Source organism: Oncorhynchus tshawytscha, linkage group LG08 (assembly GCF_018296145.1).
Source record: "Oncorhynchus tshawytscha isolate Ot180627B linkage group LG08, Otsh_v2.0, whole genome shotgun sequence".
In the NCBI taxonomy this organism is placed as follows: domain Eukaryota; kingdom Metazoa; phylum Chordata; class Actinopteri; order Salmoniformes; family Salmonidae; genus Oncorhynchus; species Oncorhynchus tshawytscha.
Genome location: NC_056436.1, coordinates 25,515,237 through 25,587,325, shown reverse-complemented (window position 1 = coordinate 25,587,325; position 72,089 = coordinate 25,515,237). Strand labels below are relative to the sequence as shown.

General features: G+C 41.3%; 4 protein-coding genes and 1 pseudogene across 6 annotated transcripts; all 5 read right to left on the bottom strand.

Annotated features, from left to right (window-relative positions):
- Positions 1 to 12,904: 12,904 nt before the first annotated feature.
- Positions 12,905 to 17,755, bottom strand: LOC112246809 (protein AHNAK2-like). The gene has a single exon (XM_024415354.2). It carries the CDS (start codon positions 17,753 to 17,755, stop codon positions 15,272 to 15,274), a length of 2,484 nt encoding a protein of 827 aa, XP_024271122.2. The 3' UTR covers positions 12,905 to 15,271.
- A 768-nt stretch (positions 17,756 to 18,523) lies between these two features.
- On the bottom strand, positions 18,524 to 21,392 carry LOC121847009 (neuroblast differentiation-associated protein AHNAK-like). The gene has a single exon (XM_042326278.1). The coding sequence runs from the start codon at positions 21,341 to 21,343 to the stop codon at positions 18,524 to 18,526; it is 2,820 nt and encodes a 939-aa protein (XP_042182212.1). The 5' UTR covers positions 21,344 to 21,392.
- A 789-nt stretch (positions 21,393 to 22,181) lies between these two features.
- On the bottom strand, positions 22,182 to 39,389 carry LOC112232861 (neuroblast differentiation-associated protein AHNAK-like). Its single transcript, XM_024400112.2, has 7 exons — positions 39,335 to 39,389; positions 27,495 to 27,544; positions 27,234 to 27,344; positions 27,058 to 27,144; positions 26,784 to 26,925; positions 26,348 to 26,511; positions 22,182 to 26,240 (listed from the first exon to the last, which is right to left on the bottom strand). The coding sequence occupies exons 1-7, from the start codon at positions 39,387 to 39,389 to the stop codon at positions 22,182 to 22,184; spliced, it is 4,668 nt and encodes a 1,555-aa protein (XP_024255880.2).
- Positions 39,390 to 59,064: 19,675 nt separating this feature from the next.
- On the bottom strand, positions 59,065 to 61,880 carry LOC112246794 (annotated as a pseudogene).
- A 3,586-nt stretch (positions 61,881 to 65,466) lies between these two features.
- Positions 65,467 to 70,579, bottom strand: LOC112246822 (cell division cycle-associated protein 4-like). Of its 3 annotated transcripts, XM_024415377.2 has the most exons (3): positions 70,260 to 70,579; positions 67,205 to 67,341; positions 65,467 to 66,897 (listed from the first exon to the last, which is right to left on the bottom strand). In XM_024415377.2, the coding sequence occupies exon 3, from the start codon at positions 66,886 to 66,888 to the stop codon at positions 65,962 to 65,964; it is 927 nt and encodes a 308-aa protein (XP_024271145.1). In that variant the 5' UTR covers positions 66,889 to 66,897; positions 67,205 to 67,341; positions 70,260 to 70,579; the 3' UTR covers positions 65,467 to 65,961. The 3 variants fall into 3 exon arrangements, with proteins under 3 accessions (XP_024271145.1, XP_024271144.1, XP_024271146.1); XM_024415376.2 differs by lacking the exon at positions 70,260 to 70,579 and having other exon boundaries at positions 67,205 to 67,742; XM_024415378.2 differs by lacking the exon at positions 67,205 to 67,341 and having other exon boundaries at positions 65,468 to 66,897.
- Positions 70,580 to 72,089: the final 1,510 nt, after the last annotated feature.

The window sequence follows — 72,089 nt, the reverse complement described above, 5'->3', positions numbered from 1 at the left end:
TGGAGCTGGAGGGTCCGTCATGGTCAGGCAATCTCAATATTGTGCATTACAGGGAAGACATCCTCCTCCCTCATGTGATACCCTTCCTGCAGGCTCATCCTGACATGACCCTCCAGCATGACAATGCCACCAGCCATATGCTCGTTCTGTGCGTGATTTCCTGCAAGACAGAAATGTCAGTGTTCTACCATGCCCAGCAAAGAGCCCGGATCTCAATCCCATTGAGCACATCTGGGACCTGTTGGTTTGGAAGGTGAGGGCTAGGGCCATTCCCCCCAGAAATGTCCAGGAACTTGCAGGTGCCTTGGTGGAAGAGTGGGGTAACATCTCACAGCAAGAACTGGCAAATCTGGTGCAGCCCATGAGGAGAAAATGCAGTACTTAATGCAGCTGGTGGCCACACCAGATACTGACTGTTGCTTTTGATTTTGAACCCCCTCCCCCCCTTTGTTCAGGGACACATTATTCCATTTCTGTTAGTCCCATGTCTGTGGAACTTGTTCAGTTTATGTCTCCGTTGTTGAATCTTGTTATGTTCATAGAAATATTCACACATGTTAAGTTTGCTGAAAATAAACGAAGTTGACAGTGAGAGGACATTTCTTTTTTTGCTGAGTTTATAACTATTTGTTCAGCACTTTTGAAATGTACAGTGACAGAATTCAGAACATGGTCCATTCTTACAGTATTCTCTATGTACACCAAGTCAGAACCGTAGGATAAGTAAACGGGGCATATAAACAGACAACGAAAGCTCTTACAATAGTCAAGGATTACATTTCTCTAAAACAGGCTATAGGCTACATGTGCACAACCAAGTCAAGTTATGAGGGGGAAAGGGACCAAATTATTAGGGTGAGGCACATGGGCTACTAACAGCTTACTACACAACATACACTTAGTATTACTTTCTAAGCTACAGTATACATACCTCCCTGGCATATTACATAATTTATGCAGCAGCATACAATACATTTTTGGACTCACATTGTTGTGCTGTTTTCACTTGAACAGGAAGGTGGCGCGGCAGTTCTTCTTGTGGGAAAATTTTGTCATCAAACTTTGTTATCAAAGTCTGGCTTTCTGTATTTATGGTGCTTTCAAGACAATTGTAAACTCGGAAAAAAATACGGTTGAATCCTGACATCAGTGGTCATCAGGTCAGAGCTCTAGAAAGAGGCCAGAGTTCCTGACTTGGAATTCCGAGTCGAGTTGGATGACTGTCCAAAACGCATTTTCCCAGTCGGAGCTTGTTTCCCAGTTGTCTTGAACTCACTGAAGTCTAACATTTCCCAGTTCTGAGTCTCCAGTTGTTTTGAACGTGGCAGAAGTCATGCTGGATTAACAGCATGGCCAATGTATTCAACCTTTTCTGGCCCATTGTGTTGAATGTTTATCCTTTTAAGCTTGGAAAAGAGACCCTTAAACCCAGACTTGGCCAACACACCCACTCCACTGAATAGCAGGTTAGTAATTGCTTTGCAACGCTTGTAGTTAGCCATTGATTCCTCCTAAATCACTCATTGTTGAATTTGCGATTTCAAACTTGTTGTGTAATGTTTATGTCCAATGGCCAATGATTCACCGATAAATTCAATCTATAATTTATCTTCATATGACAAGGATTGAAAAGGATTTGCCAGTAGATTGTCGACTTGATTCATGATGATGACTGCTTGTCGAGCTTGCTAAGTAAGAATTTGAAAGTATGATGTTGACATGATCAGTCCAATCAAAGCTATGATAGATATAACGTGATTTGACATAATTTTATGTTTGGCCAATGACCTTGAGCCTTCTTGGATGGGCACTTCTAATGTAACTCTATGGCAGCACCCAAGGAGCTTGAATTATTTTCTATCTCTCCCTGTAAATTTTGCGGTGAAGTAATGTCCCCATGAGTGACAGAACGCTGCGCCAATCACGGCGCAACTAGAGAACATTACCAACCCCTATGGTCTGTATTTTCCGACTGGCTGCCACACCACCACAGAAAGCACTGAGCTAGGCTGAAACATCTGCATTTTGGAGTTGACTTAATCAAGAAAGCAAACAAGAGACCATGTTTGTATGCAGCTTTATTAACTAAAATATATATATTTTTACATTGTTTGCAAACTGATATGTGACACGTATTAATGCCAAAATAACATGCAAAACAGGCAAAAAATAAATAATGTACTGTATATATATGTATATATACATACAGTTGAAGTCGGAAGTTTGCATAATCTAACACGGAACCCAAACCGGCTGCACGTGTGTGCCATCGTGCGCTCTCGTGCATAAATTTATTTTGTCCCCCTACACTAAACGTGATCACGAAACACAGGTTAAAATATCAAACAAACTCTGTACTAATTACATTAATTTGGGGACAGGTCGAAAAGCATTAAACACGTATGCAACTTGATAGCTAATTTGTCCTATTTAGCTAGCTTGCGGTTGCTAGCTAATTTGTTCTGGGATATAAACATTGAGTTGTTATTTCATCTGAAATTCACAAGGTCTTCTACTCCGACAATTAATCCACACATAAATGGCCAACCGAATTGTTTCTAGTCATCTCTCCTCCTTCCAGGGTTTTTCATCTTTGAATTTATATGGTGATTGGCATCTACACTTTTACCACGACAACCGGCAAAACATTTCGTCTTTCAATCACCCACGTGGGTATAACCAATGAGGAAATGGCACGCGGGTACCTGCTTCTATAAATCAATGAGGAGATGGGAGAGGCAGGACTTTCAGCGCAATCTGCGTCAGAAATAGAAAGGAGTTCTATTTTAGCCCTTGGCATCGCAGATGCTCGTTGGGGCGCGTGAGCAGTGTGGGTGCAATAATTGAATAACGAGGATTTCAAAATGTATTTTGTGACACTCGTGCACGCGATGTGTCCGGTCTGGTATGCATGTTAGGTTGGAGTATTTAAAACTTCTTATGGCTGGGGGGCAGTATTGAGTAGCTTGGATGAATAATGTGCCCAGAGTAAATTGTCTGCTACTCAGGCCCAGAAGCTAAGATATGCAAGTTCCTAAAACTGTTTGAATGATGTCTGTGAGTATAACAGAACTCATATGGCAGGCAAAAACCTGAGAAGAAATCCAACCAGGAAGTGGGAAACCTGAGGTTTGTAGTTTTTCAACTCTTTGCCTATCCAAGATACAGTGTAAATGTGGTCCGATTGCACTTCCTAAGGCTTCCACTAGATGTCAACAGTCTTTAGAACCTTGTTCAGGCTTCTACTGTGAAGGGGGAGCAAATGAGAGCTGTTTCAATCAGGTGTCTGGCAGAAGGCCATGAGCTGGTCACGCGCGTGGCCGTGAGAGCGACCTGTGTTCCATTGCATTTCTAAAGACAAAGGAATTGTCCGGTTGGAACATTATTGAAGATTTATGTTAAAAACATCCTAAAGATTGATTCTATACATCGTTTGACATGTTTCTACAAACTGTAACGGAACTTTTTTACTTTTCGTCTGGGCTCAGGCATCATAAATTTGTGTTTGTGAACTAAACGCGTGAACAAAAAGGAGGTATTTGGACATAAATGATGGACTGTATCGAACAAACAAACATTTATTGTGGAACTGGGAATCCTGGGAGTGCATTCTGATGAAGATCATCAAAGGTAAGTGAATATTTATAATGCTATGTTTGACTTCTGTTGACTCCACAACATGGCGGGTATCTGTATGGCTTGTTTTGGTGCCTGAGCGCTGTACTCAGATTCTTACGGCTGAAATCCAGTTAACAGATTGACATGACAACAGCCAAACAACAGAAATCTCATAATTAAAATTCCTCAAACATACAAGTATTATACACCATTATAAAGACACATTTGTTATTAATCCCACCACAGTGTCCGATTTCAAAAAGGCTTTCAACGAGAGCATACAAATTCGTTTTTCAACCACTCCACAAATTTCTTGTCAACAAACTATAGTTTTGGCAAGTCGGTTAGGACATCTACTTTGTGCATGACACAAGTCATTTTTCCAACAATTGTTTACAGACAGATTATTTCAATTATAACTCACTGTATCACAATTCCAGTGGGTCAGAGGTTTACATTCAGTAAATTGACTGTGCCTTTAAACAGCTTGGAAAATTCCAGAAAATGATGTCATGCCTTTAGAAGCTTCTGATAGGCTAATTGACATCATTTGAGTCAATTGGAGGTGTACCTGTGGATGTTTTTTAAGGCATACCTTCAAACTCAGTGCCTCTTTGCTTGACATCATGGGAAAAGGAAAATAAATCAGCCAATACATCAGAAAAAAATTGTAGACCTCCACAAGTCTGGTTCATCCTTGGGAGCAATTTCCAAACGCCTGAAGGTACCACGTTCATCTGTACAAACAATAGTAGGCAAGTATAAACACCATGGGACCACACAGCCGTCATACTACTCAGGAAGGACACACGTTCTGTCTCCTAGAGATGAACGTACTTTGTTGCAAAAAGTGGAAATCAATCCCTGAACAACAGCAAAGGACCTTGTGAAGATGCTGGAGGAAACAGGTACAAAAGTATCTATATCCACAGTAAAATTAATCCTATATCGACATAACCTGAAAGGCCGCTTAGCAAGGAAGAAGCCACTGCTCCATAACCGCCATAAAAAAAGCCAGACTACGGTTTGCAATTGCACATGGGGACAAAGATCGTACTTTTTGGAGAAATGTCCTCTGGTCTGATGAACCAAAAATATAACTTTTTGGCCATAATGACCATTGTTATGTTTTAGGAAAAAGGGGGACGCTTGCAAGCCGAAGAACACCATCCCAACTGTGAAGAACGGGGGTGGCAGCATCATGTTGTGGGGGTGCTTTGCTGCAGGAGGGACTGGTGCACTTCACAAAATAGATGGCATCATGAGGGACAAAAATTATGTGGATATATTGAAGCAACATTTCAAAACATCAGTAAGGAAGTTAAAGCTTGGTTGCAAATTGGTCTTCCAAATGGACAATGACCCCAAGCATACTTCCAAAGTTGTGGCAAAATGGCTTAAGAGCCAAAAAGTCAAGGTATAGGAGTGGATATCACAAAGCCCTGACGTCAATTCTATAGAAAATGTGTGGGCAGTACTGAAAAAGCGTGTGCGAGCAAGGAGGCCTACAAACCTGATTCGGTTACACCAGCTCTGTCAGGAAGAATGGGCCAAAATTCACCCAACTTATTGTGGGAAGCTTGTGGAAGGGTACCCAAAATGTTTGACTCAAGTTAAACAATTTAAGGCAATGCTATCAAATACTAATTGAGTGTATTTTAACTTCTGGCCCACTGGGAATGTGATGAAAGAAATAAAAGCTGAAATAAATTATTCTCTCCTACTATTCTGACATTTCACATTCTTAAAATAAAGTGATGATCCTACCTGACCTGAGACAGGGAATTTTTACTAGGATTAAATGTTAGGAATTGTGAAAAACTAAGTTTAAATGTATTTGGCTCTGGTGTATGTAAACCTCCGACTTCAACTGTATATACAGCACCAGTCAAAGGTTTGGGTTTTTCTTTATTTTTACTATTTTCTACATATATTGAAGACATCAAAACTATGAAATAACAAATATGGAATCATGTAGTAACCAAAAAAGTGTTAATCAAATCAAAATATATTTCACATTTGAGATTCTTCAAAGTAGCCACTCTTTGCCTTGATGACAGCTTTGCACACTCTTGGCATTCTCTCAACCAGCTTCACCTGGAATGCAGTCTTGAAGGAGTTCCCACACTTATTGGCTGCTTTTCCTTCACTCTGCGGTCCAACTTATCCCAAACCATCTAATTTGGGTTGAGGTCGGGTGATTTTGCAGGCCAGGTCATTTGATGCAGCGCCCCATCACTCTCCTTCTTGGTCAAATAGCCCTTACACAGCCTGGAGGTGTGTTGGGTCATTGTCCTGTTTGAAAACAAATGATAGTCCCACTAAGTGCAAACTGGATGGGATGGCGTATCGCTTCAGAATGCTGTGGTAGCCATGCTGGTTAAGTGTGTTCTAAATAAATCACTGACAGTGTCACCAGAGAAGCACCCCCACACCATCACATCTCTCCCAACAGATCCACAGATGCCCTTTCCTACTTGGACAAAAGGAACACCTACGTGAGAATGCTGTTCATTGACTACAGCGCAGCGTTCAACACCATACTGCCCTCCAATCTCATCACTAAACTCAGGACCCTGGAAATAAACACTTCCCTTCTGCAACTGGATCCTGGACTTCCTAACAGGATGCCACCAGGTGTTGAGGGATAGGCAACAACACATTCGCCATGCTGACTCTCAACACTAGAGCCCCTCAGGAGTGTGTGCTTAATCCCATCCTGTACTCCTTGTTAGAGGTCTTCACAGACCCACCTGTACCCGAATACCGAGACCCGATCCGGGACCTGAACGGGTCCGGATCCATAATCCATAACAATGTCACAGGTTTGGGTCGGATCAGATATAATTGTCACGGATCACAGGTATGTGTAATTTTAACTGACTTGACCAGAAGCGCCTGTATAGACCCAAATGCAACTGCTGCAGTACAGAGAGAGATACATTTTAGAATTAATGCTGCTGCTCTTGCTTTTCACTAGAGTGGAGCATGGCATGTGTAGTTTGTTGTTGTTGTTGGTCAATTATAAGTCATCAAAGCGGCAATAGGCTACAGGCTATAGCCTCCGTGTGTGGTAAACGTTAGGAGATATCTAATCAATGGAAGATGGAATTTAAATGACTGGATTAAAAGTTAAAGGAGAAGGATAGGCTACAATGACAAAGAGCCAACAGGTAGGCTGCTACTTAATATTCTGAATGGATCTGTTGTTATTTGCAACTGTAGGATGAGAAAGTGCATGCACTGCAGCCTTAATTAGCCTAGATAGCTAACTTTAACTAGCTTAACTAGCTTGTCCCGGTTTGATACAGTCAAGACAGGTACTATGTAATCATATTTTATAATAACCTAGCTATGGCAGCTATTGGTCTAGGCTTGGTTGGTTGCTGTCTCTGTCTCTCCCTCTCTCCTCCCTGCTCCCTGTGTCACTCGCTCACAGTACAGCCCCTCCCCCGCTGCACCTCAGTCTTCCTCCACTCATGCTTTATCAGCTCCGGTTAAGGAAGTAGCTTAAAAAATAAATGCTCTGTTGCTTCCCTCACTCTGGGTCTGGATCCAACCAGGTCTATACGGAACGGGTCTAGTTGTCCTCGGGTCAGTTCGGAACGGGTCTCTATATTTAAAAAAATAAGCTATGCATATCGGGTGGGAAAGCACCAAGTCCACTTTGGAACTGGTGGTCAACTTTTTGGACCAGTGAAGACCTCTACTCCCTGTTCACCCACAACTGAGTTGCCGCACACAACTCCAAAACCATCATTAAGTTTGCAGCCGACACGACGACAATGAGACAGCCTATAGGGAGGAGTTCAGAGACCTGGCAATGTGGCAAACTGGCTGCATCATCGCTTGGTATGTCAACTGCTTGGCATCCGACCAGAAAGGCGCTACAGAGGGTAGCGCAGAAGGCCCAGTACATCACTGTGGCCAAGCTCCCTGCCATCCAGGACCTCTAAACCAGGCGGTGTCAGAGGAAGGCCCTAAAAATGGTCAAAGTCTCCAGCCACCCAAGTCATAGACAAAATTCTCTCTGCTACTACACGGTAAGCGGTACCGATGCACCAAGTCTGGAACCAACAGGACCCTGAACAGCTACCCCCAAGCCATAAGACTGCTTAATGCCTCCCGAGTGGCGCAGTGCCACTAGAGGTCTTGGTTCGAGTCCAGCCACTGTAGCAGCCGGCCACGACCGGGAGACCCATGGGGCGGCGCACAATTGGCCCAGCGTCGTCCGGGATAGGGTTTGGTCGGCAGGGATGTTCTTGTCCCATTGGGCACTAGTGACTCCTGTGGGAGGCCAGGCACAATGCACGCTGACACGGTCGCCAGGTGTACGGTGTTTCCTCCGACACATTGGTGTGGCTGGTTTCCGGGTTAAGCGGCCATTGTGTCAAGAAGCAGTGCGGCTTGGCTGGGTTGTGTTTCGGAGCACGCATGGCTTTCGACCGAATTGGACACCACGAAATTTGGGAGAAAAATGGGTATAATAATAAAAAATATAATTTAAAAAAAAGACTGTTTAATAGTTTGTTAAATAGTGAACCAAATAGCTACCCGGAATATATACAGTGCAGTCGGAAAGTATTCAGGACCCTTAACTTTTTCCACATTTTGTTACGTTACAGCCTTATTCTAAAATGTATTACATTGTTTTTTCCTCTCATCAATCTACAATACCTCATAATGACAAAGCAAAAATGGGTTTTTAGAAATGTTTGCAAATGTAAAAAAAAATACAAAGCTGAAATATCACATTTATATAAGTATTCAGACCCTTTACTCAGTACTTTGTTGAAGCACCTTTGGTAGCGATTACAGCCTTGAGTCTTCTTGGGTATGACGCTACAAGCTTGGCACACCTGTATTTGGGGAGTTTCTCCCATTCTTCTCTGAAGATCCTCCCACGCTCTATCAGGTTGGATGGGGAGCATTGCTGCACAGCTATTTTCAGGTCTCTCCAGAGATGTTTGTTCGGGTTCAAGTCCGGTCTCTGGCTGGGCCACTCAAGGATATTCAAGGATATTTGTCCCGAAGCCACTCCTGCGTTGTCTTGGCTGTGTGCTTAGAGTCGTTGTCCTGTTGGAAGGTGAAGCTTCACCCCCAGTCTGAAGTCCTGAGCGTTCTGGAGCAGGTTTTCATCAAGGATCTCTCTGTACTTTGCTCCATTCATCTTACCCTCAATCCTGACTAGTCTCCCAGTCCCTACCACTAAAAAACATCCCCACAGCATGATGCTGCCACCACCATGCTTCACCGTAGGTATGGTGTCAGGTTTCCTCCAGACCTGACGCTTGGCATTCAGTCCAAAGAGTTCAATCTTGGTTTCATCAGATCAGAGAATCTTGTTTCTCATGGTCTGAGAGTCCTTTAGGTTCCTTTTGGCAAACTCCAAGCGGGTTGTCATGTGCTTTTTACTGAGGAGTAGCTTCTGTCTGGCATTTTTATCATAAAGGCCTGATTGGTGGAGTGCTGCAGAGATGGTTGTCCTTCTGGAAGGTTCTCCCATCTTTTTTTATTTGTATTTAATTTAATTTAACCTTTATTTAACTAGGCAAGTCAGTTAAGAACTAATTGTAATTTACAATGACGCCCTCCGAAAAGGTAGAAGGCCTCCTGCGGGGACGGGGTCTGTGATTTAAAAAAAAAAAAATGTATATATGGCAAAACGCACATCATGAGAGAGACACCACAACACTACATAGAGACCTAAGACAAAAACATAGCATGGCAGAAACACATGACAACACAGCATGGTAGCAATACAACACAACAACAACCTGGCAGCAACACAGAGTACCTCTGGGGCTCTTGAAACCGGTGTGAAATGGCTAGCTAGTTAGCGGGGTGCACGCTAATGGCGGTTCAATCGATGACGTCACTCGCTCTGAGACCTTGAAGTTGTTGTTCCCTTGCTCTGCAAGGGCCATGGCTTTTGTGTAGTGATAGGTAACGATGCTTCGTGGGAGGCAGTTGTTGATGTGTGCAGAGTGTCCCTGGTTTGAGCCCAGGTTGGGGCGAGGAGAGGGACGGAAGCAACACTGTTACACTCTGTCAGAGGTACCATCGGGTTCTTGGCCACCTCCCTGACCAAGGCCCTTCTCCCCTGATTGCTCAGTTTGGCCAGACGGCCAGCTCTAGGAAGAGTGTTGGTGGTTCCAAACTTTTCATGGGGACCTTCAATGGTGCAGAAATGTTTTGTTACTCTTCCCCAGATCTGTGCCTCGACACAATCTTGTCTCGGAGCTCTGCAGACAATTCCTTCAACCTCATGGCTTGGTTTTTGCTCTGACATGCACTATCAACTGTGGGACCTTAAATAGACAGGTGTGTGCCATTCCAAATCATGTCCAATCAATTGAATTTACCAGAGGTGGACTCCAATCAAGTTGTAGAAACATCTCATTGATGATCAATGGAAACAGGATTTACCTGAGCTCAATTTCGAGTCTAAAAGCAAAAGGTCTGAATACTTGTGTAAATAAGGTATTTCTGTTTTTCATTTGTAATAAACTTGAAAAAATTCTAAAAACCTATATTTGCATTGTCATTATGGTGTATTGTGTGTAAATTGATGAGGAAAAAAAACTATTTAATACATTTTAGATTAAGGCTGTAACATAACAGAATATGGAAAAAGGGAAGGGGCCTGAATACTTTCCGAATACACTGTATGTATGCATTGACCCTTGTCGCACTAACTTTTTTGACTCATCAAATACACTGCTGCTACTGTTTACTATATGTCACTTAATTCATAATTATATATACATATCTACCTCAATTACCTCGTACCCCTGCACATCGACTTGATACTGGCAACCCTTGTACAGTATATAGCCAAGTTATCGTTACTCATTGTGTATCTAATATTATTACGTGTTTTACTTTTCTATTATTTCTCTTGTTTCTGCATTGTTGGGACAGGCCCGTGCGTAAGCATTTCACTGTTCGTCTACACCTGTTGTTTATGAAGCATGTGGCTAATATTCTTATTTATTTTTATGAATTACAATCCCGACGCTCTGTTTTAACATTTAGAAATGTTTATAATCCCTGCTTGCGCTATGGTTTTTGGAAATGTTTGGAACTTAAGTTTCGTAGGAAAAATCATTTTGAAACACAAAAGAGTAACTTACAATGCACCATTTTAATGGAATCCCATGGAGGTGTTTTGCATTGCACATTTACCTGAACTAGTCTAAAACAACAACTGAGCTAATGGAAACTTGGGAGGGAAGAAAAAAAATACATTGCCTCATGTACCTGTGTTACACAAACAAACTCAGTGTAAATCTGTAAAACAGCTAATAATAAGTAATTTTGGGCTGATAATTAAGTTGATTATTCAGGGTTTCCAAAACCGTATCATAATCAAGGATCAATTTGTTTCTAGATAGAGCATTTCACTCTTAAAAATCCCCTCAGCTAATCAAAAGGGATGTGGAATGACTCCAATGCAATGCAATTGGAGTCATGATAAGGGCAACTGTCTACCATTCATAGCCTCCATGACTAAACACGTGTTTAATATTTCAAGTTTCACGTCATCTCAATTGCAATTCAAAGGCCAGGCATCTTCAGGTTTAACACCACACATCTGGAGCTTGTGAGATGTCCTTATCTTTTCCTTGTCCTTTTCCTTGTTTTCAATTCAAAATTGATAATGGGAAATTCCACGATAACGAATTTATGCTGAGATTCAGTTTTTTTACTTGAAAGTGTGTGCCAAACAAAAACCATTGATTTCAAAGTTTAACCAACCATACAACTCTATGCACAATGACTACTTTAAACAATTTACACAGTCAATCAAATTATATAAAACAATTACTGGAAAAACTGTGCAGATGCAAAGTTTGGCAACAGAATTACAGTAAAATCTCTCGCAGTTTTATTCTGTTAACAAACTTTGTATCTGCACAGTTATTCCTTTAAATTAGTTTTTGTTCAATTTTCAATGAAAATTGTGAAAAGTAGTCCTTGTGCATAACATTGCATGGCTTGTTAAACGTTGAAATCAATGTTTTTTGTTGGGTATACATTTGAAAGTGAAAAGTCTCTTGAGTAATTCTGTTGCCATGGAATTGCCCTTAAGTCACTTCCAATTGAAACAGATCCCACAAATGGAGATGCCACGACATTATTGGACATCACATACATAGCAGCTTACACTGTGTGTTGTACTGTTTATATTTATATGACATTATGAAGCTCACTCATTTTCCCTCAGAGCAGGTGAACAGTTAACTGGCTATCTACCTCCCTCTTTTTATGCAATATGGAAAGAGTAGGACACAGTAGGCTACTGTAGGCCTACAGTTACAACACTTGGATATAGGGTAGTGTTTATGTTGTGTGTAGATAGGGGCAATTGGAGAACTGGTTAACAGTCAGTGGTCTGTCTGACTGATTCATTGTGGAGCTGCCGATGTAGCTTCGAGATATCACTGTCATCCCTGCTGCCATCCTCTCAGGCACGGACAACTTTACTGACACTGCTCTTACACAGCTGAGTGCCAAATTCATTCTGAGCTGTAGGATTAGAACACTACTAACCTCTAGTGACAGCATTCAGGTACTACTGCATCAGTTCATTCCGTTGCTGCATGCAACATGATTGAAACACTTCAACGCACTTCCTCAAGCAAACATACAGCTTTGCAAATGTTCCTACCATCCACATTAAATGGGAGGCATTTAGTCATGTTTATTCACTAATAATTGCAAACCTCTCCTCTCCTAGACATCTAACTAAGCCTGCCTGAGAAAGGGTCTTATGGTAGTTGAAACCACACTGTCAAATGTGCACACATACCACCAAGAGTGGGCCTACCAATTAAATTATGTTGAATAACTCATGGTCTGTAACTAGCCAGCCTACATAATCCACAACAATGGCCCGTAGCCTGCTATAGAAACTAGCTCGATTCTACATTGCTGGATATGGCATGTCTGTAAAGAAGAAAACAGAAATCTGAGTGATATTAAATGTAGATACATGTAGCAGTAAGGACATGCACTTCTTAATATTTTAGAATATTTATTATTTATAGTTTTGCAAATAAATTGACTACATCAGTGCAGAATAAGGCAATAGCAACAATCAAAATAAGGCAATATAAATGAATAAATCAACTATTTACATAGGTGTTAAAATGTTTCTACTTTGCACAAATTCAGAAAACAAAATCTATTAGTTTTACATTATGGCAAATCAAAACTAGGCATCATTATAATCAAAATATAGTTGCATCAATATATATTTTCTGCTTTTTACTTTTTACTCCTATTACAATCATTCAATTTTAGCATCATATATTTCATGGTATTAAGTGTACAGATTTGAATAGTTCCTTATATGTGTTCTGTTTTTGTTCTATTAATGTTGCATGGTTTGTATGTATATCATTACGTATTCATTTTTTCAGACTCATGATCATTTATACCTTATATCTATATATGCCTGTCGAATAAAGAGCAGACATCAGAGATCATTCATAAATGCATATGGCAGTGGATTAACAAGTTCCTCTTCATTATATGTACAGCATAACAATTTGCAGAGATGTCTAAAAACAGCAATGGTCTCAGTGGTGTACAATTCCATGGTAACAGAGTGACACTGAGACTCAGATATTTTACTTTAAAATGTATGTCAAACCAAAATCAATGATTGCAAAGGTAAACAAACCATACAACTCTATGCACAATGACTACTTTTAAAGCTGCATTACGTAACTTTTTGGGCAACGTGACCAAATTCACATAGAACTATGAGTTATAGATCTGTCCTTTTCTTTGAAAGCAAGAAGTGGTAGATCTGTTCTATGTGCGCTATTTCTATGCTTCCAGTTCTTACGTTTCGTTTTTGCGTCTTATATTTCCAGTTTTGTACACCAGCTTCAAACAGCTGAAAATGCTCTATTTTTAGTTATGGAAATCTATTTCACAGTGGTTTAGATGGTACAATGATTCTCTACACTCTACATGCTTGTTTTGTCACATAAACTGAAATTAGGCAAACTATTACAATTTCTGCAAACAAGGAAACAACCACCAAAAATGCTGGTAACAGAATGAGGCACAAACTCTCATTCTGTTATAAAACTTTGCATTTGCACTGTTCTTCAAGTCAATGTATTTTTGTAAAATGTTCTGATTTTATGCGAAGAAAGTAGCCTATGTCAGATTAAAAAAATTCACAACAGACCTGCAAATTTGTCAGTAAATGTATTTTTGGGGGAGAAAACTAAATAAGCTAGACAAGGTGGGATCATTTTGTGTCAGTAAAATTAATTATGCGAGAAATAGTGGTGGAAATGCTTTTATGTGCAAATATTTACAGTATATAACAACCATCATATTTATTCAATTGGAGTCACATGATACTGCAACTCAGGGGTAGACCTAACATCGTAAATGTATATCCGATACATATCATACAATATGTTACGAATTTGCAAAAGGTATGATATGTTAAGAATTCCAATTTGTTGTGGCTAATGTTAGCTAGGTGGCTAGGTGGTTAATGTTAGCTAGACTAGGGGTTAGGGATTAAGGGTTATCGTTAGGAGTTAGGTTAAAGGGTTAAGGTTAAGGTTAGGGGAGGGTTAGTTATCATGCTAAGTAGTAGCAAAGTTGCTCACAAGTAGTAAGTAGTTACAAAGTTGATAATTAGCTCAAATGCAAACATTGTCCATGATAAGATTCAAACAGACAACCTTTCGGTTGCTAGACTTTCCTGTTATACACCCACCCCGACCAGCCACCTTACATTTATTTTTGCTTTATGTAACCTTCTGTCTTATGTAACCATACCAAACTGATTTGTATGTCGTAATTGTGTTTACTATGTTATGTCTAGTCTATGAGACCAGGCTGAATGCTATTGTGTGGTCCACCCACTATGACTTTGGAAGAGGCAAGTCACCCCGATAGATGTCAGTATTGGATGACCATTCATGTCTGAGGAAGTTGGGAGATGATGTGTATTTGCCAAAGGTTTCATGTTCGAATCCAGCGAAAGAAAGTTGTTTTTGATATTTTTGTTTTATGCCTGTCCCAAATCCTTAACCTTTACCTTAAACATTTGGAGTTAATGTCTAACTTTAATAATTCTGAGTTAATGCATAAACTTAAAGAAAAATTCCACCCGGAAACAATTTTTTGGTATTTGTTTCATTAGTTCATTGTTGACATAGTCCCAAAATGTTTTGCTTGTCTGCAATCAAGTTTTCAAAATATGTAACTTTCAAAATATAGAATCATCCCTGTATGCTGCAAATTGCATCATACGGGGATGATTTATGTATTTTGAAAATTACATATTTTTAAAACTTGATTGCATATTTTCTTTATGCAGATTTTTGAATATTCCCAATTGGATGGAAACCTAGCTGCTGTCACTCTGTTACTGTGGAATTGACCTGGTCTCAGCGGAAGTAATTACATTGGCTTTTACAACGCTACCTGTATCATGGGGCTTGTAAGCCAATTTGTGTACTTATATAGTGTACTAGGTAAACACTCAAAACATTGAACTGTATATATTAAAACTTGGTCATAAATGAAAGCACAATTAATAAGAGCACAATAATAATCTGACTGATATTACTCCTCAATGGAGGGATTTATCATACTGTATTCCTCCCAGTCACTCCAATTCAGCCCCATCAAAAAATGTCATTTTCTCAGACTGCATAGTGTCTTTTATCTGTTTGATAGATGAGGCTGTTTCATCTGAGATGGGCTCAGCCACAAACACATGTGTAATTTTTTGGGTTATGAAAACCGTTTTCTTGTCAGTGCCTGACATTTCCCTAACTACATGCCTCTCAATAACTGTTTGCCCATCACTCTGTGTTTTGTTGGTGTCGTCCACTGACCAAGATGCAGAAGAAACTCCGGCGGTCCCTGTCTGCAATCCAAAATCTGTTAAGAGTGTGGCCTTCTGTGTGTCTGGTATTGCTTGTATATTGGATGTGCTGACATGTGTACCAGACTCCAATTTTAGGGTGTCCACTGATGAGGAGGAAACTCCGGAGGACATTGGAATGGTGACTTTATCTGCCAAGTAGGGTTCAAAGGCAATCAATTTTGTCCTTGCTGTGGAGGTGATGACATCACCCTGTACCTCAGTGGCAATAGGGTCAGAATATTTCACTGTGACTTTGGTTGGAGAGGCCAATGGTGGACCAAATTGTTTGCTTGTGACTGTTGAACTAATATCTGCAAAAGCATCCGATGAGTGTACTGAAAAGGTCAAGCTGGCGTCCTGTTCCACAGAGTCAGGGCTTTTCTCACTTCCTCCTTTCTCAGAAGTGTATTTTTCTAAAATCTTGGCAGATTCTGAAGGAGAAGATAGTCCAAATGTGGGAAACTTAACCCACCCAAATTTAGATTTTTCTTTGGCTTCTTCCTCTTTATGCACAGACTGGGTTTCAACACTGGTTTGAGCATTTAGTTCGGTTTTCCCTGAGGCTGTTATATCTTCCCTTGAGCCTGTGAGCTTCTCTTCCACTTCCTCTAATTTGGGAACATCAAATTCAACATCAATGCTTCTTAATACCTCCCCAAATGTTGTCAAAGTCAACTTTGGTGATTTCTCTGGTCCTTGTGGTTTTACTTGAATCTCATAATTCTCCAAAATAACATTTGGATTTATATCATGTTCATTCTCAGGTTTGGATTTTGAAATGCTCAATCTGGGCATTTTAAAGGTTGGAAGTTTGAATTTACTAGGCGAGCCTTGACCTTTGCTGGGGGAACCATGGCCTTTATCATCAATTGTCAGTTTTGAAACTTCAACTTCATGAACATACACTTCGGCTATTGCCATTCCACCTTTAACTGAGGGCCTTTCAGATCCAGCATCATGTAGCTGTACTTCTCTAGATCCTTTAATGTCAACTGTGTCCCCGTGTTCGGGTAAATCAATTTGTAATGAAGCTCCAAGTAGTTGATCTATAATTTCTACATCAGGCACTTTAATATCCTTCTCTGCATCAGAGACATCGACTACAACCTTTGACGTTGCGCCAAATTTAGGGAATTTGAATGTTGCCATTTTGAATCCCATCTCTGATGTTTCTAGTTTTCCATCAACTGATAAATCTTCATGTTTCATTTCAACTTGACTCTCCGGAGCTTTCATTTCCACCTCAGGCTCTTTGACCTCCACATTTCCCTCTGAAAGCGAAATGTCCACCTTTGGACGACTGACATCAATCTCAGGTGGTTTCACATCTGGTTTGGAAAACAATCCAAATGACATCTGTGGTATTTTCATTTTCACATCAATTCCTGTAGCAGCTCCATCGGGCATTTCAATTTCACCAGAAGGCACTTCGATATCAACATCAGTTGGTTGGACCTCCACTTGGTCCTCTGGTAAAGTGACATCTATGACTTTCTTTGATACACTGAAATCCATCTCAGGACCTTTTACCTTTGGCAATGATATTCCAAATTTGGGTAGTTTGAACTTACTTCCTTGTCCCTCAAGCTCAATATCATGTTTCACTTCAACTTGAATCTCTGGAGCTGTCATTTCCACCTCAGGCTCTTTGACCTCCACTTTTCCCTCTGGAAGAGAAATATCCACCTCTGGAAGACTGACATCAACCTCCGATGCTTTCACTTCTGGTTTTGAAAACCATCCAAATGACATCCGTGGCTTTTTCATTTTCACATCCATTTCTGTAGCAGCTCCCTCAGGCATTTCAACTTCACCAGAAGACACTTTGAGTTCAATTCTAGGTGGTTGGACCTCCACGCTGGCCTCTGGTAAAGTGACAATTTCAAGTGTTTTACTCTTCACATCCACATCTATAGATGGGCCTTTAAGGTCAACACTTGGCTTTTCAATGTTCATTGCTGACATTGTCAGTTTGAGTTCTGGAATTTCAGATCCATGACCCTTGATGCCCTTGTCCATATCAGGTACCTCTACTGTGATGTTTGGAGCTGCTGCACCAAATTGAGGGAATTTTAAAGTTGGCATTTTGAATCTTGAGGGGGAGCCTACGGTATCTTTCACCTCAATTTTAATCTCTGGAGCTTCAATTTCCATCTCAGGCTCTTTGACCTCCACCCTTTTCTTCTGGAAGAGAAATATCCACCCCTGGAAGACTGACATCAACCTCGGGTGCTTTAACTTCTGGTTTTGAAAATCCAAATTTGGGGAAAGACATTCTGGGCTTTTTCAATTTCACATCAATGTCTTTAGAGACTGCTTCTGGTATTTCAACTTCAACAGAGGGCACTCCTACTTCAACATCAGGTAGATGGTCTGCTCTTCTCTCTGGTAAATTGACATCTACATCTGTCTTTGAGATACTTAAGTCAAATTCAGGACCTTTAACCTTCGGCAATGAGATTCCAAATTTTGGTAGTTTGAACTTACTTCCTTGTCCCTGAAGCTCAATTCCATGTTTCATTTCAACTTGAATTTCTGGAGATTTAATTTCCACCTCTGACTCTTTGACCTCCACCTTTACCTCTGGAAGAGAAATGTCCCCCTTTGGAAGACTGACATCAACCTCCGATGCTTTCACTTCTGGTTTTGAAAACCATCCAAATGACATCCGTGGCTTTCTCATTTTTACATCAATTTCTGTAGCAACTCCCTCAGGAATTTCACCTTTACCAGAAGGCACTTTGAGTTCAGTGCTAGGTGGTTGGACCTCCACGCTGGCCTCTGGTAAAGTGACAATGTCAAGTCTTTTGCTCTTCACATCCACATCTATAGATGGGCCTTTAAGGTCAACACTTGGCTTTTCAATGTTCATTGCTGACATTGTCAGTTTGAGTTCTGGAATTTCAGATCCATGAACCTTGACGTCCTTGTCCACATCAGGTACCTCTACTGTGATGTTTGGAGCAGCTGCTCCAAATTGAGGGAATTTTAAAGTTGGCATTTTGAATCTTGAGGGGAGCCTACGGTATCTTTCACCTCAATTTGAATCTCTGGAGCTTCCATTTCCACCTCAGGCTCTTTGACCTCCACCCTTTCCTCTGGAAGAGAAATATCCACCCCTGGAAGACTGACATCAACCTCGGGTGCTTTCACTTCTGGTTTTGAAAATCCAAATTTGGGGAAAGACATTCTGGGCTTTTTCAATTTCACATCAATGTCTTTAGAGACTGCTTCTGGTATTTCAACTTCAACAGAGGGCACTCCTACTTCAACATCAGGTAGATGGTCTGCTCTTCTCTCTGGTAAGTTGACATCTACATCTGTCTTTGAGATACTTAAGTCAAATTCAGGACCTTTAACCTTCGGCAATGAGATTCCAAATTTTGGTAGTTTGAACTTACTTCCTTGTTCCTCAAGCTCAATTCCATGTTTCATTTCAACTTGAATTTCTGGAGATTTAATTTCCACCTCTGACTCTTTGACCTCCACCTTTACCTCTGGAAGAGAAATGTCCCCCTTTGGAAGACTGACATCAACCTCCGATGCTTTCACTTCTGGTTTTGAAAACCATCCAAATGACATCCGTGGCTTTCTCATTTTTACATCCATTTCTGTAGCAACTCCCTCAGGAATTTCACCTTTACCAGAAGGCACTTTGAGTTCAGTGCTAGGTGGTTGGACCTCCACGCTGGCCTCTGGTAAAGTGACAATGTCAAGTCTTTTGCTCTTCACATCCACATCTATAGATGGGCCTTTAAGGTCAACACTTGGCTTTTCAATGTTCATTGCTGACATTGTCAGTTTGAGTTCTGGAATTTCAGATCCATGAACCTTGACGTCCTTGTCCACATCAGGTACCTCTACTGTGATGTTTGGAGCAGCTGCTCCAAATTGAGGGAATTTTAAAGTTGGCATTTTGAATCTTGAGGGGGAGCCTACGGTATCTTTCACCTCAATTTGAATCTCTGGAGCTTCCATTTCCACCTCAGGCTCTTTGACCTCCACCCTTTCCTCTGGAAGAGAAATATCCACCCCTGGAAGACTGACATCAACCTCGGGTGCTTTAACTTCTGGTTTTGAAAATCCAAATTTGGGGAAAGACATTCTGGGCTTTTTCAATTTCACATCAATGTCTTTAGAGACTGCTTCTGGTATTTCAACTTCAACAGAGGGCACTCCTACTTCAACATCAGGTAGATGGTCTGCTCTTCTCTCTGGTAAGTTGACATCTACATCTGTCTTTGAGATACTTAAGTCAAATTCAGGACCTTTAACCTTCGGCAATGAGATTCCAAATTTGGGTAGTTTGAACTTACTTCCTTGTCCCTCAAGCTCAATATCATGTTTCACTTCAACTTGAATCTCTGGAGCTGTCATTTCCACCTCAGGCTCTTTGACCTCCACTTTTCCCTCTGGAAGAGAAATATCCACCTCTGGAAGACTGACATCAACCTCCGATGCTTTCACTTCTGGTTTTGAAAACCATCCAAATGACATCCGTGGCTTTTTCATTTTCACATCCATTTCTGTAGCAGCTCCCTCAGGCATTTCAACTTCACCAGAAGACACTTTGAGTTCAATTCTAGGTGGTTGGACCTCCACGCTGGCCTCTGGTAAAGTGACAATTTCAAGTGTTTTACTCTTCACATCCACATCTATAGATGGGCCTTTAAGGTCAACACTTGGATTTTCAATGTTCATTGCTGACATTGTCAGTTTGAGTTCTGGAATTTCAGATCCATGACCCTTGATGCCCTTGTCCATATCAGGTACCTCTACTGTGATGTTTGGAGCTGCTGCTCCAAATTGAGGGAATTTTAAAGTTGGCATTTTGAATCTTGAGGGGGAGCCTACGGTATCTTTCACCTCAATTTTAATCTCTGGAGCTTCAATTTCCATCTCAGGCTCTTTGACCTCCACCTTTTCTTCTGGAAGAGAAATATCCACCTCTGGAAGACTGACATCAACCTCGGGTGCTTTAACTTCTGGTTTTGAAAATCCAAATTTGGGGAATGACATTCGGGGCTTTTTCAATTTCACATCAAAATCTTTAGAAACTGCTTCTGGTATTTCAACTTTAACAGAGGGCACTCCTACTTCAACATCAGATAGTTGGTCTGCTCTTCTCTCTGGTAAATTGACATCTACATCTGTCTTTGAGATACTTAAGTCAAATTCAGGACCTTTAACCTTCGGCAATGAGATTCCAAATTTTGGTAGTTTGAACTTACTTCCTTGTCCCTGAAGCTCAATTCCATGTTTCATTTCAACTTGAATTTCTGGAGATTTAATTTCCACCTCTGACTCTTTGACCTCCACCTTTACCTCTGGAAGAGAAATGTCCCCCTTTGGAAGACTGACATTAACATCCGGTGCTTTCACTTCTGGTTTTGAAAACCATCCAAATGACATTCGTGGCTTTCTCATTTTTACATCAATTTCTGTAGTAACTCCCTCAGGAATTTCACATTTACCAGAAGGCACTTTGAGTTCAGTGCTAGGTGGTTGGACCTCCACGCTGGCCTCTGGTAAAGTGACAATGTCAAGTCTTTTGCTCTTCACATCCACATCTATAGATAGGCCTTTAAGGTCAACACTTGGCTTTTCAATGTTAATTGCTGACATTGTCAGTTTGAGTTCTGGAATTTCAGATCCATGAACCTTGACGTCCTTGTCCACATCAGGTACCTCTACTGTGATGTTTGGTGCAGCTGCTCCAAATTGAGGGAATTTTAAAGTTGGCATTTTGAATCTTGAGGGGGAGCCTACGGTATCTTTCACCTCAATTTGAATCTCTGGAGCTTCCATTTCCACCTCAGGCTCTTTGACCTCCACCCTTTCCTCTGGAAGAGAAATATCCACCCTGGAAGACTGACATCAACCTCGGGTGCTTTAACTTCTGGTTTTGAAAATCCAAATTTGGGGAAAGACATTCTGGGCTTTTTCAATTTCACATCAATGTCTTTAGAGACTGCTTCTGGTATTTCAACTTCAACAGAGGGCACTCCTACTTCAACATCAGGTAGATGGTCTGCTCTTCTCTCTGGTAAGTTGACATCTACATCTGTCTTTGAGATACTTAAGTCAAATTCAGGACCTTTAACCTTCGGCAATGAGATTCCAAATTTTGGTAGTTTGAACTTACTTCCTTGTCCCTCAAGCTCAATTCCATGTTTCATTTCAACTTGAATTTCTGGAGATTTAATTTCCACCTCTGACTCTTTGACCTCCACCTTTACCTCTGGAAGAGAAATGTCCCCCTTTGGAAGACTGACATCAACCTCCGATGCTTTCACTTCTGGTTTTGAAAACCATCCAAATGACATCCGTGGCTTTCTCATTTTTACATCAATTTCTGTAGCAACTCCCTCAGGAATTTCACCTTTACCAGAAGGCACTTTGAGTTCAGTGCTAGGTGGTTGGACCTCCACGCTGGCCTCTGGTAAAGTGACAATGTCAAGTCTTTTGCTCTTCACATCCACATCTATAGATGGGCCTTTAAGGTCAACACTTGGCTTTTCAATGTTCATTGCTGACATTGTCAGTTTGAGTTCTGGAATTTCAGATCCATGAACCTTGACGTCCTTGTCCACATCAGGTACCTCTACTGTGATGTTTGGAGCAGCTGCTCCAAATTGAGGGAATTTTAAAGTTGGCATTTTGAATCTTGAGGGGAGCCTACGGTATCTTTCACCTCAATTTGAATCTCTGGAGCTTCCATTTCCACCTCAGGCTCTTTGACCTCAACCCTTTCCTCTGGAAGAGAAATATCCACCCCTGGAAGACTGACATCAACCTCGGGTGCTTTAACTTCTGGTTTTGAAAATCCAAATTTGGGGAAAGACATTCTGGGCTTTTTCAATTTCACATCAATGTCTTTAGAGACTGCTTCTGGTATTTCAACTTCAACAGAGGGCACTCCTACTTCAACATCAGGTAGATGGTCTGCTCTTCTCTCTGGTAAGTTGACATCTACATCTGTCTTTGAGATACTTAAGTCAAATTCAGGACCTTTAACCTTCGGCAATGAGATTCCAAATTTTGGTAGTTTGAACTTACTTCCTTGTCCCTCAAGCTCAATTCCATGTTTCATTTCAACTTGAATTTCTGGAGATTTAATTTCCACCTCTGACTCTTTGACCTCCACCTTTACCTCTGGAAGAGAAATGTCCCCCTTTGGAAGACTGACATCAACCTCCGGTGCTTTCACTTCTGGTTTTGAAAACCATCCAAATGACATCCGGGGCTTCTTCATTTTCACATCAATCTCTGTAGCAGCTCCCTCTGGCATTTGAACTTGACCAGAAGGCACTTCGATTTCAACATCAGTTGGTTGGACCTCCACTTTGTCCTCTGGTAAAGTGACATCTATGACTTTCTTTGATAAACCTAAATCAATCTCAGGACCTTTTACCTTTGGCATTGAGATTCCAAATTTGGGTAGTTTGAACTTACTTCCTTGTCCCTCAAGCTCAATATCATGTTTCATTTCAACTTGAATCTCTGGAGCTGTCATTTCCACCTCTGACTTTTTGACCCCCACATTTCCTTGTGGAAGAGAAATATTCACCTTTGGAAGACTGACATCAACCTCACATACTTCAGGTTTTGAAAATCCAAGCCCTGGAAATGAAATCCGTGTCTTTTTCACTTTCACATCAATCTCTGTAGCAGCTCGCTCAGACATTTCAACTTCACCAGAAGACACTTTGAGTTCAGCATCAGGTGGTTGGATCTCCATGTTGGTCTCTGGTAAAGTGACATCTATGTCTTTCTTCGATACACCTAAATCTATCTCAGGACCTTTTACTTTTGTTAATGAAATTCCCTGATTTGGCAGTTTAAACTTGCTTCCTTGCCCCTCCAGTTCAAGTCCTTTAGTCTTCACATCCACATCTATAGATGGGATCTTAACACTAGATTTTTTAAAGTCACTCTGTTTTTCAAAGTCAACTTCATGTACTTTTCCTGATATTGACAGCTTGGGTTCTGGACTTTCAGTTCCATGAAGTTTGATATCCTTGTCCACATCAGGTAACTCTACTGTGACGATTGGAGCAACTGCTCCAAATTTAGGGAATTTTAAAGTTGGGATTTTAAATCTTGTATCTTTCACTTCCACTTGAAGCTTTGGAACTTCAATTTCCACCTCAGGCAATTTGACCTCCATGTTTCCCTCGGGAGGAGAGATGTCTGGTTTTAGCACACCAACATCAATCCCTGGGGCTTTAACTCCAAATTTGGGGAATGACATCTGTCGTTTTTTCATTTTCACATCAATATCTTTATAAACTGTTTCTGGTATTTCAACTTCAACGGAGGGTACTTCGGCTTCAACATCCGGTATTTGGATGTCTCCTCTCCCGACATCAACAGATTGGACATCAATGCCCATAACTGCTTCTTCAATGTCAGATGAAGGTACCTCTGGCATTGTTTCTGAGCTTAAAGTTCGTATTGTAGGTGTTTGAAGGTCTGTCACATGAGTTTTGATAGTGGAATATTCAGAATCTGGTACTTTGCTGAGTTTAATTTCAGCCTCTGACATTTTAATTTCAAGGTGCAATGCATTGCTTTCATCTTTGACCTTATCCTTCTTTTCCACCGAGGTGTCTCTTTTTGGTAGTCCAATCCCAATGTCTGAGAATCTAATATCCGTTTGTGTTATTCCAAACCTAGGCATTGAAATATTTGCTTTCTTTGACTTCTTATCTAATCCTTTAGTGTAAGTGGCAGGTATACGATTTCTCTCCTCAGATGTGATGGTTGGCCCCTCAGGTACTGGTACTGCCAACTTAGGCTCCAGAATTTCACCAGTCTCTTTTTCCTTTTCCACTTTGTTGGGAGTTCCTTTTTGTTGTATAGTTTCCATTCCAGCTTTCTCTATGTTCTCTCGTTTATGGAGTTCAATTTGGATTTCATCCTCATTGGTCTTTCCAGCTTCCTGTTTTGTTTTTGTATGGTCTATTTCTGTCATAGTAATAGGTTCATGAGCACCTAGATCAAAAAGTTGGGTCTTTGGCAATTTGAATGTGGTAACTGAGCTCCTGCTCAACTTTTCTGGTAAAGCATTTATGTCAGTCTTTTTGACATACGTGTCCAACTGTGCCTTTATGTCTGTGATTTTAGATAGGGTGGCATCTACTCTTTCTGCATTCACGTCTGTCATTGTGATTTGTTGATGAGCAGGCAGGCCTGCAATGTCACCCTTCGGCAGCTTGAACCCTGGCAATTTGGAGACAGCCTCTTTAACTCTATCAACGTCTATAACCATCTGTACAGTCTGCGCCTGGATTTCTTCAACAGGAAGAGTGAATGCTGTTTTAGGCTGTTTTATCACTGGGACCTTGGTGCTAGTTAATGATGCATCTTCTATGCCTGGGATCTCAATATCCTCACGGCTTGGAAGTATCTTTAACCCCTTATCCTCAACTGTAAGGCCTTTCACGTCCTTTTCTACAATCTTCACATCTGTCATTTTTATGGGTTTGTCAGTAAAAAAGTCAGCAGGGTCCACCCTCTGCAGTTTGAATTTGGGAGCAGATCTTGTACCAATTTGTGCTAAAACATCATCAATGCTTCTCTCTGTAGGTAACTTTGAAGCTTGTATTTCCATCTGTGAGTCTGGTTCCATTGTAATACTGATGACCTTAGCATGTATGCTAATTTCCTGTGCATTCACATCAGTTTTAACATATGTTTCTTTCAAGTGTTGTTCTTGTCCAATCTGAGGGGATTTCCTGATAAATCCTATATCTGACATGTCAAGGCAGATGTCTACTTTTGGCGTGCTCATTTCCTTATCAGTGGAGGGTAGGGTTTTCCCTGAACTCTCATTGATGATTACTTGAGTGTTGATATCAATTGGGAGTTGACACTCCTCCAGCTCAGTATGTGATACTACAGTTGGGCTCAGCAATGTATTGTCATGTGCAGACAGATCAGATGTTATCATATCTGTTCTTGGTGTCTTCAGGTTTTTTAGTGATACTTTTACTGGTATGTTTTGCTTGTGTTTGTCTTTTTTCTCATTTCCCTTGAATGTAAACTTTAGTTCTGACCTCTCTTTATTCTCTTTCTTCTTTGTCTTTCCCTCTGGAGATTTCTTGGTTGAGGGACTTTCTTGATCAGCAAGAGCAACTGTTATGTCTGTGGTTTTCAAAGTTTTGTCCAGACTAATGAGTTCTACCTTGTGTTTTTTCGTTTCAGAGCCTGCCAGGTCTGGAATAATGCATTCATTTCTTATCTTGGTGGGTTCAATTTTTTCAGATTCTGATTCTAACACATATACTTGAGATATATCTACTGATGCTCTCTCTAGACCATCTGGTGAGTGTATGTCATCTTGACTCTGTTGGTTTTCCATACCCTCTACACGTTCTACAGTTAGTATGTCTATGTCCTGGTCCGGCTGTTCAACAGACATGCTCTTGCGGCCCTTCATCTTCATGCTTGATAACTTTATCTTATGCTTCTTTGTCTTGCCCTTGACAGCCTCCTGAGATTTTATTGGCGACTCTGTGTCACTTGTTGTAGGGCTAAGCTCCAGCTTCCTCTTATCATCTGCCTCTGAAGTACTGTGAGACCTCTTAAAATGGGACTTTTGACTTTTGCTGAAGGAGGGGAACTTGGGCCAAGATATTCGGTCACCATGCCTTTTTGTCTTTGAATGTCCCCTCATTTCCGGAGAGGAACCTTCTTCCACCTGTAGGATAACAAAAAGTGAATAGCTGATTGATTGCTGAATGAGAAAAAGAGCCAAAGACTTAACACTACTCTACATATCCAGAAAAATAACATAGTGATAGTTACTTGGATGATTTCAAGGGCTGGTTCACTCTCAAGTGTGGATGTCTTTATTGGTTTGCGTTTCAGAAGTAACTCCATCTTGTAAGGCTGGGCATGTTCCAATATCTGTAGAGCATCTTCATATGTAACATCGTCAAAATACACAGTGGCACTGAGTATCTGATCACCTGAATGAACAAAAGGAAGACATAGAAATACCAATAAATCAACATTTGAACTGTAGAACTCTAGCATATACGATCATTCAAAGCCAAAAATGTGGGAGTCTCTTACCCTGGATAGCAAAAGCAATCTTGGCTCCGTTACTTCACATTTAACCTATTTCACTCCACATTTCACTGATATGTCCTTTGCTTTCAGGTTAACTTTTTATAGGCTATAGGCTACTTTTTTGGTTCAGCTTCTGAAAGAACATGGTATGAGCTGGTTGTCTGCTTACCCTCATGTACACTAAGAAGCTTTGAGGCTGGTGACTCTGGCCTCACTTCTTTGATGAAGATTCCCTCCTTCCCTCCACTTACAATGAGGCCCTCAGCACATGTCTCTTTTGCCATTTTCACAATCACTCCTGACTCTGGGCTCTGAGTTTACACAGAAAAAAATAATGAAAGAAAAACATGAGGAATGTTGAACTACCAACATGTTATGTACCACCAATGAAACCCTGAAGCCATGCTTCTCCATGAGTTAAAGATAATGCAGTCTTGTCTGACCTCCAGTTGACTCATCTTGGCAGGGGAGCGCTTTTCAAACAGGGACCCAAAACCTCTCTTTCCTTTTTTGCCACTCCCACCTCCACCCTAAAATGAATGTTAAAGAAATCAGACGGTCTGACAAAATTCACACTGCAAGTCAACATGATGGTTGGATGAAATATACAGCATTGTACCTGTTTATCACTGTCCTTGTATTTGTCAGTCTCAGGGTATTCATCTACAGGGGAGGATCCTTGAGGGCGAGGTCTCTCCCCCTCTATAAACTCAGATGACTCTTCACATATCTACAACAAAAATATGTTCAAAGTAAGTTCCTTTTGTTACTATATGGAGATTCATTCAAATGAGTTGGGTGTCTTTCCCATAGTCTTTAGTATTCACATGATGTCCACCAATGCAAACAATAGGTTTGCCATATCAATAGAGCCACTCACTGAATCATCCGCCGTGTCAGGCTCTGGTCCCTTCAGCCTTCGTCCGGACCCTACTCAAAATAAAGAATAAAAAGAGAAAAATAATAAGAACATATTTAGTTCAAGGTAAACCACCACAGTTCTCAAAAGGTTGAAACCCACTGGTTGGTGCTTATTTATAAAACCCTCTTAGGCCTCACTCCCCCCTATCTGCGATATCTACGGCAGCCCTCATCCTCCACATACAACACCCATTCTGCCAGTGACATTCTGTTAAAGGTCCCCAAAGCACACACATCCCTGGGATCGCTCCTGTTTTCAGTTTGTTGCAGCTAGCAACTGGAACGAGCTGCAACAAACACTCAAACTGGACAGTTTTATCTCCATCTCTTCATTTAAAGACTCAATCATGGACCCTCTTACTGACAGCTGTGGCTGCTTTGCGTTATGTATTGTTGTCTCTACCTTCTTGCCCTTTGTGCTGTTGTCTGTGTCCAATAATGTTTGTACCATGTTTTGTGCTACTACCATGTTGTGTTGCTAACATGTTGTTGTTATGTTGCTACCATGCTGTGTCATCATGTGTTGCTGCCTTGCTATGTTGTTGTCTTAGCTCTCTTTATGTAGTGTTGTGTTGTCTCTCTTGTCGTGATGTGTGTTTTGTCCTATATTTATATTTATGTATTTTAAAAATGTTATCCCAGCCCCCGTCCCTGCAGGAGGCCTTTTGCCTTTTGGTAGGCCATCATTCTAAATAATAATTTGTTTTTAACTGACTTGCCTATTTAAATAAATGTTAAGTAAAATAAAATACAAATAAAGCCTCAGAATATCTCTCATTAGGTAACCAGGTATTAGATAAGATTTCCATGTTTTGTTCACATCTATTGTGAATATTATCGGGATATAACATTGTCAAAATATTTCAGATGATTGTTCGCTGTCTGACCAGGGTATCAGAGTTCTTTAGAGATACTAAAGCCCAGGAGGAGATTATTGGAAGTTCTTCCTGGCAAGAATTCCCAAAGGAACCAGCTTCCACAGCTGCCTGTTAAGTGATCCACTCTATTGATCTGGAGATTTAACTCGAAATTTGCCTTGAAGTCTGCAGTAGGTAAGGGAGTGTAGTTTTCAAAATGTATCATCCGGATCAATGTGATTGTTATTATTATCATCTTTGATATACAATCATACTGTGATCATGTTTTCCATTGTCAAGTTACCCCTGCGCTGATGTCACTTGAGTATCAATTTCTGAGAATAAAACAAATATTCAAAAACAAATAATGCTATCAATGTTATCATATTAGCTGCTGAGTACCCTCGTGGTTGGACTGAAGCTTCACAATAGGCCTACTGGAAGTCACTGGTCAGATCATTGCAGCGGTGAAAAGCAGTGGTGTCTCATAAAATCAGAAGATGCAGTGGGGTTGAATAAACTCTCTTCATGTTGATGTGAAAATCAAGATTGTTTATCAAAAATGCTGTAACAAGGTTACAGGTGAGACAAGTTCCCTGCTCAGTATTATCCAATGCTGAGTTTACATTCTGAGATGCTGTATGTGATATCGATTGACTTAGGCAAGTAAACATGTTTCATGTGTTCTGGTCGAAACATTGCAAGCAATAAAGTGTAGAGAGCACAAAACATGTATGAAAACATTCACAAGATTTTAGAATCGTAAATGAATTGACATTGTATGCCCCACTTGAAAACATGCTGGTTAGTTTGAGCGATAAGTAATGGGGAATTGCTGTGTATACAATTCTTTGTTTGCTTGTGAGTTTGTGTGTATACAGTGATGATAACAGACACTGAGAGACGAGAAGCAAGTACATGGAGTGAACGTTAAATGAATAACTGACATGAAACAAACAAGGACAGCGTCTGGACAGGGGAAACATAATGACAATAATGCTGACACTGGGATCAAACCAAGGAACAGACAGATATAGAAGGAGCAATCAACAAAGTAATGGAGTCCAGGTGAGTCCAAAGAAGCGCTGGTGTGCGTTTAACAATGGTGACAGATTTGCGTAATGATGGGCAGCCTGGCGCCCTCAAGCACCAGGAAGGGGGAGCGGGAGCAGGCGTGACATACACTATGTGTGGGAACTTCCTATTGAAAGGGTGTGTCATTCCCTTAGCAAGTACCTTATGAGGATCAAGGCTCAGGTGGTTCAAAGGGAGTCACACTATGCAGTAGAACAACTTTTTCGACATGACCATGTGTCAGTGCTGTGTCAGTGTGTCAGTATTAAACTGCACATACAGTGCCTTCAGAAAGTATCCATACCCCTTGACTTCTTTCACGTTTTGTTGTGTTACAGACTGAATTCAAAATGGATTAAATAAATACAAATCCTCACCCATCTACACACTATACCCCATGGCTGGTGTGTTTACGGACATATTCAATCAATCCTTATCCCAGTCTGCTGTTCCCACATGCTTCAAGAGGGCCACCATTGTTCCTGTTCCCAAGAAAGCTAATGTAACTGAGCTAAACGACTACCGCCCCGTAGCACTCACTTCTGTCATCATGAAGTGCTTTGAGAGGCTAGTCAAGGACTATATCACCTCCACCCTACCTGCTTACTGCCCAAATAGGTCCACAGACGATGCAATCTCAACCACACTGCACACTGCCCTAACCCATCTGGACAAGAGGAATACCTATGTGAGAATGCTGTTCATCGACTACAGCTCAGCATTTAACACCATAGTACCCTCCAAACTCATCATCAAGCTCGAGACCCTGGGTCTCTACCCCGCCCTGTGCAACTGGGTACTGGACTTCCTGACGTGCCGCCCCCAGGTGGTGAGGGTAGGTAACAACATCTCCACCCCGCTGATCCTCAACACTGGGGCCCCACAAGGGTGCATTTTGAGCCCTCTCCTGTACTCCCTGTTCACCCACGACTGCGTGGCCATGCACGCCTCCAACTCAATCATCAAGTTTGCAGACGACACTACAGTGGTAGGCTTGATTATCAACAACGACGAGATGGCCTAAAGGGAGGAGGAGAGGGCCCTCGGAGTGTGGTGTCAGGAAAATAACCTCACACTCAACGTCAACAAAACTAAGGGAATGATTGTGGACTTCAGGAAACAGCAGAGGGAGCACCCCCCTATCCACATCGATGGGACAGTAGTGGAGAGGGTAGTAAGTTTTAAGTTCCTCGGCGTACACATCACAGACAAACTGAATTGGTCCACCCACACAGACAGCATCGTGAAGAAGGCACAGCAGCGCCTCTTCAACCTCAGGAGGCTGAAGAAATTCGGCTTGTCACCAAAAACACTCACAAACTTCTACAGATGCACAATTGAGAGCATCCTGTCGGGCTGTATCACCGCCTGGTACGGCAACTGCTCCGCCCACAACCGTAAGGCTCTCCAGAGGGTAGTGAGGTCTGCACAACGCATCACCGGGGGCAAACTGCCTGCCCTCCAGGACACCTACACCACCCGATGTCACAGGAAGGCCATAAAGGTCATCAAGGACAACAACCACCCGAGCCACTGCCTGTTCACCCCACTATCATCCAGAAAGCGAGGTCAGTACAGGTGCATCAAAGCTGGGACCGAGAGACTAAAAAACAGCTTCTATCTCAAGGCCATCAGACTGTTAAACAGCCACCACTAACATTGAGTGGCTGCTGCCAACACACTGACTCAACTCCAGCCACTTTAATAATGGGAATTGATGGAAATTGATGGAAAATATATCACTTGCCACTTTAAACAATGCTACTTAATATAATGTTTACATACCCTACATTATTCATCTCATATGTATATGTATATACTGTACTCTATCATCTACTGCATCTTTATGTAATACATGTATCACTAGCCACTTTAAACTATGCCACTTTGTTTACATACCCTACATTACTCATCTCATATGTATATACTGTACTCGATACCATCTACTGCATCTTGCCTATGCCGTTCTGTGCCATCACTCATTCATATATCTTTATGTACATATTATTTATCCCTTTACACTTGTGTGTATAAGGTAGTAGTTTTGGAATTGTTAGATTAGATTCGTTGGTTATTACTGCATTGTCGGAACTCGAAGCACAAGCATTTCGCTACACTCGCATTAACATCTGCTAACCATGTGTATGTGACAAATAAATTTGATTTGATTTGATTTGAATGACAAAGTGAAAACGTGTTTTTTAATGTTTGCAAATGTATTGAAAATGAAATACAGAAATATATGTTTTACATAAGTATTCAGACCCCCATTAGCCAATACTTTGTAGAAGCACCTTCGGCAGAGATTACAGCGGTGAGTCTTTCTGGGTAAGTCTGTAAGAGCTTTCCACACCTGGATTGTGCAACATTTGCCCATTATTTTTTACAATATTCTTCAAGCACTGTCATATTGGTTGTGGATCATTGCTAGATGTAGCGTGGTTCGTTCTGCGTTGTGTACTTTTAATTAGGACGCTGCCACAACTGAAGGTCTGCTAGTTGAATTATTTTGATTTGCCCTGCACACGAAGAGACAACACATATTATGCTAACCCTTGGCTCAGTCCTAGCTCTCAGGCACCTTGCTAGCCGAAGGTTAGGCAAAAGAGCCCCAAAAGGAAATAACAGGTGCTGCGTGCACACATTTAATGCACAACAGCACAACATACAATACAAGTAAAATGATACAGAACATAATTCGGACAAAATAAAAGACATACGTGCACATGAAGAGACAACACACATTATGTTAACCCTTGGCGCAGTCACAGCTCTCAAGCACCTGCGCAAGCACATGGACACTCACTCAAACACTGTCCCAAGTACTCACAAGTTACAATAGATACCCTAGATAGCGAGCTTTGTGAAACTTGTTAACATAAATCTTTATATTACCCACATTGTAACAAACTTATGGTAGCATAACAGTACATTGTGTAACATTACCACGGTTTTATATTGAACAATTTCAGAGCCAAGGACAACATACCTTGCTAGCCAAAGGTCAGGCAACAGAGAACAATAAGGGGGTACGGAAATACAGATAACCCGCGATGGACCAAACCAAAATATACAAAACTTTTACAACCACATGTATGTACAATATTGATATGAAAAAGTGTTTTTACACCAAAGAAATACATTAGCTATGCAGCTGTAATTAACTAAAAGATTAACTAAAAGACTAAGAGATTTGTCTTGCTGAAAGGTGAGTACATCTCCCAGTGTCTGATGGAAAGCAGACTGAACCAGGTTTTCGTCTAGGAATTTGCCTGTGCTTAGCTCCATTCCGTTTCTGTTTTGTCCTGAAAAACTCCCCAGTCCTTAACAATTACAAACATACCCATAACATGATGCAGCCACTATGCTTGAAAATATGGAGAGTGGTAAACTCAGTAATGTGTTGTATTGGATTTGCCCCAAACATAACACTTTGTATTCAGCACAAAAAGTGAATTGCTTTGCCACATTTTTTACAGTATTACTTTAGTGCCTTGTTGCAAACAGGATGCATGTTTTGGAATATTTGTATTATGTCTATGCTACCCACACAGCCTACCCTCACTGTAGGCTATCTGCTAGCTGTTGGCTAGAGCACACGTGCCAAGACTAGAGTAGGCACTTTTGCTATTTAAGGCAACAGTTTTTGACAAAACTATTGTGACAGAAATCAGTAGAGTTAAATATAGGATGGAAACACACTGAACTTTCAATTTTTATTTTGTTAAATTAAAAGGTAAGCAAAAATATTTTGTGCACTACTGTGCACTACTGTCACGCCCTGACCATAGAGAGCTGATTATTCTGTTTATGTTGGTTGTTGGTTATGTTGGAGCTGTTTATTCTCTATGTTGGTTGGGTCGGGGTGTGATTTAGGGTGGGTTATCTAGGGGAATTGTATTGTATTTCTATGGTGGCCTGATATGGTACCCAATCAGAGGCAGCTGTTTATCGTTGTCTCTGATTGGGGGATCATATTTAGGTAGCCATTTTCCCATTGTGCTTTGTGGGATCTTGTCTAGATATAGTTGCCAGTGAGCATTATTATTAGCTGCATGTTTTGTTGTTTTGTTCTTTGAAATTTTCATTTCCAAAATAAGATGGAAACATACCACGCTGCATCTTGGTCTACTCCTTATGACGAATGTGACAACTACATCATCACACACTGATTTTTATTGGCAACAAGTCTATTTGGTGGAAACACACCACTAGTGGGAAAATGCACATATTTTCTTCATGAAGATTTTAGAATATTCGCATGAAAATCAGTTGCCGGCCTCCCGGGTGGCGCAGTGGTTAAGGGCGCTGTACTGCAGCGCCAGCTGTGCCTACAGAGACTTTGGGTTCGCGCCCAGGCTCTGTCGTAACCGGCCGCGCCCGGGAGGTCCGTAAGGCGACGCACAATTGGCGCCGTCCGGGTTAGGGAGGGCTTGGCCGGTAGGGATGTCCTTGTCTCATCGCGCACCAGCGACTCCTGTGGCGGGCCGGGCGCAGTGCGCGCTAACCAAGGTTGCCAGGTGCACGGTGTTTCCTCCGACACATTGGTGCAGCTGGTTTCCGGGTTGGATGCGCTCTGTTGAGAAGCAGTGCTTGGTTGGGTTGTGTATCGGAGTACGCATGACTTTCAACCTTCGTCTCTCCCGAGCCCGTACGGGAGTTGTAGCGATGAGACAAGATAGTAGCTACTAAAACAATTGGATACCATGAAATTGGGGAGAAAAAATAGGTAAAATTTAAAATAAAAATCAGTTGCCAATTAGACGGAAACCTAGCTAGTGTTGTGAAATGTAAAAATCATCATTAGTCCATAATAATCATGATGTCAAGACAATAAAAGAAGCTCCCGAGTGGTGCAGCGGTCTACTGCATCTCAGTGCTAGAGGCATCACTACAGACACTCTGGTTTGAATCCAGGCTGTATCACAACCGGCCCGGGTTTGGCAGACGTAGGCCGTCATCGTAAATAAGAATTGACTTGCCTAGTTAAATAACTACTACTACTATGTTTGCTTGTCCAACACAGGTTCAGCCAAGGCTAATTCAACCACATAAGAACACGTTCATGGAGAAATTCTTATATCAAGAGGGCTTACCTGAAGGAAATATCTCACCCTTAAAGCTAAAGTAGCAACCTGCTTTATCCATTTAATACCGCTTCAGACAGATTCCACTCAACCAACAGACTGGATGAAACTCCCAACATAGCTGCTATGTTTTTGCTCCCAAGAGAGTAAGAGCAATCAACCTTTGATGAAGGGTGGATACTGCCCATTTTTTGGGTTCCGGTTCAGTTGCAGCTCAGCCTTCTAGATCAATCTTGTAACAGTATGAGTAACACACAGCAGGGGACAGTCTGCCAAATCCTAGGACTGGAGTTGCAAATCATATTTTAAATACTTCTCATGAAGGTGTGGATGTTCTCCAAAATACATATTTGTATTTAACCATTTCCACTCCTACAAGGGATGTACACCGCAGCTATAAATATAGAAATATTATGTAAACTTTACAGTATTTAGTCATTTCCACTCTCATCTCACAGAGACTTCTTTACACACTTTTTTCCTTCAGATTGACTGATTTTCAGCAAACGCTGTATACATGTTCAGAGAGAAGGGTAATAATGGAGAGGGTCATGACTGTGGAGAGAGACAGTGGATGGTGTTCTCTGAGGAACAAGGGGACTCTCCCTGTGTGGGCTGAAAGGAAGGGCATACTTCAAATAATCCGGAACAATTCCAAATTGATATCTCAATTAAAAAATAGCCAGAATTGCTGATGTTCATGTTATATTATATTTTGTTGGCAGGGGCTGGCATATATTCCTCATACCAAGACTGGCACTTAGCGTGGAGAAACTCCCTACTCAAATATTTGTCATATGGGTGCAGCAGAAAGGTGACACACTAAAAGTATCTAAGTTAATTCACTGTCTGCCATACTTTATGTAAGTTGTTCCTACAAACTGTGTTGATATAGTAATTGCATACTGTAGGCAGGTGTAGTTAGGTAACCAGTTTTATAGTTGGTGTGAGTTTTATGTGATTACACATTTAAATGATTCATTTTGCAGGCCTTAGATTTGTCAGCAAACTCTCCGTTACTGTACAATTTAAAAGGTCCCCTCAATGTTCAAATGTATTTGCACATCTCTAAAATTGTGCAAGTCACAAACAATTATAACAGTTGGGTAAGTAATCTGTAATAATGTCTAACCACATTGTACATGACAATGTAATTACTGTGTAAAACACATTGTTTTAGTGACACTTATATAAAGTGGGACCAAATAATGAATTCTGCATTCCATCAGGTAATACCATAAATTAATGGCCATTCAAGGACAGGGCCCAACTCACAGACACGTACTGTCTGCACATTTCTGCTCTGTTTGTCCTCTGCTGTTCAGGACCCAAAACACATTAGTCGATATGACTATTACTTTATAATAGCAAAATATTTTACATTGTAAAGATTTGACAAAACAGTACAGGGAATATGTTGGAACATTTCATTGAGTTAATCTAGCATGACTCATGTCGGTTGCAACTGCACCATTGTCTTTGGGTGTGGTCACCCTCAAGGCTGCGTCTAGCTAGCAATAATGTGGTAGAGAATGGGCCTCAGTCTCCTCCCTGAACAACGTGTTAGGCTGTAAAACTAAATGTTACTCTCAGTGTCACGCCCTGGTCGAAGTATTTTGTGTTTATCTTCATGTATTTGGTCAGGCCAGGGTGTGGCATGGGTTTTTGTATGTGGTGTGTATGTATTGGGATTGTAGCTAGTGGGGTGTTCTAGTTAAGTCTATGGCTGTCTCAAGTGGTTCTCAATCAGAGGCAGGTGTTTATCATTGTCTCTGATTGGGAACCATATTTAGGCAGCCATATTCTTTGAGTTTTTCGTGGGTGATTGTCCTTAGTGTCCTTGTTCCTGTCTCTGTGTTAGTTTACACTAGTATAGGCTGTTTCGGTTTTCGTTACGTTTATTGTTTTGTAGTGTTTGTATTTAGATTCGTGTTACGTTTGTTCATTAAACATGGATCGCAATCTACACGCTGCATTTTGGTCCGACTCTCCTTCACCACATGAAAACCGTTACACTCAGTCTTAAACAGAGCCAACATCAAATAGTAAATAGTCATGCTTCTACACCCGTGCTTCTACACCGGAATTGCTTGCTGTTTGGGGTTTTAGGCTGGGTTTCTGTACAGCACTTTGTGACATCAGCTGATGTAAGAAGGGCTTTATAAATACATTTTATTGATTGAAATTTGGTTGATGTGCAATTTCCTGTTAATAAATGGGATTGCACCTTGATATGTGGAAGGCCATTCAAAATCTTGTCTACGAATGCATTTGTATCAACAGTGGCTACATAACTATTTTGTAATTATATATACTCAAATAAATAATGTCATAATAAAAACCTGGAGCACTACAGCATTGTTTTTTCCTCTAACAACTTTATCAAACATCTTCTCTGAACATAACCAGCTGACTCATGACCCTTATTACAGCCATTTGTCACGCCCTGATCTTAGAGAGACGTTTTTCTATTTGGTTAGGTCAGGGTGTGATTTGGGGTGGGCATTCTATGTTGTCTATTTCTTTGTTTTTGGCCGAGTATGGTTCCCAATCAGAGGCCATATCATCTCGTTGTCTCTGATTGGGGATCATACTTAGGCAGCCCTTTTTCCCACTTTCTGTTATGGCATCTTTTTTTTGTTAGTTGCTGGTTTAGCGCTACATTACTTTACGTGTCGTTTATCTTTCTTGTTTTTGTGGGTTGTTCATTTAATACATTCTAAATGTACGCCTACCACGCTGGCATTTACTTCCTCATAGGCCCTGGGAGGACCCTGAGCTCTGCTCATTAGCCAAATACATTAGCCAAATGAATTACATGTCCCTCGTTTACAGGGAAGCAGGGCATGATTCCTATCCAATTTTAGAAGAGACACAAGCTCCTTTCTCTGGGGGGTGTTGTTTGCATTTAAAGTATAATCAGATTTCTGACAGGGAGAAAAAAAAACAGAATTGGATTTCTCCCCACGATTATTTGGACATGGGACTGTGATCCCGCATGCTTTCAATCTAGCAGGCCACAACATTAATTGATACCTAACGTGGCAGGAGTTTCATAATGGTTTAGGAATTCAACTATCAGAATTAGCCCCTATTCTCACATGATGCTCTCCCAATACTAGTACAAAAAATAGCCCCACTGGGAGAGAGTACATGTCCATGCATATATTACATTTATAAGCAAACAATAAGTGAATACCCACCCTCTAATGGGACCTGTACTGCTGAATACTTCTGTACAGAGGGGCAAAGTACAATAATATGTCTATAAAAGTCAGCAACATCCCCCAGACTGTCTGTAAGAGATTGCCAATGTATATGGTGTATAATTGATGATATTGTTGATGATATCTTAAATGGACTTTCAATGGGCTCTAATGCTGAGTAGACCATCTATTACAGTAATTCTGGGCCAGTATTTGGCACAGGTCTCTGCTCAGGGGAGAGGGCACTTATATCTCATTAGATCATTGCCATCCCTGCCCCATTTTGGCTTCAGTCCCTCCCAGGCCTAGGAATTCACTTTCCTCCATAACCTTGAGCCTGTGCCCAAGTAAAGTACTTTTTGTACAAAAGTATGATACACTAAATACTGCATTGTAAATGGAATGCTTATATTTGTCCTATTACACACACGTGTGTAATGGAAATGTGTTTCTTGCACACCCCAACTCCCCCTGAGACACCCACAGGGAGTGGGGTCACAGCCAGGGTCACCACTGTACAGCAACACAGGAAAAATGAGGGTTAAGTGCCTTGTTTAACAGCACAGCAACAGAGATTTTTCCCTTCTAGGCTCCGGTATTCAAACCAGCAACCTTTCGTTTACTGGCCCAACGCTATAACTTCGAGGCTACCTGCCGCACAATGCATACAAAATCAATCAGAAAGCAATGTGAAATTCACAATAGTGTGTTGTATAAAAAGATTCTGATTAACATTTGGTTGAGTTGTCAACTAACATGAATTCAAAGTGAAATCAACAAAAAATGTCACCCTGTCATTGGATTTAGGCTAAAAGGTTAAAAGGACACAATTCCCTTACGTTGATGACTTTTAGCAAATCCAATCAGTTTTCCACATTGATTCAACGTCATCACAAAGATTTTCATTGTTGAAATGGCATGGAAACCATGTTGATTCAATCAGTTTTTGCCCAGTGGGATGGACCCTTACAGATTATGTTAGAGAATAACATTGAGATGATATGGACTGCATTAGTCAAGAAAATGTCATTATTTAAGTCAAGATAATATGCAAAAATAAACATTATTTGAAAATGTCAAGGACAAAATCATTTACATTATCAAAATCTAATAACAATGTCCACAAATCACAAATCTAGCATTTAAAGAAAATATGGGCTATGTTACAAACTTTCAATGAGTTCGGCCTTCAGAATTTCTGTCTATATGAAACTTAAATAGGTTAAGTTTACATTGTGAATGACAGATGGTGAACTGTGCATTCATCATTTGATACATTCTGCCTGGGCTCTTGGATAATAACTATAACCCTGGAAAAAAGTACATCAACTCATGTAAACACATGAAGCACATCCCTATGCAGCAGGCACACCCAGGCAGCACACTGCAGACACACCCATCCACACACTGCAGGCAAGCAGACAAGCAGCAGGTCAGCAACACGACTCAGCACTCTGCTCTTAGCAGCAGCAGCCTCCCAACACACTCACTCACACATGCTGAGCTCTAGCGCTGAATCAAGGAATAGTTGAGGACAACCATAGAAACAGAGATAGGAGAGAGAGGGATGCCCACCTGTGCCCAGCGAGCCATGCCAGTTGGGGAAGCCCAGGTTGAAACAGTCGCACATGTTGTCGGTCTACCGGGGTCCTGGGAGGGAGAGGGGGTCCTGTCCTGGGACTGGCAGGCGGCAGCACAGCGGCCCTGCCCTGGCTACTGATGAGCTCTGGCAGTTTCCCTGTCCTGGCGGGGCTGGAACTGCAGCCTCTGCCTCAAACTGCCTTCTCTCAGTCAGTCACAGCTGGAAGGGATGAGTCGCAGGACCAGAGAGAGAGTGAGAGAGGAGAGTGAAGGAGTGAGCGAACGAACAAGCGGCCAGCGAGACAGAGGGATTTCTGCAGCATCCACAGTCGGAGCAGTCCACACTGGAGTGACGCAGGGCTCTTCTAATCTCTCCTGTAAACATAGACCTCTGGAGCAGCACACTAACCCAATTATGGGAGGGGCTGCCCCTCACCCCTCTGTTCAGCCCCCCCTCACCAGCAGTATAGATCAGACTAATCTCTCACAGGACAAGATGCTACATATTACAGTTGTTGGGAAACGGGTATAAGAGGGAAAGGCAAAAGAGGAGCTAAACACAGACTTTAGAGAGTGTGTATATAGGGTTTGATCAGAGAGAGGGACGATGATGAAACATTTGAGGTGCCGCAGTGGTGCCTAGTCACATTGTCTGTGTCTGGGTGTGTTTTCAAAGGGATGCTTCCTGTTAAATGATTTAGGAGCCTGGGCTAAAATAAAGTATGAGCTCACAGCAAGAGAGAGAGAGTAGGACCGCTGCATAGCAACCCAGGCCAGACAAGCATCATGTACAAACCCACACAGGGAAAAGACAGTATCAGGCACTAAAAGCCAGGCACTAATCAGGCACTAATCATAAAGGTAAGCTTTGCGTAATGGATTGTCAACTGGTTAGGATGAGAGACCTTGTTTGTAGCTTGTCTACTTGCAATCCTTGGGTGTGTTGTTAGTCAGAGACTACTATGGTCTGGTTAACTGACTGGGGCTGTTCCATGGCTGTGCTGGTGTACATCTAAGATGTGGACCTGTGTTTAACATTATATAACATGCACTTATATAGAGAGAACAGAGATGAAACATAGCTGGTCATCCATAAACTATAACACTGATTTATTATCCCATCTTTAAGTGTATTCGACATTAAGTGACATTTTACCCCAGAGTGAGCAGTACATTAGACATGATGTTTTGGCAGAGGGCGATCAATACAACACAAATGCAAGGCATTATACTGTACATGCCGGGCAGTAATGTGCAGTTGTTGAAAGTTTACATACACCTTAGCCAAATACCTTTTAACTCAGTTTTTCACAATTCCTGACATTTAATCCCAGTAAAAATTCCCTGTCTTAGGTCAGGTAGGATCACCACTTTATTTTAAGAATGGGAAATGTCAGAATAATAGTTGAGAGAATTATTTATTTCAGCTTTTATTTATTTCATCACATTCCCAGTGGGTCAGAAGTTTACATACACTCAATTAGTATTTGGTAGCATTGCCTTTAAATTGTTTAGCTTGGGTCAAACGTTTCGGGTATCCTTCCACAAGCTTCCCACAATAAGTTGGGTGAATTTTGGCCCATTCCTCCTGACCGAGATGGTGTAACTGAGTCAGGTTTGTAGGCCTCCTTGCTCGCACACGCTTTTTCAGTTCTGCCCACAATTTTTCTATAGGATTGAGGTCAGGGCTTTGTGATGGCCACTCCAATATCTTGACTGTGTTGTCTTTAAACTATTTTGCCACAACTTTGGAAGTATGCTTGGGGTCAATGTCCATTTGGAAGACCCATTTGCAACCAAGCTTTAACTTCCTAACTGATGTCTTGAGATGTTGCTTCAATATATCCACATCATTTTCCACCCTCATGATGCCATCTATTTTGTGAAGTGCACCAGTCCCTCCTGTAGCAAAGCACCCCCACAACATGATGCTGCCACCCCGTGCTTCACGGTTGGGATGGTGTTCTTCGGCTTGCAAGCATCCCCCTTTTTCCTCCAAACATAACGATGGTCATTATGGCCAAACAGTTATATTCTTGTTTCATCAGACCAGAGGACATTTCTCCAAAAAGTACGATCTTTGTCCCCATGTGCAGTTGCAAACTATAGTCTGGCCTTTTTATGGCGGTTTCAGAGCAGTGGCTTCTTCCTTGCTGAGTAGCTTTTCAGGTTATGTCGATATTGGACTCGTTTTACTGTGGATATAAATACTTTTGAACCTGTTTCCTCCAGCATCTTCACAAGGTCCTTTGCTGTTGTTCTGGAATTGATTTGCACTTTTCGCACCAAAGTACATTAATCTCTAGGAGACAGAATGCGTCTCCTTCCTGAACGGTATGACAGCTGCGTGGTCCCATGGTGTTTATACTTGCGTACTATTGTTTGTACAGATGAACGCGGTACTTTCAGGCGTTTGGAAATTGCTCCCAAGGATGACTTATGGAGGTCTACAATTTTTTTCTGAGGTCTTGGCTGATTTCTTTTCATTTTCCCATGATGTCAAGCAAAGACGCACTGAGCTTGAAGGTAGGCCTTGAAATACATCCATGGGTACACCTCCAATTGACTCAAATTATGTCAGTTAGCCTATCAGAAGCTTCTAAAGCCATGACATAATTTTCTGGAATTTTCCAAGCTGTTTGAAGGCACAGTCAACTTAATGTATGTAAACCTCTGACACACTGGAATTGTGATACAGTGAGTGGTTGAAAAAAGAGTTTTAAAGACTCCAACCTAAGTGTATGTAAACTTCCGACTTTAACTGTAATACACACTTGTACATGTTTGAAATAGAACAAATATATACACCCACCTAATTATTATACTGTATTTGTTAGATTCTAATGAATTCCATATTTCCAACTCGATGGCTTGGTCACTTCAGGACAGTTGCATAAACATTACTGCCAGTCTTCTTCAGACCTTTTTTTTTAGAGCTGTTAGATGATACTGCATTAGCTTTTGGCACAGGATCAAACAACAACTCCAAACCAGAATCAATGCTGGGCCAAGAGAAACAAGAACATTCTGTATCCCCATTCACCCTGTACCCATTCAAAATAATCAGGCTATACCTAATCTTCTTTGTGGATCTCATGCTCCTGAAAAGCACCATACAATATTTCATAATGTTAGAAACCCAGCATTAAAGGGCCACTCTGCCACTTTTCAACCTCATATTCATTATCTCCAGCACCATACTAGTGTCTACATATGTGAAAACGGCGCTTTTCCATTATTTTGTAGAAAATAATATAACGTTAAAAAGTTCTACCCCCAGAGCTGTGCCACAACCGGCCGTGGCTAGGAGTCCCATAGGACAACTGGCCCAGCGTCGTCCGGGTTAGGGGAGGGTTTGGCGGTGGGGCTTTTTTACTTGGCTCATCGTGCTCTAGTGGCTCCTTGTGTCAGGCCAGGTGCCTGCAAGCTGACCGCGGTCGCCAGTTGAACGGTGTTTCCTCCGACACATTGGTGCGGCTGGCTTATGGTTTAAGCTGGCGGGTGTTGAGGAGCACGGTTAGCCGTGTCATGTTTCGGAGGACACATAACTCCACCTTCGCCTCTCCCGAGCTCGTTTGGGAGTTGCAGCGATGAGACAAGATCGAAAAAATTGTGGAGAAAAAGGGGGGGGGGAATAATAATAATAAAATAACAAACAAAAAAGCTCTACCCCATGACATCATCAAAAGTTAAAACATTTAGAAAACATTGATTTTCAAACACTATGACATTCGCGGCAAAGTGGTTAGCAAGAAAATGCCCTCCCTCGAAACACCTAGAAACACATAGAAACACCTAGAAACACCTCGAAACACCTCGAAACACCTAGAAACACCTCGAAACACCTAGAAACACCTCGAAACACCAAGAAACACCTCGAAACACCAAACACCTCGAAACACACACCTCAAAACACCTAGAAACACCTCAAACACCTCAAAACACCTAGAAACACCTCAAACACCTCGAAACACCTAGAAACACCTCGAAACACCTAGAAACACCTAGAAACACCTAGAAACACCTCGAAACACCTAGAAACACCTCAAAACACCAAGAAACACCTAGAAACACCTAGAAACACCTCGAAACACCAAGAAACACCTAGAAACACCTAGAAACACCTAGAAACACCTAGAAACTCAGGTTTTGAAAATCACGTTTTTTCTTACTTTTAATTCTACCCTATGATGTCACAGAGAAGCATTTTTTAGGCCCGTTCTTCTTATCTTCTTAACCACAGATCATAGAAACACGCCAGGCTAACTGGGACGGCAGAGCGTTGGACTAGTAACCGAAAGGTTGCAAGATCAAATCCCCGAGCTGACAATGTAAAAATCTGTTGTTCTGCCCCTGAACAAGGCAGTTAACCCACTGTTTCGAGGCAGTGATTGAAAATAAGATTTTGTTCTTAACTGATTTGCCTAGTTAAATATAGGTAAAATATGTAGACACTGGTTTGGTGCTGAAGATAATGACTATGGGATTGCCCTCATTGTCACTATGTAGTATGTGGAGAAGAAATACTGTATGCCGCTATGCAAGGTGTATGTGTCTTTAGAGCCATCCAGCAGCATACGATGTTACCTAGATCAGTTCCAGAAAACCTCCTTTAAAAAAGTTGAAGTGTGTAGAATCCTGTGAGAAGATGCTCATGGCTCATGGAAAGGCCACACAATAGGACGAGGGGTGATATTTAGGCATCGGCTCCAGTAAGCACACCGTAAACAACAAACCTAAGGTTCCCAGACATCTAGGCATCAAATGACATCTGTAGCCTACAAAACACACAAACATAGCCTATATACACAGACACATACCTATACCCTTGTACAAACAACTTCCATCCATAAACATGACAACACCATTGGAAACTAAACATCATGAGATCCTAAATCATGCTTATTTGAGCTTTTTCCATCGGTATCATATAGGACAGGACCCCTTTTGTCTGCCATTTAATTATAAAATCAATGTTATGTATACTTTCCGGCATCTCCAGTCTCCTCCTGTAATGCTGATGAATCCGAAAGTCCTTCATGGACCATGTCAATAATAATGCCCTCTGTGCCCACAAAGACAGACAGAGCTGCACAAAATGGTGTTAGTCTAAGAAATACTGCATGCATTCCTCAACGGAAAACTAGTCAACTCAGAAAATCAAGAACATGTTTATGTGTACTTTTTTTGTGTCCATGTGATATAACTGCCCATGTCTTTACGGGAGAGATATCTGATGGTGCAGAAGATGGAAATGTACTTCCCATCTGTAAATGTGAGAAAGCTGAGGCAGAGAAAGATCAAATTAGTTACATCGCTCCATTTCCATGCTTTATCTCTACATCGAGACAGATTTGAGATTTGCTCTTGTCATGTGACTTAGGAAGGAATTGCAAAAGGGAAAAAGTCAAGAAATGAATAAATCCACTGTAGTATTTGTTTAGCAAACGAAAGAGAAATAAAGCATTGTTAATGGTGATTTAGTTCAATGAAAAACATCTTACAGTTTTTTTTGATTGCTAAATGACAGTGGACACAACTGGAGTCACATGTGCAAAACTCTAACTACAGTCTGCACAGCAGCAGTTCATGTGGACTTGTGCCTTTCAAACACTGCTGATTGCAATTTCAGCTGAAAGGCTAAGCAGGTGTCTTGTTTTAGACTTGTTAGTGAACACACACACATATTACAGTATATATAGGTAGAGCTCAGAAAGACTCATTTTGGAAATGGAACAAGGAAGATGGGTTCGTGGAGGGAGAAGGGTGGCAGGGAGAGGGCGGATGCGTGGAGGAAGACAAAGAAGACAAAGAGCTGTTATTTCGGATGAAATAAGGGCTACACTTATAGACCATGTCGTGAACCATGGTCTCTCATTGAGAGAGGCAGGGTTGAGGGTGCAACCCAATCTGCAAAGATCCACAGTGGCATCTGTAATGCGAATTTTCCATCATGCAAACAGGTGAGAGTTACATCCTTACAGTAAATGAAAACATTACAGGAATCTATTTTGTATTGCAATTATAGAATATTTACACAGATATATATTACAGTAAGTTTGACTGTAAAATATATTTTTACAACAGGACCCAAAGGCTGCCCCCAACAGGGGGAAGAGGAAAAATATTTTCAGATGCGCAGGAAAATGCTATTGTTGACATGGTTGTTGTCAACAATGCAATAAAACATAAGATTCAAATAGAGTGCTGGCTGATAATGATATATTTGAAAATGTTAATTCTGTCAGCACAACAACTATTGCTCGAGTCCTAAAGAAACACCAAGTTACAATGAAACAGTTATACACTGTACCGTTCGAGAGAATCAGTGAACGGGTAAAAGAGCAAAGATACCAATATGTCCAGGTAAGACGTCTGAGGTTACGTACACAGCTATACAAAATATTTACAGTAAAAAAAAAAACTAGCATTTCTACAGTAAAACTGTGCACTTACTGTTTTTCAGAGAGTAATGGAGGTGGAAGCACTGGAAAGACCACATTCATTTGTATTTATCGACGAAGCTGGATTTAACCTTGCCAAAACACGGCGCAGAGGAAGGAATGTTATAGGTCAAAGGGCCACTGTAGAGGTTCCAGGCCAAAGGGGGGGAAATATCACCATGTGTGCTGCAATGGCCAATGATGGTTTGCTTCTCAACACACCACTCATTGGCCCATACAACACAGAAAGGCTTATAGCTCTCCTAGAACAGCTCTATGCTCAGCTAGTGCCAGCAGAACAGGGGGAGCCAGTAAGAAACCCCCAAGTTTTTGTCATAGTTTGCGATAACGTTGCTTTTCACCACTCTGCAGCTGTCACAGATTGGTTTGCAGCACATCACAGATGTATGGTTTTGTACCTGCCTGCATATTCACCCTTCCTCAACCCAGTAGAGGAGTTTTTCTCTGCCTGGAGGTGGAAAGTGTTTGGTCACCACCCACATGACCAAATGTCTCTTTTGGAAGCCATGCGTGCCGGATGTCAGGACACGAGTCCAGAGGACTGCCAGGGATGGATAAGGCACTCCAGAAGGTTCTTCCCCAGGTGCATGGCAAGAGAGAACATTAGATGTGATGTTGAAGAAAACCTGTGGCCTGATGCTAGAGAGAGGCAGGATTAGCCCCTCAATTATTTGTTCGAATTACAGTATGTACTTTTAGTTTCTACCTCTTTTTTCTCATTACTGTAATTCCGTAAATTACTACAGACTATTGAAGCAAACTGCTAATTTTCATTTACCTTAAAGAATTGTTATGTTCTAAAAATTGTAATAAATCATGTGAAAGAATGTCACTATTTTCTTTGAAGAAAATATTACTTTGTATGAAGTCACTGAAATTGTTCAAACTGTAAAGATGAAAAGTTTGTATTTTCTGTATTGGTGTTTGATGCTAGTGTTTTTACTCTCAGTGTGTTCTGAGTGACAGTGTGTGTTATCTCAGTGAGGGTTGTGCATAGTGTTTGGCTGCACTGAGCGTGTTTTGAGCCATGTGTTAAGAGTTGTGTTGCTTGGAATGAGTTTTGCAGGTGATGTGAACTGTTTAGCTCAGGTGACTGTTGGTAGTGCAGACTGTAGTTAGAGTTTTGCACATGTGACTTCAGTTGTGCCCACTGTCGTTTAGCAATCGAAAAAAACTGTAATCGTATAATGAATACTAAACATTTAACGGATTTTCCATGAACCAGATTAGGACAACTAAAGTGGATTTTCCATGAACCAGATTAGGACAACTAAAGTGGATTTTCCATGAACCAGATTAGGACAACTAAGGTGGATTTTCCATGAACCAGATTAGGACAACTAAGGTGGATTTTACATGAACCAGATTAGGACAACTAAGGTGGATTTTCCATGAAGCAGATTAGGACAACTAAGGTGGATTTTCCATGAACCAGATTAGGACAACTAAGGTGGATTTTCCATGAACCAGATTAGGACAACTAAAGTGGATTTTCCATGAACCAGATTAGGACAACTAAGGTGGATTTGGGTTGACTCCCTCTGATATGATAAAATATAGGTAGAGTAACTACCAAAATTAAGGAAACACTTGAGAAAATGAAAGATACAAAGTATATTAAAAGAAGGTGCTTCCACACAGGTGAGTTAGTTAAGCAATTAAAACATCCCATCATGCATAGGGTCACGTATAACAGTTCCCAGCTGCCCATTATTTCAGCTACCATGGCTAGAAGAAGAGATTTTAGTGACTTTGAAAGAGGGGTCTCAAAGGAGTATAGGGTGTTAAAGGAGGGTGTGTGTGTGTGTGTCTTGCACCCTCAACCCTGTCTCTCTCAATGAGAGACCATGGTTCACGACATGGTCTATAAGTGTAGCCCTTATTTCATCTGAAATAACAGCTCTTTGTCTTCTTTGTCTTCCTCCACGCATCCGCCCTCTCCCTGCCACCCTTCTCCCTCCACGAACCTTCCTTGTTCCATTTCCAAAATGAGTCTTTCTGAGCTCTACCTATATATACTGTAATCTGTGTGTGTGTTCACTAACAAGTCTAAAACAAGACACCTGCTTAGCCTTTCAGCTGAAATTGCAATCAGCAGTGTTTGAAAGGCACAAGGCTGAAATCTATTCTGTTTTGAATGTGTGGTTCACAGTTTTGACAGCAGTGTGTTAGCATTTGAACAAAGTGCTGTAAATCCACAGTGTTGTGCAGGTTGTGGTTAAAGTCATGGGATAAGTGTGTAGAGTTTTGAAAACTGTGTTCAAGCAATGAAAAACGAACTAGAGTTTGGTCCACATGAACTGCTGCTGTGCAGACTGTAATTAGAGTTTTGCACATGTGACTCCAGTTGTGTCCACTGTCGTTTAGCAATCGAAAAAAACTGTAAAATACGTTTAATTTGTACCTTTGACACAACGCCAGATCTTCAACGTTATATCCACCATTTAAAAAAACAATAGGCTGAGCAGCACCTCCTACTGGAGAGTTGATGTACAGCTATTAATTTGGTCTCCTATCCAAGGATTTTTAACCAGCAGTGCTTAGCTTTTATATTTGTCACTGACTACTACTAATGTGCTATCGTGAGAATGATTATTGAGAGACCTCTTAATAACTAAATATATTCTCTGTTGCTATTGAAGTCATTCCAAAGTGTAGGTTTAACAGACGGCCGTGATTTGGAGTCCCATAGTTAAATAAATAAATAAATAAATACATGTTTTAAATTAAATATAAACATGCTTTATAAGTCATATATTTAATTCCAGTTTGTCTACAAATTAATAACTGATATGTTGGATTCACATCTCCATCTCAACCAAAAATCTAAGTTAAAGAATAGGACTAAAATAAATCAACCTTTAAATACACTTTAAATAAAGTTTGATTTGATTTAGTCCTGTTCTTTAACTTTGATTATTGGTTGAGATGGAGATGTGACTACAACATATCAATTAATTCATTTGGAATCAAACTAGAATTGGTTGACAAGCAAACACAATTCAATGATACTTTTGCAATACAGTAAAAGATAGCTTATTAACTTGTTGACAAATGATATGATGGATTCACTTCTGCAACTAAACCAAAAATCAAAGCTAAGGAATAGGATTAAGCCAGTTGTTCAGATGAAACTATATCTAAGCATACTGTATCCTTTAAATGTTGAGATTGGTTGTCAAACAAACATAATTCAATAATATTTTTGTAATACAGTAAATAGCCTTAAGGTAACACATCCATGGCCACATTTTGAGATTAGCCTGCTGTAATTATAAATGTCTTACGTAATCATAGAAAGTAGGAATTGTTCAAGATAGTGTGCAAAGGTCGTAGGTCTGTGGAGATCCTCACAATTGCTGTAATAATCTGTTCAGAATCTTGACTAGCATTGATCACTGACACAATGCACTTTTAATGTAATCTCAACTGCATTCCAGGTCATTTGGATGTGCAATTAGATGAAGCACAGTGATAATACATAATGTTGTGTATAAATACAAAATATCGGACATTGTATTCCCATCTGAACTTTGTTGTGCTTTTAAATGGTTGAAAGTGTAGTGATAACACATTTAGATGACAACTAAACAAAAAATCGGACATTGTTTTTCTTTGGAATTTGGTTGAAATTGGGGATTCAACAAAGGTCTAGCTGTCATTTTGAATGGGTGAATAAAGGTTGAGCTCTCATTGATCAACGCCTCAACCAAATATTACCCAAACATCCACGTTGAAATGATTGGTGTGCCCAGTGGGTTTTGGCATGAATGCTTTGGCAATAACTTGCTGTCACGTGTTTGCCACCAGGCCCTTCCTTTTACAATGACTATTCTGAGTTCACATGGCATGCTTTGAGTAAAATGGTGTTGAGGAATGCCTATTCTGAGTTCACATGGCATGCTTTGAGTAAAATGGTGTTGAGGAATGCCTATTCTGAGTTCACATGGCATGCTTTGAGTAAAATGGTGTTGAGGAATGCTTATTCTGAGTTCACATGGCATGCTTTGAGTAAAATGGTGTTGAGGAATGCCTATTCTGAGTTCACATGGCATGCCTTGAGTAAAATGGTGTTGAGGAATGCCCAAAATAATTTTCGTTATACTGTCTGTCAACAAGACTTGGAAAAAAAGCCTAATCACATGAGTCTTGTCATATTCTGTCTGTGAGGAACAGTGTGTACTATTACTACTAATTGAGTCTGTGGTTTTCATTGTAACCATGTGGATGGATATAAATATTTCCTCCGATGTCATTGTTCTCATTGTGTGAAACCATAAGAGTCAGGGTCAGGCTGTGAACTTATTTCCCAAGAAAATACATGTTTACGCACAGTAATAGTCCTTGATTGCTTGACTGGACTGGTATGGAAGAGATCTTCAGAGGATATAACTGAAAGGACAGCCACGTCATTTACAATAAACTACAGCCACAAAAAAATACACTGCCTAGTCATGTCTTGACAATTGACTCTGTCACCTACAGATATTAGTACATGTGTTTTGATTGACCACAACAGTGGCTGAAACATACATATTAGAACTTAGGGTGCCCTGTCGGTTTCAGTTGGGTGTAGCTCTCGGCTGTCAATACACCTGCGTCAGGTAAGGTTTCGTCATCAGGACGGCTCCAAAACATTAGGAAGTAGGCTGCTGTATTTTATCATCCTCCAGATCCTTTAAAACGTAATCTGTTATAGAGACCAGCTACCAGTAAGGAATATTGTCCTATTTAGCTGTCTATCAACCAAATATAGACATTTAATACAGTGTTGTTGTCACGTTCTGACCTTTATTTCCTTTGTTTTGTCATTATTTAGTATGGTCAGGGCGTGAGTTGGGGTGGGCAATCTATATATATTTTTTCTATGATTTGGGTATTTCTATGTTTCGGCCTAGTATGGTTCTCAATCAGAGGCAGGTGTCATTAGTTGTCTCTGATTGAGAATCATACTTAGGTAGCCTGGGTTTCATTGTGTGTTTGTGGGTGATTGTTCCTGTCTCTGTGTTTGCACCAGATAGGACTGTTTGGGGTTTTCACGTTTCTTGTTTTTGTATTCAGTTGTTCATGTGTACATTTACGTATTAAAAGAACCATGGACACTTACCACGCCGCATATTGGTCCTCTGATCCTTTTCGCTTCTCCTCTTCGGAAGAAGAGGAGGAAATCCCTTACAGTCAATGGTTTAATGTAATAATAACGAATGTAAGAGGGATATTTCAAATTAGTTCAGGCACAGTCTAGCAACGGCTTAGCATTATGTGTAGGTTATGGACCGTGTTGTTTTATTAATCAGGTGTGTATAATTCTCTTTATATGCATATATCGCTGTTTTTGTGGCTATCGTTAACTGTTAATGACATGGCTGTCCTTTCAGTAATATCCTCTGTTAAACCTAATATAGAGTATAAGTCTATGGGCTGCACAGGGAATCATAACAATAGAGTGAAGTCACTGAGGCTACTTCCGATCATCACAGCATTGCCTGATCTGTCCAGACGTTGAGAGCATCTGTGGATGTGGACGGACGGATACATTTCAATTTCCTCCATTATCTGATCCTTGTCCAAAAACAGACTCTTATTCGTTCAATGGAGGAATCATTCATTTTTTGCTTACGGGGATTTTGAAGACTGGTCTGTTCAAACGGCTTGGGAAGAGAATGACCCCAAGGTGCATTTAGGGAATGGAGTTCTGCCAGGTCAGATACAGTTGACAGATCTTCATCTTTACCATGTTCTTCACCCATGAAAAATAAACATCTCTAATCTCTTAACAAATGTGAGAGTGCACCCATCTTTTTGTTGATTCAAAGTTTACCCAGTTAAAAGAAAATGATTACATGTAGAAGTCTATTGTAATTGTAAAGGTGAAGAGTGAAGAGGTGACTCCAGTATGCCTTCCAGGCAGAGTTCCTCTGTCCAGTGTCTGTGTTTTTTTACCCATTAGAATCTTTTATTGGCCAGTCTGAGATATGTTTTTTTTCTTTCAACTCTGACTAGAAGGCCAGCATTCCGGAGTCGCCTCTTATCTGTTGACTTTGAGACTGGTGTTTTGCGGGTACTATTTAATGTAGCTGCCAGTTGAGGACTTGTGAGGCATCTGTTTCTCAAACTAGACACTCTAATGTACTTGACCTCTTGCACAGTTGTGCAGCGAGGCCTCCCACTACTCTTTCTATTCTGGTTAGAGCTAGTTTGCGCTTCTGTGAAGGGAGTAGTACACAGCGTTGTACGAGATCTTCAGTTTCTTGGCAATTTCTCACATGGAATAGCCATCATTTCTCAGAACAAGAATAGACTGACGAGTTTCAGGAGAAAGTTATTTGTTTCTGGCCATTTTGAGCCTGTAATCGAACCCACAAATGCTGATGCTCCAGATACTCAACTAGTCTAAAGAAGGCCAGTTTTATTGCTTCTTTAATCAGGGCAACAGTTTTCAGCTGTGCTAACATAATTGCAAAAGGGATTTCTAATGATCAATTAGCCTTTTAAAATGATCAATTTGGATTAGCACACACAATTGCCATTGGAACACAGGAGTGATGGTTGCTAATAATGGGCCTCTGTGCGCCTATGTAGATATTCTATTCCAGCTACAATAGTCATTTACAACATTAACAATGTCTACACTGTATTTCTGGTCAATTTGATGTAACTTTAATGGACAAAAAAAGTATTTTTCTTTAAAAAACAAGGACATTTCCAAGTGACCCCAAACTTTTGAACGGTAGTGTATATATTTTGATACGGAGTGCAGTTACAGTGTTACTATACCATTTTCTGTGAATGTACTGAGTGATTTATTCTGTTTAACAATTGTCTAGAGCAGAGGGAAAAATGCTCCTCTTGAGATGATGCAACTCCGTGGAAAGACTGGAAGTAAGTCACAGCACTCCACTAGAGGGCAGACTGGCCTCAAGTCCTGAACCCCATTTTGCAGACAAACAAAACTGTCTGCTGGCAATATTCACAAGCAGTCAGCCCTGTGTGAGCTAGACATAAAATTGACATTAACCAATATTTTATTGAAGATATTTATCATTTGTGTGGTGTTGTGGGTCCTTGGGACTCATTTTCAATGTTTACTAAAATAAAAATTCTACTATTAATAACTTTTTCAACCTGAGACTCATTGGCCTTGGCCCATCTTCAAAAAAATCAATTAGTATGGCAAAAAATTATCGCTGCTCTATGAGGGCCTTAGAAATAATTTTTGCAGACAGAGAAGCTAGTGTGGAAGGAATGTCTTCCACTTTGGAAGATGAACCATTTTCAGAAAATGAGGATCGTGTCTTTGTCAATTCGGAGTCTGACAGTGAGTTGGAGGAGGATGAGATTGACCCTCAGCCAGTCCCAGGACCAGTTTGTCAGCAACCAGCTCATCAGCAGCCTGAGGGAGGAGAAATATGGATGTCAAAAAATTGTGAAATTGAAGGGTCTTCTTGCCCAAGGAATGAGGCACCCCCGCATGGCTGCCAATGTGATAAGGATGCAACCAGGGCCGATGCGGATGGCGGTAACTCACGTTAATTCCAGACACCATATAGAAAATAATTCTGGACTGCACTAATTTGGAGGGATGTCTCTGGAAAACTTCCACATTATTTCCAGGATTATCCGCTTCGATAACTGAGACACCAGACCAGCTCGGGAGCAGAGAGACAATCTATCTGCAATCAGGACAGTGTGGGACAAGTGAGTGGACCGCCTTCCCCTGTTTTACAACCCACGGCCCAACGTTACTGTTGATGAGCAGCTTATGCCATTTAGGGGCCGCAGCACCTTCAGACAGTACATACATTCTGGGCTGCCTGTGATACTGTTTCATCATGTGTGGAACTTACAAGTGTATACGGGGAAGCCAGATGGAGGAGCCCCTGAGAAGAACCAAGGGATGTGGGTTGTCCTGGAAGTGACACAGGGACTCCGTGGCTACAACATCACATGTAATAACTTTTTCACTTCGCTCAAGCTGGGACAGGAACTCCTTAAAACGAAGCTGATGAATGTAGGAACAGTACAAAAAAAGCCAAAGCTCCCAACTCAGGGCCTCTCGAGAGGAGTGGTGGTCTAAGGCACTGCATCACAGTGCTAGCTGTGCCACTAGAGATCCTGGTTCGAGTCCAGGCCCTGTCGCAGCTGGCCGCGACCGGGAGACCCGTGCACAATTGGCCCAGCGTTGTCCGGGTTAGGGGAGAGTTTGGCCGGCAGGGATGTTCTTGTCCCATCGCGCACTAGTGACTCCTTTGGCGGACTCCTCCGGCTCTCGACCTTCGCCTCTCCCGAGTCCGTACGGGAGTTGCAGCGATGGGACAAGACTGTAACGACCAATTGGATACCAAGAAAAAGGGGTAAAAAAAAAATTCTAAAAAAGAGCTCCCACCTCAGCTGTTGAATAGATAGAACAGGCCTATCAATTCCTCTAAGTTTGTGTTCAAGGCCGACATGTCCCGTGTCCTATGTGCCAAAGGCAAAAATGTGGTACTCGTGAGTATGCTGCATAGGGTTGGGAGAATCTGCGGCCAGGAACATCAAAAACCAGAAATCATAATGGATTATAATGCCACAAAATGAGGGGTGGACAATTTAGACAAGCTGGTGACTGGCTACAGCTGCAAAAGAAGAACCCTACACTGGCCACTTCTGATATTCTTCAACATCTTGGACATCTCGTTTGTCTCGTACAACGCGATTGTTATCTGTATGGCGTTGAACCCAGATTGGAACAGAGGGCAGCTCCAGAGGAGACGGCTATTTCTCGAGGAGCTGGTCAAAGCATTAGTAAGACCTCAAATCCAGAGGAGGCAACATATCCCAAGGACTCCAGCTTCTGCAGCCATCGTGAGGAGGATTCAGGAGGAGGATGCTGGTGCCCCATCCGCCCGACCCACAGAACAAACTCCAATACCGGAAGTAAGTGTGAGTGATGTTGCATGTGTGTGTGTCTGACTCTCCTACCTTGGCCTGCTGTAACTATATATGTGAGTGAGATGTTAGAAAAATACCTGAACTAAGTGTTTTCATCATTCTAGATTACAGCCGGTAGCAACAAGAAGAAGTGCTGCGATGTGTGTGGACACAAGAAGGACAGGAAGACACAGTACACATGCATCAAGTGCAAGAAATACATTTGCAACACACACAGTACAATTTGTCCTTCCAATTTGTTCAGCTCAAAGAAATAAACATCAATAGTGATGAAAATCCTGTTTCATTTGTATAGCTTCAAGATAAACATGATTTATTCCACCCAAGTCTTGATTGTAATTGATAAATGTGATCTAGCGGAGGTAAATGGCTAATATTAACCATGTATGCTGTCTATATTTCTTGTAATTGATATAAGTCAACATCTAAGTATTAAGTATTTTTTTACGTAAATTGTTATGGCTGTATAGTTTTAAAAATCCAATAATGTTGTGGGTCCATCAGAATTGCGAATATTGGGTTAATAACAAAAACATGAAAACCACACAAGGGTTAATATTCATTAACAAAAATCAAGAGGCAAATCTCTATTACTTTTTCATTATTTGTGGGTCAGATCTATGGCATAGTATGTGATTATGTTAAAACAGAATTAAACACAAATTGCAATGGGAAGACATCCACTGATGCAAAGCATTGTATAGTTTAAAATGTTATTAAACATAATTTAATTTCAATGTACGTATAAAACAAATACTGACATCTGACTACATAAGCCAGGATAATGGCAGAATCTTTTCTAAGAGTTGATTCATTCCATATCATAATTATTTACAAATCTAAAAAGTTGATATTGCACTTAAAAACCATTGAACACATTGACTAGTAGTATTTGATACAGCAGATCTACAAGCCAAAGTTACTATCAGCCTCCTAACAAAACATGAATGAGCTGGAGGAAGACATGTAACTTGCTAATAAGAGGAGTCATTCTCATGACCAATTGTTCTATTTTTGCTACACCTCAAAACAATGATGATCTGGAGAAACATAAAATCTTACAAAAATGTATGACTGTCCCATTTGTCCATATATTTGATAAAATACCCATCTCTAAGATTGCATTTACACAGGCAGCCAATTTGGATCTTTTTTCCACTAATTGGGCTTTTAACCAATCACATCAGATATTTTTCTGAGCTTCGATCTGATTAGTCAAAAGACCAATTAGTGAAATATCAGAATTGGGCTGCCCGTGTAAACATAGCCTTAGTCTCACCGTCGAAACCTGGCTTGACATCTTGAGGAGTGCATGGTACAAATAGAAATATAAGTAATGATTGGGTGTGTCTTCTTACTGTGGTTAGGTGTTGTGGAAAAATGGATTGTTTGTGCTTGAACTATTTATGGAATCACATTATTGGCGTCTTCCACATCTATCTTTCCCCCATTGTGTTCCTCTGCTTTGTTAACCTGCCTAAATACACTAAACCAGACATGTTTCATGGGATTGGTCAATGGGGTATGATGGAGCTAATCAGCACAAAGCAGCGTAACAGGGAGGTTATTACATGTGTACAACTCCATCTGAGCCAGTTCTCTTCCATACAGTGAAAACGAGGGGTTGGTGGATGAGAATACTCCTCCCACATATCATTTGATTGGTTGGCGGGTTGAGTCTATGAATAGACATTTAATACTGAGAGCAAAACAATCACCTTTTCAAATCAAATCAAATCAAATTTTATTTGTCACATACACATGGTTAGCAGATTGTAGCGAAGTGTAGCGTTATTGTAGCGTTAGTGTAGCGTAGATTGTTGCGAGTGTAGCGAAATGCTTGTGCTTCTAGTTCCGACAATGCAGTAATAACAAGCAAGTAATCTAACTAACAATTCCAAAAAAAACTACTGTCATACACAGTGTAAGGGGATAAAGAATATGTACATAAGGATATATGAATGAGTGATGGTACAGAGCAGCATAGGCAAGATACAGTAGATGATATCGAGTACAGTATATACATATGAGATAAGTATGTAAACCAAGTGGCATAGTTAAAGTGGCTAGTGATACATGTATTACATAAGGATGCAGTCGATGATATAGAGTACAGTATCAACGTATGCATATGAGATGAACAATGTAGGGTAAGTAACATTATATAAGGTAGCATTGTTTAAAGTGGCTAGTGATATATTTACATCATTTCCCATCAATTCCCATGATTAAAGTGGCTGGAGTAGAGTCAGTGTCATTGACAGTGTGTTGGCAGTAGCCACTCAATGTTAGTGGTGGCTGTTTAACAGTCTGATGGCCTTGAGATAGAAGCTGTTTTTCAGTCTCTCGGTCCCAGCTTTGATGCACCTGTACTGACCTCGCCTTCTGGATGGCAGCGGGGTGAACAGGCAGTGGCTCGGGTGGTTGATGTCCTTGATGATCTTTATGGCCTTCCTGTAGCATCGGGTGGCGTAGGTGTCCTGGAGGGCAGGTAGTTTGTCCCCGGTGATGCGTTGTGCAGACCTCACTACCCTCTGGAGAGCCTTACGTTTGAGGGAGGTGCAGTTGCCATACCAGGCGGTGATACAGCCCGCCAGGATGCTCTCGATTGTGCATCTGTAGAAGTTTGTGAGTGCTTTTGGTGACAAGCCGAATTTCTTCAGCCTCCTGAGGTTGAAGAGGCGCTGCTGCGCCTTCCTCACGATGCTGTCTGTGTGAGTGGACCAATTCAGTTTGTCTGTGATGTGTATGCCGAGGAACTTAAAACTTGCTACCCTCTCCACTACTGTTCCATCGATGTGGATGGGGGTGTTCCCTCTGCTGTTTCCTGAAGTCTACAATCATCTCCTTAGTTTTGTTGACGTTGAGTGTGAGGTTATTTTCCTGACACCACACTCCGAGGGCCCTCACCTCCTCCCTGTAGGCCGTCTCGTCGTTGTTGGTAATCAAGCCTACCACTGTTGTGTCGTCCGCAAACTTGATGATTGAGTTGGAGGCGTGCATGGCCACGCAGTCGTGGGTGAACAGGGAGTACAGGAGAGGGCTCAGAACGCACCCTTGTGGGGCCCCAGTGTTGAGGATCAGCGGGGAGGAGATGTTGTTGCCTACCCTCACCACCTGGGGCGGCCCGTCAGGAAGTCCAGTACCCAGTTGCACAGGGCGGGGTCGAGACCCAGGGTCTCGAGCTTGATGACGAGCTTGGAGGGTACTATGGTGTTGAATGCCGAGCTGTAGTCGATGAACAGCATTCTCACATAGGTATTCCTCTTGTCCAGATGGGTTAGGGCAGTGTGCAGTGTGGTTGAGATTGCATCGTCTGTGGACCTATTTGGGCGGTAAGCAAATTGGAGTGGGTCAAGGGTGTCAGGTAGGGTGGAGGTGATATGGTCCTTGACTAGTCTCTCAAAGCACTTCATGATGACGGATGTGAGTGCTACGGGCGGTAGTCGTTTAGCTCAGTTACCTTAGCTTTCTTGGGAACAGGAACAATGGTGGCCCTCTTGAAGCATGTGGGAACAGCAGACTGGTATAGGGATTGATTGAATATGTCCGTAAACACACCGGCCAGCTGGTCTGCGCATGCTCTGAGGGCGCGGCTGGGGATGCCGTCTGGGCCTGCAGCCTTGCGAGGGTTAACACGTTTAAATGTCTTACTCACTTCGGCTGCAGTGAAGGAGAGACCGCATGTTTCCGTTGCAGGCCGTGTCAGTGGCACTGTATTGTCCTCAAAGCGGGCAAAAAAGTTATTTAGTCTGCCTGGGAGCAAGACATCCTGGTCCGTGACTGGGCTGGGTTTCTTCCTGTAGTCCGTGATTGACTGTAGACCCTGCCACATACCTCTTGTGTCTGAGCCGTTGAATTGAGATTCTACTTTGTCTCTGTACTGGCGCTTAGCTTGTTTGATAGCCTTGCGGAGGGAATAGCTGCACTGTTTGTATTCAGTCATGTTACCAGACACCTTGCCCTGATTAAAAGCAGTGGTTCGTGCCTTCAGTTTCACACGAATGCTGCCATCAATCCACGGTTTCTGGTTAGGGAATGTTTTAATCGTTGCTATGGGAACGACATCTTCAACGCACGTTCTAATGAACTCGCACACCATATCAGCGTATTCGTCAATGTTGTTGTCTGACGCAATACGAAACATCTCCCAGTCCACGTGATGGAAGCAGTCTTGGAGTGTGGAGTCAGCTTGGTCGGACCAGCGTTGGACAGACCTCAGCGTTTTCACAAGTAGGCCCATCCTACATGACAAGATATGTAGTCCTACATTTTCCTCCCCCCTCTTATTTCCATCTCTCTCTCATCTCCTCCCAGCTAGTGCACTGGTGGGATGTCAGAGTGAATTAAGATTACATCCCAGTGCAGTGGCTGAAGAGAGACAAAGGGACATGGAGGAAGGGAGGATGATCCTGGGTTGTATTGAGCCTTGACATGACACTCACACGTGGAGGAAAGCGCTCACTGCTCAGCTCTCCACTTGATATATTTCTTAACTTTCCCCATTGAAACTCAAATACTACATTTCTACAGAATTATTTTAAGTCTTTAGGGCACTGTTTTTTAAAGGGAAAAGTGGCTGCTATAATTTGATTAAATGCAAAGATAATGTACAATTTCAAGAAGATGCATTATATAATAGCACAAGCACTAAAGGTAAAAGTATTTTTTCTCGCATTCTGACGACTCCCTCAAGAACTGAACACTATGTTCTCAGTAGATACACCGTCAAGTCTACGTCACCTTAATAAAACCGCTCTCGTATGACAAAAATACTGATGATGTCCAAATCCTTAACAACCAGGTCATGACCCCTTGATGTGAACTACATGTTTCATGAGTTGACTATGATCTCCATAATGTGGTCCAGATCATTGAGGTCGGTCAGACACTGCTTTAGTCCCTTGTCCCCCCAGGACGACACCCCGCACACCCAGGATGGGTAGCCGGCCAAGGCCGAGGGGATATCAGGGTCGTACATGGAGGTGTCAATGTCCTCAAAGATGTCATCCAGGGCAAGGTCCATGAGGTAGCCCAGGGCTTTGTGCTCTGGGGTGCCCAGAGGAGCTGTCCTGTAAGGGAGATGTAGGCAACAAAGGGTGGGGCGGCGAGGGCGAGGAGACACCCAGTGCGTTTCCTTCAGCACACCCTGGGCAGGTGAGTGGGCCATCCTCCTCCCAAATACCATCACTGAGAGAGTCATGGTGGATGGCATTTAAAGGCAAGTTTGAGAGGTCAGTTGTGTGGGTAGGTGCATCAGGGTAAGGGGAGAGTGACTGGGCTAACAGGTCAAGACTACCTGGCAAATCCCTGTGCATGTCCTATTGAATCTGCCTCAGGGTATTCACCAGCAGCACTGAGCGGTGCAGGCTTAGTTCTGCTCCTGTTCGACTGCGCTGTAGCTTGTCCAGGCATAGGCTGAGCACCAGCTGCTGCAGATGAGGCAGGTAAGAAGACCCACCCTGAGCCTTGACCTCAGCCTTCTCTGGCAAATAGACCTTGAGCCCCTCTGCCTCATTACAACTGTTTCCGCTTCACGCCACGACCAAACATAGATCAAATCAAATCAAATCAAATCAAATTTTATTTGTCACATACACATGGTTAGCAGATGTTAATGCGAGTGTAGCGAAATGCTTGTGCTTCTAGTTCCGACAATGCAGTAATAACGAGCAAGTAATCTAACTAACAATTCCAAAAAAAAAACTACTGTCTTATACACAGTGTAAGGGGATAAAGAATATGTACATAAGGATATATGAATGAGTGATGGTACAGAGCAGCATAGGCAAGATACAGTAGATGATATCGGTACAGTATATACATATGAGATAAGTATGTAAACCAAGTGGCATAGTTAAAGTGGCTAGTGATACATGTATTACATAAGGATGCAGTCGATGATATAGACAGTATGCATATGAGATGAACAATGTAGGGTAAGTAACATTATATAAGGTAGCATTGTTTAAAGTGGCTAGTGATATATTTACATAATTTCCCATCAATTCCCATGATTAAAGTGGCTGGAGTAGAGTCAGTGTCATTGACAGTGTGTTGGCAGTAGCACTCAATGTTAGTGGTGGCTGTTTAACAGTCTGATGGCCTTGAGATTGTTTTTCAGTCTCTCGGTCCCAGCTTTGATGCACCTGTACTGACCTCGCCTTCTGGATGACAGCGGGGTGAACAGGCAGTGGCTCGGGTGGTTGATGTCCTTGATGAAATGGCCTTCCTGTAGCATCGGGTGGTGTATGTCATTTGAGTCTCACTACCCTCTGGTCTTCAGTTGCCATAGTTTTAAATGCTAGTTTTGATCAATGATCAAGGCTGGTCTTCATATAGTTTTAAATCTAGTTTGTAATGTAAGGCTCTTGTTCAGTGAGTTGATAGGCTACTGTATTGGCCTACATGTGCAACGTGTGTACTTGCTGTTACTGTATTGGCCAGGTCTACATGTGCAACATTAGCCTAGACAGCAGATAGTGGGCGCTAATGGATGATGCTTTATGTACAAGCAGGTCCAATGGGGACACTTGAGTTGAGTGTATTACCGGCTGGGCACATCAATCCTGGACGATAATGTAGCTCTAGCGCCCAATATCGGCTGCCTAGGGTAGTGCAACTTCTGTCTCGCTGTTGACAGTGCTCTAATTAACTACTGTATTTATGCATATTTTCATGTGTAAGACAGCAATAAATATGAGCTTGAGTTCAGGATGAATAATGCGTCCCAATATTTTTTCCATTATAAAATTAACAATTTATGAAGTGCTGTTGAGACACGACTATGTAGAAAACGCAAACACAACATGCTAGTAATACTACCAATACAAATCACATAGGCTAATCTACCTGTATTATGGAGCTACTGCATTTGATTCCAAGTCCTCGGTTTATAAAATATCCTGCGCATTGTCGATGATTCGTTGCTCTCTCAAAAGACCGTCATTTACACAGTTGAGTTTTCACTGCATCTTATTGAAATGTGAGGAAGGCAAGACATCGTACAAATGTTTCGTTCAAAGGCCGTGTCTCTTTTCGTTATGGCTATCCCCCTGACCGCTAATAAACGTGTATGTTTTGCTTGGAGGGGTGCGGGACTACAGGGACACATGGAAAGGCAGAGACAGTTCCCGGATACCCATTATGAAAGCAGTTGTTCGGCGAGACCGCAGACCAAGCCTCCACTAATTGTCATTGGGCGGTCTCTACCACTCACCGGGCTGGGAAATGTGCAACACATTTGGGGTTTGTAACTTTTTATATGCGTTGAAATTCACAGTACCCAGTCTACATCGCAGCGCATTTGACTGCAAATCAGAGTTGTTACTGTTAAAACCATCGAACACGGTTACAGACGCATGGATTACGAAGTTATTTCATAGAATGTAACAATTACATTTTCCTTATGAGAAAATAACTATTGTGGTGGATTGGCCCATGTACATCCACGCAAGGTCAAAAGTCTATTGTAATTGTAATAAGTGTGTGTGTGCACATTACAAAAGTAAAGTATTACCTTGGGAGGAACACATTTGGAGATCAATGTGTCTTTCAATATGTTTTCGACATTTCAATGAAGATTTGGAAGAATATTCCATTAATAAGTATAATGGTCTCACTTCATAATATAGTAAAATCTTAAGTACCTAATTACTCCACTGTTAATATTTTTGTTATCACGAAAATAGTCCAAAAATGTACCGTTTCAAATCCTGTGTTAAGAAATGCAATGTTAGTCTCATGGAATATAATTTCTTGAGCACTACAGAAATCAATTGATATAATGGTGTACATTTACGCTTTTGAAGGTTGTACACTGATTGGTATGCACATTACACAGCTTACACTACAAATCAACCACAATACTTTAACTTACCTTTATACTAGCGGTCTAGCAGTTAGGATTCCTGGTTTTCACTCAGGCGACCGGGGTTCGACTACCGGTATGGAAACAACTGTTTTGGGACGACAGGTAGTCTAGTGGTTTGAGCATTGGGCCAGTAATCGAAAGGTTGCTGAATCGAATCCCCGAACTGACAATGTAAAAATCTGTCATTCTACCCCTGAACAAGGGGCAGGCTGTCATTGAAAGAAAGAATTTGGTCTTAACTGACTTGCCTAGTTAAAAAAATATTTACAAAAAGGTCTTTAAATAAAAGGAGAAATTTCATTTAAAAAAACAAATTGTATTTATACTAAGACTAATTTGATCAAATTAATTCAAATTAAAAAATGACAAGATTTGCACCTTTTATTATAAAAAATATTTACAAAGGTCCTAAAATGTTTTCTTAATATAAAAATGCATATACTTTACAATTGTTAAGGTCTTTGAAATTCTAGCTGCTGTTTGAAGCAGTGACATCATTCAGAGGAGTTTTGTGGTAGTAATGACCAGAGTAATACTGTCAGATTTTACTGGTACGGTTTGCCTGAGTAATCTTTTCATCATGATAAGGAGACATTATGAAAAGAAATCTTTAGAGAAAGAGCTGCTTGTAAAAATAAATTTAAAAAATGATAGTTGAATTCTGTACAAAATATATTTTTGCAAAAGAAATGCATAGTGAATAGGGGGGGGGTATTGAGTTGTAATAAAGCAATAAGGCAAAAGGGGGTGTGGTATATGCCCAATATATACCACGGCTAAAGTGTGCCTGGGTAAAGCCCCTAGCCATGGTATATTGGCCATATACCACAACCACCCGAGGTGTCTTATTTCTATTATAAATTGGTTACCAACGTAATTAGAGCAGTAAAAATGTCATACCCTTGGTATATGGTCTGATATACCACACCTTTGAGCCAATCAGCATTCAGGGCTTGAACCACCCAGTTTATAATATATCACATGGGTATACACAGCTCAGTTTAAAAATCTACGTGGCATATGTATCTGTACTTAATAAATTAAATAAATTAAAAGGAATAACTTAATGGGTCAACCAATAATTCTTAATTTGTAGTAAGGCTTCTTAATGCTGATATCAAGCAAGAGTTTCTCTAAATACTTTACAAATCTAGTCTAGGTTGTAAGGGATGGATTCAAATCAAGTAGGAAAAAAACTGTGCCCCTCTTGAGACTTAAATGGTTAAAACCAAACCATAGGAAGACATTGGGTGACTGGCTAAATTAAAATTGATCATATTCAAAATATGGGGGGAAATTATATTAAATCATACTGGTAAATTTCCCAAACTGTAAATTGCAAAAATATATATTTCTATATACATACAGTTGAAGTCAGAAGTTTACATTTACTTTGGAATCATTAAAACTTGTTTTTCCACCACTCCACAAATTTCTTGTTAACAAACTATAGCTTTGGCAAGTCGGTTAGCACATCTACTTTGTGCATGACCCAAGTAATTTTTCCAACAATTGTTTACAGACAGGGTATTTCACTTATAACTCAGTGTCACAATTCCAGTGGGACAGAAGTTTACATACACTAAGTTGACTGTGCATTTAAACAGCTTGGAAAATTCCAGAAAATTGTCGTGGCTTTAGAAGTTTCTGATAGGCTAATTGACATCATTTGAGCCAATTGGAGGTGGATGTATTTCAAGGCCTACCTTCAAACTCCGTGCCTCTTTGAATGACATCATGAGAAAATGAAAAGAAATCAGCCAAGACCTCAGAAAAAAAATTGTAGACCTCCACAAGTCTGATTTATCCTTGGGAGCAATTTCCAAACACCTGAAGGTACCACATTCATCTGTACAAACAATAGTACGCAAGAATAAACACCATGGGACCACGTAGCCGTCATACCGCTCAGGAAGGAGACGCATTCTGTCCCCTAGAGATGAACGTACTTTGTTGCAAAAAGTGCAATAGCAAAGGACCTTGTGAATATGCTGGAGGAAACAGGTACAAAAGTATCTATATCCACAGTAAAACGAGTCCTATATCGACATAACCTGAAAGGCCGCTCAGCAAGGAAAAGGCCACTGCTCTAAAACTGCCATAAAAAAGCCAGACTACGGTTTGCAACTGCAAATGGGGTCAAAGATCGTACTTTTTGGAGAAATGTTCTCTGGGCTGATGAAACGAAAATATAACTGTTTGGCCATAATGACCATTGTTATGTTTGGAGGAAAAAGGGGGACGCTTGCAAGCCGAAGAACACCATCCCAACCGTGAAGCATGGGGGTGGCAGCATCATGTTGTGGGGGTGCTTTGCTGCAGGAGGGACTGGTGCACTTCACAAAATAGATGGCATCATGAGGGACGAAAATTATGTGGATATATTGAAGCAACATCTCAAGACATCAGTCAGGAAGTTAAAGCTTGGTCGCAAATGGATCTTCCAAACGGACAATAACCTCAAGCATACTTCCAAAGTTGTGGCAAAATGGCTTAAGGACAACACAGTCAAGGTATTGGTGTGGCCATCACAAATCCCTGATCTCAATCCCATAGAAAATGTGTGGGCAGAACTGAAAAATCGTGTGCGAACAAGGAGGCCTACAAACCTGACTCAGTTACACCAGCTCTGTCAGGAGGAATGGGCCAAAATTCACCCAACTTATTACGGGAAGCTTGTGGAAGGCTACCCAAAACACTTGACCCAAGTTAAACAATTTAAAGGCAATGCTACCAAATACTAGTTGAGTGCATGTAAACTTCTGACCCACTGGGAATGTGATGAAAGAAATAAAAGCTGAAATAAATAATTCTCTCAGTTATCATTCTGACATTTCACATTCTTAAAATAAAAGGGGTGATCCTAACTGACCTAAGACAGGGAATTTTTTACTAGAATGAAATGTCAGGAATTGTGAAAAACTCAGTTTAAATGTATTTGGCTAAGGTGTATGTAAACTTCCGACTTCAACTGTACGTACATGTTTCACTAATATTTGTTTTACTCTTTAGGAAAATATGCATCGCTTCAGAGGGTCTATTTGTGTGTAGTGTAATGACATTGTTCTTCAGTCCATACATATTACAATAAATAAAAACATAACTGGAAAAATAGATTGTATGACAAAAAGAAATATAGAAAAGTATGTAAAATAAGAAAAATCATCATGGTATAGGTTGTAATCTCTGCCCACTTAGAGATGCACAGCTGCATGTCGTAACACTGAATAAGTTCTTGATTTCATAAACCCTCAACATCTGAATGTATAATAACACCATATCCAAATATACGCACCACGTGCACAGTCTGTAAAGAGTCTGCAAAGTAAGTATGCAAGGAAGTGTGTTGTTTCTCAGGAGCCCACTATGATCTCCATGATGTGGTCCAGTTCATTGAGGTCTGATCGGCAGCTGGTGCTGGAACTGAGGGGTGAGGGCCCATGGGAGGACAGGCTCTCCAGGAGGTCATAGGGCCCCATCTTAGGAACACTCTGCATTCCTGTCAGCACTGTATCAAGGTCGTAGTAAGACGCATCCACGTCTGAAAACAGTTCCTCCAGAGCAGGGTCGGGGCTGGGCGCAGGGTTTTTGATCTCGAACGTGCCAAAGACCTGCTCTGCTGTCCTGGTGTCCTCCACCAGGCTGTCACGCTCCCTCTCCTCCCCCTCTGAGCCAGACCCACACTCCTCACTGTCCTCCTCCTCCTCCTCATCATCATCATCTTCACCTGTCTCCTCCTCTTCCCAGCAGGGGTCCATGCCAAAGGTGCCTGGCAGGTAGGAGGTTGGGGCTTGGGGGGAGACAGTGGACATAGTCATCCCCACCTCTGCCGCCGCCGCCTCCTCCTCCAACACCTCCTTCGCAGGGCAGCCCTCTGAACCCACCACTGGGAAGGGCTTGGGGACCTGCTCCCCCTGGGCTGCCTCTGTCTGCCGGCACAGCACCTCGGTGGCCACCAGGCGGTCTGCAGAGCACTGGGCAGCAGCGTTGGCAGCACTCAGGGCCTGGGTCATGATCTGCCAGGTGCCGTCCTGGGTCATCTCCTCCTGGATCTGCCTCACCGTGTTGGCAATCAGCACCGAACGGCACAGATTAGGCTCCACCAGCATGTGGCACAGCTGCAGTTTGATCAGGGACATGTCCAGCAGGGACTGCCGCTGCAGGCTGTAGGACGACAGCATCCTCACAGCTGCCAAACTCGACTGATTCACATCCTCACCGCCTGCCACAGGTTCCTCCCTGGAGTCGGAAAACTTGCGCTTCGTGCCCTTCGGGAACATTTTGGCTCTCTGGGGTGAAGGGAAACGGAAAGAGTGTTATTGGTGACAAACCGGTCACAAAAACTTCACAATCTAACAAACAAACATGATGTCATGAAATACTGTGTTGTCTTGATGAATTTTAGTTATCAAAACTACATTCAAAAAAATGTATGAATTTATAATTTGTGGTGTTATGTTTGAAGTGTGTGGCATAAGGACAAACTTTTCATTGGTAAGAGCATTTCATGAAGAAGAATCTCTACAGGTTAGCTAAATATTAATGTAATGTGCTACAGTATAAATAGCTTGTTGTTTTTCTGAAAGTTTGCTATACCTTTCCTGTTGAGAGGCACAGGCATTAGCATAGCAGCTTGGTCCCGGCTGCAGCGCTTCAGTACTTTTGTACAAGCAACAAGCAGCTTTTGTTCTGCACCCTTTCTGCCCATTTTAGGCCAGTCTGAAGCAAGGCTCCTGCTGGGCGGAACAACCACACTTTTAACAGACCCACTGAACCACCGAAAATACAGCATGTTACCAACCAACTACCATCACTGCGGTCAAAATCAGGACAGGTCAGGCTTTTCTCAACAACAAAAAACACAATCAGCTCATGTACATACACTATCCCACCCCACTGCCACCTGTCGTCAAACATCTAAATATTGGCAAAAGTGAGTTCACTTCTGTACTACCGGAGTGAAGTTAATAGGACACATACTGGGTGAGAAAAGTCAAAAGAATACCACACAGGTTTAAATGTGATATGTTTGAGATACACACCATGCTCCAAAAAATATAACTGCTATAATGTCATTAAAGGGAAAGGAGGAACAGTGAAAATAACCTTCCTGAAGCAGTATCTCTGTCTGAATGAGAAGATATCAGAAGACTTGCCTCAAAACAACAGGGGACGGCTGTTGACTCCAAGGGACCAACAAGCAGGGAAGAGCAGAGTAGGGAGGGAACACAGGACAGGAGCCTGTGTGACATCACACTACATTTTCCATCAGACTAAAACAAAGGAACTTCTGTCAGGGTGTGCATCTCCTCAGAGAGAGCAGTGGCTGGGGCAGTAATTGGAGTTACTACTCTGCTACATGGATCAACCATCTACGAAGCAAGAAATTATATCAAACAGGAGACAAGTATGAAATAAAGTAAAGCTAATAAAGTAACATTTTGGTTCAAAACAGCAAACATTTGCACTTAATAGATTTTAACACTATACTAGCTTATGGCAAAAAAAGCACAGTTGATAATAGCAACTTAAGCAATGTTCCTAATAAGCAAATGTCTTGTATCTATCTATTCTAGGGCTGCAGGGATACACTGTGGACATCACAGGGGCACAATCTATCAGTCTGCCAAGCAAAGGACATTGAGCTTTGGTCCTACCTGAGAAGACATCTCAGCACTGAAGCAACAAATAACATCACAAGTGACACTGTCACATTTACTGTATGTTTTCACCATTGGAAGCAATCAGGAGAGTGCTTTTGAGTATGTTAATGAACCTAACTTGAATGCAGACTTTATGGCCGACCACTTAGCCTAACCATTTCTTTCACTAGAGGGTGGTTATGTGCTTCTAATGTCATTAGCGATCAATAAACCATGATGAAAAACAATATGTCACATACTGGTGCCCTTACTGAAATCTAAGATCATGTTAGCTGCAAGAACTGAAGACTGCAAATGGACCTGCGTCAGACCACAGATAAAATGCACAAACAGTCCGATACAATCCTCTGGGGTACAAGACAACTGTCAAATTCAGCAAATGTTGTGTTCTAAATAGCCAAAACCCAAATAATAATTCCATATTTTCTAGTCCAATGCATGAGTAGCGTTGCCAGGTACCCTATTCAAAATACAAAATGTGAGGCAGACACATGAATGTACTTTCACTGTTTCTCTTTTGTTACCTTAGTGGTAACTGTAAAAAAGAATGGAGAATTTCTAGCTAAGAAGCAAAATACTACACAAGTAACAACAACACAGGGTTCATGTTAATGCACCATTTCACCCACAAACAATAGGTGTCTACTATGGGAGTATAGCTGATTGGATATCTGAAAACAAGGAAAAAAGGAGGCGCAATCATTTTGATGAGAAAAAACTAGTTAGTGGTGCCAGGCAGGGGACTTTTTGCTCTTTATGAACACTGCAAACCTAAAATGGCCTGTTCAATACAAATCTGTTAGGTTGTAATCCATTGACAAATAGGATCTAATAGGTTAATGTGGCTATAAGAAAACAAAACATAAGTCAAGCCAACATACACCACTTCAAATTAGGACGGCAGGTAGCCTAGTGGTTAGGGCGTTGGGCCAGTAACCAAAAGGTTGCTGGATGGAATCCCTGAACTGGCAAGGTAAAAATCTGTCGTTCTGCCCCTGAACAAGGCAGTTAACCCACTGTTCCCCAGTAGGCCGTCATTGTAAATAATAATTTGTTCTTTACTGACTTGCCTAGTTAAATAAAGGTTAAATTAAAAAAAAATCTTTAAAGTTGAATCATTGTTTTGATGAATCAAGGTTTTTTACTCCAAACAATTAATCTGTCAGTACCAAATGTAAGGAGGGAACCTCATTCATGTATGCTGTGCTTGTTGTACTGTATGTGTTATGCCTCAGTTATATTACACCGTTCTAAACGTCAAAGAGCAGCAAGGCTTAATACATAAAATAGCATTAACACCCACAGCTCCACCAGAGATCCTCCTCCTCCTCTTTTCTGGCTCCACCTAGGAATAGTCTCCCCTCCCCCACAATACTGACGTTGACAGTATTTCCGCTGCCGCTTATGCTTATTTGAATGGAGAAATTAGCTGACTACGCAACAGTGCGAGTGTGTATCCTGCAATTCATAATAGGTTAATACAAAAATATGTACATAATGAAATTTGTTATTTATATTGCACTCACTGGAATAGCGCATGTCCTTCTCTGGTAGCTGTACCGCATGCTTTGTCTAGCTCGAGCAACAGTGACGCTGGGGCGACAACGGAGATGAGGCCATTTTGAAATAACTAACTACGTTACCTACTGTAGCTAGCTAATTCCCACTCTGCGATATAATTGTTTAACTATAAAATAACGGATATAAATGGGGTAGATTATTACAACACTGTTTTTAAAATGATGAACTTCCCTTTTCCAACTACATTTCTCCACTCTCCCTAACTGACATGGATACTCCCGCATGAAAATGGTTTAGCTACCTAAACTACCGTTAGCTAACGTTACCTAGCTAAATGTGTAGCTAGCGCACCCCCCCCTCCCCTCACCAGACTAACATTTGACAAGAGTTTCGGAGATAAACATTTCAATAAATGCCCCATATCAATCCTAACAAATAAATACAGTCGGTTAATTAATTTGGCGTACCTTTATTTTTACTTTATTCCGGTGTTGGTCATAGGATCCTCTGTAGAAAGCGGAGATCGGGCTGAGATGAGATCATTTATGCCACGGCTTCAAAACTAGCTACCTCGTCTTCACTGCTCCCTGCTTGCTACGGCCAGGGAGCAGGAGGGGTGAATGGGGCGGGTTCCATGGATCTTGATAGACAGGCTGTCATTGTCACTTGAACGAGAGCACCAGAACAAAAGGTACACTCCACACTCTCAAAACGCAAAGAAATGGCACAGCAACAACAGCACATGTAAATCAGAGCTCGCGTGCGTTTCCCCCCACAACTGCAGACTGTAATCAGTGCATAGCGAGGAAATTGTTATTTCAAAGCAAAACATTTTTGTTTTTAAATCAACAATAAATTAAATACAACTACGACGAGTTATACAGAATAACAGAATATAATGACATTGGAGCTTTTGACTTAATGTATCTTTTTTTTTCATTGTTCAAATTTGGTTTACCAAGGATTTTTGTTATCCTCTCTTTTGACAAATTACTCTTCCAATCTTACTCTAGTTCGTGGGTGTGAAATTGGATGTGTTTGGCCAAAAACGTAGTGACGGTACAACACCGTAACCCGATCGGAAATTGCGGCGAGTAGTGCGGAAGAAAATGAGAAGTGTAGAAAAAGTTGGTGAAGCAACAGCTGTGCTTGGAATGCGAACAATAAGGGTGTCAGTTCTGAGGGTATATAATGGGAGGATGAGCGTCAAGGACCGGAATGGTCAGTAGTGGAAAGACATAGGAAGAAGAGAGATCATTATACAGAAAGCAGTAGTGATGTGTTGGAGTGGAAAGTTGTGATAAATTGTCACACTTGAGTAAATGTAAAGATACCTTCATAGAAAATTATTCAAATAAAAGTGAAAGTCACCCAATAAAATAGTACTTGAGTAAAAGTCTAAAAGTATTTGGTTTTAAATATACTTAAGTATTAAAAGTAAATAGAATTACTCAAATGTACGTAAGTATTAAAAGTAAAAGTATAAACAATTTCAAATAACTTATTTTAAGCAAACCAGACTGCACATTAATTTTTATTTTTTTATTAACATTTACGAATAGCCAGAGTCACACTCCAACACTCAAGACATAATTTGCAAATGAAGCATTTGTGTTTAGTGAGTCAGCCAGATCAGAGGCAGTAGGGATGACCAGGTGATCTTCTCTTGATAAGTCTGGGAATTGGACCATTTTCCTGTAAAAATGTAACGAGTACTTTTGGGTGTCAGGGAAAATGTATGGAGTAAAAAGTACATTCATTTCTTTAGGAATATAGTAAAGTAAAAGTTGGCAAAAATATAAATGGAAAAGTAAAGTAGAAATACCCCAAAAACGACTTTATAACAATAAGTACTTTAAAGGATTTTTATATTAGAACTTTACACCACTGGTTGTGATAGTGTTTAATGAGACGACAGGGCCTCACTTACACCCTATCCAACTAACTAATTCCATTGAGATAGAGGTACAGTTGGAAGTCGGAAGTTTACATAGACCTTAGCCAAATAGATTTAAACTCAGTTTTTCACAATTCCTGACATTTAATCCTTGTAAAAATTCCCTGTCTTAGGTCAGTTAGGATCACCACTTTATTTTAATAATGTGAAATGTCAGAATAGTAGTAGAGAGAATGATTTATTTCAGCTTTTATTTCTTTCATCACATTCCCAGTGGGTCAGAAGTTTACATACACTCAATTAGTATTTGGTAGCATTGCCTTTAAATTGTTTAACTTGGGTCAAACGTTTCGGGCAGCCTTCCACAAGCTTCCCACAATAAGCTGGGTGAATTTTGGCC

Bases quoted from the DNA above. Each gene is read 5' to 3' on its own strand.
- LOC112246809 (XM_024415354.2), bottom strand. From the start codon at position 17,755: ATGTCAGTCTTCCAGGGGTGGATATTTCTCTTCCAGAAGAAAAGGGTG.
- LOC121847009 (XM_042326278.1), bottom strand. From the start codon at position 21,343: ATGGAAGCTCCAGAGATTCAAATTGAGGTGAAAGATACCGTAGGCTCC.
- LOC112232861 (XM_024400112.2), bottom strand. From the start codon at position 39,389: ATGTGCGACTGTTTCAACCTGGGCTTCCCCAACTGGCATGGCTCGCTG. The intron at 27,545-39,334 runs GTGGGCATCCCT...TATTTTGAGTAG, and splicing joins GCATGGCTCGCTGGGCACAG to GGTCCGGACGAAGGCTGAAG. The intron at 26,926-27,057 runs GTCAGACAAGAC...GTGTAAACTCAG, and splicing joins CCAAGATGAGTCAACTGGAG to AGCCCAGAGTCAGGAGTGAT.
- LOC112246822 (XM_024415377.2), bottom strand. From the start codon at position 66,888: ATGTTCCCGAAGGGCACGAAGCGCAAGTTTTCCGACTCCAGGGAGGAA.